Consider the following 69250-nt stretch of genomic DNA (forward strand, 5'->3'; position numbering starts at 1 on the left):
GAAATCTCTCTCTTGCCTTCCTGATCCCTTACTTTGTCCCCACTTTCAGTCCTTTCTTTGATGGCACCAAGAACCTGGGAAGAACTAGGTGGCGGTCTCAATACGATGAGACAGGGAGATGAGTGCCACAAGCAATCAATAAAAAGTTAAAATAAAATAATAAAAAATGAATTAGGGTTACAAAGATGCTGCAGCGTAAAAATTGGTTGTGTCACTCTGGATATATGGAACAGATATATATACACACACATACACGCACGCACACACGCTTGCCCTCACCAAACAGGACTGGTAAGAATTATACCTAAATGGAAGTAGTACTTGTTCTGTGGGTGGGTTTGCTGCTCTGTTTTTAAATAAAACAACAGCATTAACTATTACCCAAGTACAGGCTGCTGGGGTGCTGGCCAACACAGGCATAATCCTTGTTACTACAATAGTTCCCGCTCAGACGATAACTGAGCATCTCACCCACCAGCCTCCCACCCTGGACAAAAGCCCAGGGCCTTCCTTATTCTCACCTGAGGGCCCAGAAGAGCTGATTTGGCCCACAGTCTCCTCTCCCTCTCTTGGGGTGCAGAGTCACATTGCTTGAGCTGGTCACAGGCAGCGACTGGGGGCAGATGTGGAAGCTGGCAAGGCTCAGCGCTGTGGGAGCGGGTGATGTGGCTCCAGTCTCAGTTCCAGTTCAACCATCACTGAAGAGCAGACTTGAGGCTGCCTGTCCCCACCCCACAAACACTCACCTTCCTAGACAACGCTGCCCTATTGTGCTTCCTGTTACAGCTCCTTGGGTGCCCACATGGAGGCCCCCAGCTACACCCACGCTGTAAGCCCCCCATGGACCTGAGCCCACCTTCCTCCACCCCCTGAACCGCCTTGGGGCTTCTAGCACTCCCTAGGTCACAAGGTGCTTTTCTTGGGCCCTCTCTGGCTGCTTCAGTCCAAACCCTTGGCAGAACTCCATGCTCTAACTCCATCCTTGTGTCATACTCCAACCTGGGTCCGCTCTTTTACCTTTTAAGGACTGTGGGAACTTTTAAATTCCATCATCTGTACTTTGGAGTCTCCAACAATAACAGAATAGCACTTATAGGGACATATAGATACAACTATTTTGACAGTAACTATCACCAATATGAGGTAAAAGTCGGTCATCTCTCTGTCTCAGTGAGCCACAGTTTTCTTTTGCACAAGTAGTTTTCCTTTTACAAGAATTATACAAACTTTGTAAAACATAAAACTCACACCACCACCACCACCCAGATTCTCCCCAGTCAGGCCGACTGATGGGGTAGGCTGCCTCAGAACCTAGCTGGTGTTCTGGACTCCGCTCCAGAGCTGTCAGTCAGAATCCTGGGAGGGAAGGCCTGGGAATGTGAATTCTTCCTAACCCCCGCTGACTCTGCGGCACCCCAAACTGCAATTTCCTGTCTTCCTAGTATCCCTTGACCAAGACATTAGAGGCCAGGATAAGGGAGAACTGGTGGACTCAGGAGAAAAACCGAAGAGAAAGAAGTAGGTTTCCAAGAGACTGCTACAGAATCCAGACACAGGACCAGTGGTGGTCGGTGGGCTGGATGTGTGCAGGACTGAGTTTCACAGAATCCAGACACAGGACCAGTGGGGGTTGGTGGGCTGGATGTGTACAGGGCCGGGTTGCACAGAGGAGCCATGGAGAACTCAAGATTCTTGCCAGAGCTCCAGAGAAGTTGGGAGGTACTCAACTGGACAGATGAGCAGAAGGAGGGGTGGATGGGTGGATAAACTGGTCCCACGGTGTCTTCGTAGTGTGTGCCTTTATCTCCCTAGACAGCAAGAAAGGGCTGGTGAAGACTGTAGAGGGACTGGTGGGGCTTCAGTGAAAAGCCTTCCATGGGAAGGACGCACAAAGCATGAAGCATGGGGTAGAGTTGGGGTGGGGTGGGGAGCATCAAGGACACTAAGGAGAGGGTGGGTGAATATATTCATTTATTCTTTGGTGTGTATTTGGTGGAGGCTGTGTCAGTGTGTGTGCACGCTTGCCTGTGTGTGGATGCATGCATCTGGCATGCGCATGTGTGTGTTCACATGTCTGGAGGCCAGAGGTCACCCTCTGATGCCCCTCAGGAGTCAGTCATCTTGTTTCTTTTCTCTCTCTTTCTCTTTTTTGGGGGGTGGTGGTGGTTTTGAGACAGGGTTTCTCTGTAGCTTTGGAGCCTATCCTGGAACTCACTTGGTAGACCAGCTGGCCTCAGACTTACAGACTCACCTGTCTTTGCTTCCTGAGTGCCGGGATTGAAGGCATGTGCCACCCCACCCTGGCTCAACCATCTTGTTTCTTGAGACAGGGTCTCTTAGTGGGACCTTGGGCTTCCTGATTACTCTGGGCTGTCTGGCCAGGAGCGCCAGGATCCTCTGGTCCCTGCCTCGCTGGTGCTGGAATTACATCCAGCTTTTACATGAGTGCTGGGAATGGAACTCAGATTCTCACGCTCTGTCGGCTGGCCTCTTACCAACTGAGCCATCTCTCTACACTCTGTGAGCTCATGTTTAAATGACACCTTGGTGGTTGTGGTAACCGTGGTAGCAGAGTGTCCTATCACCCACCTGCCAAGACTATGGCGCTGCTTTCTAGGAACTAAAAGGGCAGGGTAGATGAGGGTGGGAACCACGTGGGTGACAACTGAAGGCCACAGACAGTGGATGGAAGAGGTGGAAGCTAACTGGACCGGAAGTGAGAGCTTTTCATGATGGGAAGACTAAAGCCTCCCAAAGAGCTCTTGTTATCCCGGGTATGTAGTCACCCTGACACCATCATCAAAGACTGGCAGCCTCGTTCCTTCTCTGCATCTTTCTGAGGAAAAGCATCCGGGCCGGCAGGGAATGGGTAGCCTAGATGATCACCCCTAGTTTAGTGCCTGCAAACTCTCCAACCATATTCTTAGAAAAATATTCACTTTTAGATTTCACTTGTCTTACTTAGCCAGATTGGCGGGGTGGGGGTGGATAAGTCCCTATGAATACTGAACACGAGTGAATGAAGAGACTCATTATCTTAAATTGGGACTGGTTTCTAAGAAAAAGAAAGGGAAAAAAGTCACCGGGCCAACAGTCTCCACACCCCCAACCCATAGAGGGCAAGAACCAACCCCTCCAACCCCCCACCCCCATAAGTACTGGCTCCACTGGGCCCCTGCAAGAGGAAGGAAACAGACAGAGGAAGGAAAGTGAGAGATTAGAGAAGTTGACAGATGGAAATAGCCTTGCAGGAGCCATGCTGTCCCAGCCTCATTCCCCTGGGAGCCTTTTGTACCATGGAATCTAGTTGCCTGAATGAAAAATGATATCATTTATTTCTTTTGTCCAAGTTAGGCTGTTTTCTGCAGACACAGAAATAACCCAACACCGCAATACTCAACTGTTGACCAAGTGATAGAGTTATCTGTCATCTGGGCCCTTGATAATGTCCTGGGTAAACAACCCCAGGCTTGGTATGTCTGGGGCGGGGCCCTACCCCCCTCCCACACCCACGATGATGTTGCAGAAGGGCTTGAATGAGAGAAACTCTCCTGAGAAGCTGGCCAGTGCTGCTAGTCCCGAAGAGGATGACTTTGCAGATCACGCCCATGCCAGTCACACGTGCAGACTGACTCAGTGCAGAAGTCCTGTGGCTGCTGGGCGGTGGTGGCGCACGCCTTTAATCCCAGCACTCGGGAGGCAGAGGCAGGCGGATCTTTGTGAGTTCGAGATCAGCCTGGTCTACAAGAGCTAGTTCCAGGACAGGCTCCAAAACCACAGAGTAACCCTGTCTCGAAAAACCAAAAAAAAAAAAAAAAAGTCCTGTGGCTACAAATGCGCAGAGATGGGACTCCCACCAGAGTTCACCTCCATGTGTGTGCGCGTGCGTGTGTGTGCGTGCATGTGTGTGCATGCATGTGTGTGTGTGCGCGCGCATGTGCGTGTGTGTGTTGGCCAGAAGTCATTATCAGATGTCTTCCTCAGTCACTCAGTGTTTGTTTTTGAGCAGAATTTCTCATGGAACCTGGAGTTCACTGACTCCAGGGATCCACCTGTCTCCACCCTGACCCCTAGCACTAGAGTTACGGATCTGTTTCACAGTGCCTTGTTCTTACATAGGTTCCCGTGACCTAAACTCTAGGTTGAGAGTTGATCTTTTAAATAACAGGAAGCCATGGTGGACTTTGAACAGGGAAGGAAGATGGTTTTTGTATTAGAGCTCTCTTGGTCTATTTTCTGTTGTTATAATAAAATACCTGAGGCTAGTTAATTTAGAAAGAAGTGTGGTTTTGCTCACAGCTCTGGAGATCTAAGAATATGGTGCTAGTATTTGTGAGATATCTGCTGAGGACCTTCATGCTGGGTTACCACGTGGTGAAGGTCATTACCTCGCAAGCATGCCCGATAACAAAGCTGCTTTCTCAATAACCCATTAATCCATTCATGAAGACTCTGTTCCCAGGATACAACTGTCTCTTAAAAGTCCCAACTTTCCAGATGTCACGATGGAGATTGGATCTCAGTGTAAGTTCTAGCAGGGACCTCAAAACCATGGAAAATATTCCTGGAGTCCTGAAGAAACCCTACCTTATATAATAAAATAAAGTAAAAATGTAACAAAAACTATCTGTTTATTGGGGGAGGTGCTCACATGCCACAAAGCAAGCGTGGAAGTCAGAGGACAATTTGTGGCAACCTCTCCTCTCTCTACACCGTGTGGGGGTCAGGATCAAACTGAGGTGGGCAGGCTTGGTGGCAACTGTCTTCACCCACTGAGCCATCTCACTAGCTCACCACCTTCCATTCTATTTTTTTTTTTTTTTTTGTGGTTTTTCGAGACAGGGTTTCTCTGTGGTTTTGGAGCCTGTCCTGGAACTAGCTCTTGTAGACCAGGCTGGTCTCGAACTCACAGAGATCCGCCTGCCTCTGCCTCCCGAGTGCTGGGATTAAAGGTGTGCGCCACCACCGCCCGGCTTTTTTTTTTTAAATGTGTAGCCCAGGCTGGCCTCGAACTCGTGATCCTCCTGCCTCTGCCTCCTTCAGCAAATCCTACCGGCGTGCGCCACCACAACCGGCCACCTTCCATTCTAATCAGGAGACAAATGCGGGTATCTTTCTTATAGATTGTGCTGGTGAGAGCATTAGAGAGAATCAAGGTATCCGCTAGTGGGAAATGGATGAATGGATAGTGGTCTCAGTATGAAGTGGAACACTGCCCAGCAGTTTTAAGTGACCCAACACGAGGCCTAAGAGCGTGTTGGATCCCCTGGAAGCAGAGCTACAGTTGCGAGCTCTCACGTGGGTGCAAAGCAAAGCAGGGTCCCCTGCAAGGGCAGCAAGGACTCTAGACCACGGAGCCGTCTCTCCAGCCAGTTGTTTCGTTTTGTTTTAACACAACATTTTTAACTCATTCTTGGATAATTTCATACAAGTATATGATATATTTTGATCATACTCCCCCCCCCCATTCCCCTCCTCTAGAGAAAAATGGTGCAGGTAGAAAAGGGGGCTATGGGGTGACTTCATCAGCCCCTGTACCTCCCTCTGGCTCATCCAGATGCAGGAGGGCCATGACATAGGGATTACAGGTATGTACTACCATGCCAGGCTCTAGACTCCTGAAACCACAGCTGTCCTTCTGGCCACTGAACCCATCTTCTTTCTTCCCTTTATTCTTTTATTTATTTCTTTATTTGAGGGAGGGCTTCACTATATAGTCCTTGGTATCCCGAAACTCTCTGTGTAGATCCGGGAGGTTTGAACCCACAGATATCCACCTGAGTGCTACCACACCCAGCTTGTATCTATTTTTATGAACAGTTGGAGCCACAGAGGGAAAGAATGGCCAACAGCTTGCCCTGTGGAGCTTTGCTTCCATCCCAGCCTAGAGTTCGGAGCCATGTGGCCGAGGGAAACAGAAGGCTGTCCTGCAGCCACAGGTGACTCTCTGAAGAGATGGCAGCCGAGAAGGAGTTCAGGGGAAAGCATGTTCCTGTGGCAATAGTCTGCCAGATGCTAACAGACTTAAAGAAGCCAGACAAAAGATTTAAGAAAAACGTGTAGCAGTCTAACCAACGGAGTGCTCTTTACACCTCTCTTGGGTCATTTGGTCTTCAGCTTATAGGGCAAAGGAACATGTAACAACAGAGTCTCTCTCTCTCTCACACACACACACACATACACACACACACACACACACACATATCTCTGATTGCTGTACCAGCTTTCAGATTTTTTGGGGGGTGGGGTTATATAGGAGCGTTTGTATGAATATGTGAGTATGGATACCCAAAGGAATACATGGTGTCCTTTCTCCAGACTGGACATGCCTTTGGTGCTTGCCATTCACAGGTCCCCTTGGCACATGCACCCCAGGCCTTCCTGTGGCTCATTCTGTGTACATTCAGGCCTTGCATCCAACTTCCTCAGGGAGGCCTCAGCCTTGGCCGCTTCCAGGACTATCTGCTCACCAGCTAATTTTATTTTTTCTCTGTAGAACTTTTCATTTCCAGACATTATGCAATGTATGTGTTATCCATCGGGGTGAGTGTGTTTTCCATTGACAATAACACAAGGCAGACAGGCTGTGTTTTAACAATAGCGACAAAGTTTTTTTTGTCTCTGAGTTCTGGAGGTGCAAAGTGGCAAGGGAGCTGGTGGTGGCCTTCGTGCTAGCAGCTGCCTGAGAGCAGATCACATGACACGAGGGAGCAGATCACATGACACGAGGTAGCAAAAGTGTATGTGTCTCTTCCAGGCCCTCTCTCCCCTCATGTAGCCGTCAGGATTCAGTCATGGAGCTGTACGAAAGACCATCTCTGATCTCAGCCCCTCCCCAAAAGGCCCTGCTCTAAATGCTACTGCTGGCTGATGTGTTCATCTTCTCAGTACTTCACGGTGAGAATTCAGTCTCACGCCTGAACCCTTCGAGGCTGTGGAGGGTACTATTTCTTGTTGACTCCACACAGTTTAGAATCACCTGGGGAAGGAGTCTCCATGGCGGATTATTTAGATCAAGTTGGTTTGTGGGCGTGTCTGTGGGAGAATGCCTTGGGTACAAAGACTCAACCTAGAAGCGGACAGTACCAATCCCATGGGTTTGTTCCTGGACAGAATAAAAGAGAAAGTAAACTAAGTATAAGGCATGCATCTGTTCTCTCTCTGTTCCTGACTGGGGATGTAACCAGCTACTTTGAGTTCTTGCTGCCTTTACGACCCTACAGTGATGAACTCTAAGCTGGATCTGTAATCCTTATACATTCTCTTTCTCTCAAAGCAGCTTTGCCAGGGTGCTTTATCACGGCAGCTGGACAAACCTAGGACAGGAGGCATCCAGACCGTACCCAACCCATGCCCTGCTCATCCTCCCTCTGCCAGCATTGGGCTTGGAGTGGCCTGAGGTGCCGTGATCAACAGAGTCTTGGCATTGGCGATGTCTGGCATGCAGCTGGCACTCCGTGGTTGCAGAACACAAATGTTTCTATCCTTTGGTCTCTGCCTGGCCTTACCCTTCCTCTGACTCCTCCCCTGCCCTTTCTCTCTCACCTTTGTCTCCCATCTATAGGAGAGACTGGTCCTACAGCTTCTTCAGGCAGCAGAGGTTGGCGGTCGGTCGGGGTCCTACACCTTCCTTCTTCTTTTCAAGGCATCTACTGATAAATTAAAAACAAAGCAAGAACTCTTCCGATGTCCTTGAAAACATCCCAAGACTTGAGAGACCTCATTTGCCCTCAGATAGGAAACCCCGGGTGTATTCCAAGAATGGGGCAGGCCCCAGCGCTATCATCATCAGTGATCAGGAGACATGATCAGAGCATGTCGGCTGATGTCAATGAACCCGTGGGAGAGGGCCTGCGTGGCTTCCAGTACAGCTTTCAGTGTCTGCAGCTCTGGGCCGGGGGCACACACAGGTGGGGTTCGTGGGCTCTCTGTCTCCCTTGCAACCAACTTCTACCTGCTTCAAGGAAAGCAGGGGACTTGGGGCTCCTGTGGCCTTGACTTCTCTGTGAGGAGGCATGCTTTGTTCTTAGGATGTAAGCAGAGCCTCTTGGGGTAAGAAAAGAGTGGTGTGTGTGAGTGGTGGGGGCTCCTTCTGTCCCTCTGTCTGTTTGACTCTCAGACTATTAACACAAGCCACGTGTCTGGCTGCACCCAGGCACACGTGTTCCCCTCCCAGTTCAGCCCGTTGTTTGTTCTTTCTGATTGGCGCCAGCCTCATAGACCCCATGGAGGTAGAATATAGCTTTCTATAAATAAACCCTAACCTGACCTACAATTTAGTCCTTGGGTTTTTTTTTTTTTTCTCCTCGTGGTAATGGGATCATAGCCCAAGATGGTCTCTCCTACATCTCCTGGCCCCAGAAAGCAAGCCCTAGGTGTGTTCAGGTTTGGGCATCACTTGAACTCTCTGGTCTCCCACATCCCTGGCATGTGGTGGCAATACAAGGGCATACTGAAGGATGGTGGATGAGCTCCCCTGCAGCCACAGGAGGCTGGGCACAGCCCACATCACTCAGGGACTTTGTGTGAGTGGCATCTTTGCTCAGAGGATCTGCGACCCCTTCTCCTTCAGACAAACCAGCAGCTCTCTTCTGTGTCCCTTCCGTAACCACTGTCCCCTGGAGTCACCAGAAAGCTAATTGTTCCTGCCTGGCTCTGAATCACAGTAGTCCAGGCTGATTCTTCACCCATGTGCCGATTTGGCCCTGAGTAGCTGAGTGGGTGCCAGCACAAGGGACTGAGCTCAGGTTGGTTGTAGGGAAAACATTCTAATCCTGGATACCCCAGTCTGCTTGGATTCAAGCACAAACCTGCTTCTGGAGTCCCTGTCCTCCCCCTGTGTACCACACCATCTTGGGGGGCTGGGCAAGCTCTCCATTGCCTCCTTGCTCTGGAAAGTTCTACAGGATGTATTCTCTGAAGGGATCTGGAACCACAGGGAGTCTGGCGACATTCAGTGATATCTGTCAAAGATTTGATGGTGATAATTCACTTAGGGGGATTTATTGGGGATGAAAACAAAAAGCCAGGAGGGGCCGAAGGTAGAGCTCAGTGGCAGAGAGTTTGCCTGGCATGTACAAAATCCCAGGTTCAATTCCCAGCGTGCACACACACACATCAAGGATGGAAGCTTACTTTAGGGACAGTGTTCCCCTCACACAAAGATGCATTTGACTTGATTTAAAGTGTTGTAGTTTCAAATCTTTTTTTTTTAAAGCAGGTTGGGGGTAGGAGGGGAGATTAAGACAGGGCCTCATTGAGCCCTGGTTGGCCTTGAACCCCCAATTCTCTTGTTTTCACCCCTCTCTTATCCCCCAGGTGCAGGCTTATTTTATGTACTGCTCCATCAGCCCCATTTCTTCTTATTGAAACCAAAAAGTAGCTGCTGAGTCCCATCATGCAACACTCTCAAGCATCTTCAGGAGATCTGCTGTTGAGAGAAGAGCCAGGCATCACCTCTGCCTTTGAAAATCTTTCACTTTTACTGGGGAGATGTAAAATTCACATTGGGAAAAAAGCTTGACCCAGTTGCCCATGCACTGGTCCTCAGTTATACTTGGCTTTGTGTCTATTCCAGTACCAAGCAGGGCTTGGCCAGACTAGACAGCATCCCATGAAATGAATGCACAAGGGAGGACCTAGAATTAGGACCCAAATAACGGCTTGGGGTGTCACAAAAGAGAGAAGACGCATCAGACTCTGGAACATTTCTGGAAGGTTCAGAGAGCGGGTGAAAAGTTCCAAGTATCCTAAAGAAAGGGGAGGAACTCGGGTGGCGGTAACCAGTGGAGTCAGCAAACTAATAGGCAGGGACCAGCAGGGACATCTGGAGTCAGCGGGAGGACTTGGGAGAGCTGGAGATGAGGATGGAGATGAAGAAAACCCTGGTGGGACAATGGTCTGGGGCAAGGGGACTGACTCAGTGAAGCCAGCAGTCCAGACAGGCTGGAGGGCAGTCTGCAGGAGGCTAGGCTGAGGGTGTCACAATGGCCCAGCAGGGCAATGAGGGCTAAGTTTGGAAAGGAAGGCATGAACAGGACGGTTTCCAAAGCCAGCACATAATTGCCACAAGGGCTACCAGAGAGTCTTCAAAGGTATGTGTCTTCAAGGCGTGAGTCCTGTGACCAAGGGCATGACAGACGACATTGTGCGTGGTTGACAGAAAAACAAGACCACATCCTCTTGGTCATGATTCATTGTCTTTATTAACAATGCCTTTGGTCGCCAAAAGAACACACTTGTGTTCCACAAAGCGGTATTAACACTGTCATCCTCTACGAGAAAACTGTTGGCATAAATAACTTAAATGAGAAAATAAATATGTCGCTGAACTCTTCAGAAACCACGGCTTCCCTTCTTGTGGATGAGAACCACACGGAAAGTTTGCCAAACCCACCAGGCTAGCCCCAGGGGCCTCCCTGCTCCGTGTGCTCTTCCCTTACAAACATTCCCCCCCCCCTTTTAACAGTTAAAATCTACACACAGAAAGTAAGAGGTGTCTGGAAATGATTTACAAAAGGATTTGTGGGTGGCGGCTGTGGCACCCCCCAGCTTCTCTGCATATGTACAGCACTGGCCCCTCCCCCCGTTATTATTCTGTTTAATATGCCATCGCTAAGGAGAGCATAAGACGCTGTTTTTCTAGACAGAAACGTGTCCATGGGCGGCAGGCGGGAGGAGGTGTCCTGGAAGGAGACATCTTTGGTTGGAAGTGGCTGGCAAGCCCAGTTTCCCCCATGGCAAGGCAGTGGGAGAGGGTAGGAAACCCATCTTCGGGGAGCAGGGGTGAGATTTCTGTCCCTTCTACCATCTCTAGAACCCTGTCCTTCTCTACCTCAGCTGAAGGTAAATTTGAGATGAAGGAATAGGGGTAGCCAAACATCTGGGAGGCCAGGTTGGGAATTAACAGCCTCTTCCAGGAGGTTGCCAACCAGAGGTCTCTTCCCCTCCCCCTTTCTCCCTCATTCCCTCTCTATCCCCTCCACTTGCCCATATGGGGGTACCCCAATCCTTGGAATCTCAGAAGAGTCCTTGGAGGGTCTAATCTCCACCCTGATCCATATTTTACAAAGGAGGCAGCTGAGGTACCTAAAGAGAACCACGTAACCCAACCTCACACTCAGTGGCCAAGCCCGGGTCAGAAACCCTTTCTAGTCCCGTGTTCTTGCACACCGGGCTTTACAGCGGAGTGCGGGTGAGTGATCTTTCCGCAGCCAGTCCCAGGTGCTTTCACACTCCGCTCCCTTTACTGTGAAAATATGCTACCTTGTCCTGTAGGGAACCGGAGAGGGTAGAACCCCCCCAATCCCCCCCCCACGGGGGGGCAGACCGGGCAGAGTGACTCAGTGTCAATGATTCAACTCCCTCTCTTGACCTGCGGGAACCCCCTCAGCGGGCAGGAGGGCGAGGGGACTCTTACGGGTTGGGGACTCCGCAGGGCCTGGAAGGTTTAGCGCCCCTAGCCTGGGCTGCAGGCTTTTACAATAAAAAAAAAAAACGAGTTGGATCGCGCCGGGGCTGCGTGGGCGCGGGAGCGCTCTAGTAGGCGTTCTCCAGCTCCGCCTGGTTGGCTTTGGCGCCCCGGGAGCGGGGCCGTGGCTTGCGACCCTTCTGCGGCCGCGCGGTCTCCGGCCCGAAGTCCTTGAGCTCCGACTGGTTGTGGAAGCGGGTGAGGCGCTTGCACTTACAGGAGGCCACCAGACGCACCTTGCGCGCTCGCGGCGCAGCGCTACCGGGACACAGCATCTGCACCCGCTGCGCGCGGTAGCGGTCCGGGATGCAGCGGAAGTCGGGTCCGTTTGGACGCCACCACTTCACGCGGCCGATGGCGTTGGGCAGCAGGCGCGCGGGGCCACATTGGCCTGAGCACACCAGCTCGGTGACAGGCTTGGCGCTGCGACACGGCCCGTCGGTCACGAAGCGGGTGTAGTGCAGTTCGCGGCAACTGTATTCGGACGCGTCTGCGGAGAGAGGGGAGCGTGAGGGCGGCAGCCTAGCCCAGGCTGGGCGGCTAGCGTCATTCATTCCTCCTTGCTTTTTCCAAATCTGCCCCTCTCCAGGCGCTTTCCTACCAATGCAGGGATAGTAGAAAGAAGGCACCAAGTACTTTTGGAGCTTCCTGGGGAAGATCCCTCCCTGGCTGCTCTCTGTCCTTGGAACCCAGTGATCAAACACCAGCGCTCTGTCATTTACTTTCTGTGTGATCTGTGGGCAAGTAACTTAACGTCTCTCGTCCCCACATCTGTAAAATAGGTTGCCCCAGGATCCAATGACCTCAACCACTACATGCACGTAATAGCGGGCACTGTGTGGCAAAGAGTCAGAAGGGGCCGTTTGTTCCTGTTTGGGGACTGGGTCTTATGTAGCCCTGGCTGGCCTCAAATGAGCTGTGTAATTGAAGGTGATCTTGAACTTTTGAGCTCCCGTTTCCACCTCTCCGGTGGTGGTATACAGGAGTGGGTCACTCACTCTGTCCGGCTTAGGAGGTACTAAGGATCCAGCCCAGGGCTTCATGCATACTAACCAAGCACTCTTCTAATTTAACTCCTTATCCCCAGCCCTGTCTAGCAGCCACTAGTCACAGCTGGCTGGCTCCGGTCCCTTCTAGAACTCCTTTACCGGCCACTGGGGCAGGGGCGGGGTCCCGGGAGCTGGAGAAAGGAGTGGAGGTTAATTGAAGGTAGTAAATCACGACAGCTGCTGTGGAGGAGCGGGTGGAAAGGCAGGTGGTGGGGAAGAGAATTCATTAGACTTGAAAGCCACCAAAGGCAGCGTTTCTAACCCCCTCATTATCACAGGTCCAGGCTGAGAAAAGAACTTGCCCCAAAGGCAGGGCTGGGTTGCTTGACGCCCCTGCCTAGGACGCCAGCACCTTCTGGCTCCAGCAAGGGTGAAAGTGATTTGTTAGAGGATTCCAGGTTGGGGATGGGTGGGGATTGAGGGCAGGTAGCTCTTTGCTAGCTACTTCCTTAGCAGAGGGCAGCAGAGTTCTGACCCCCAACCCTACAGTTCCTGCACACCAGGCTCTCTTGTTCTGTGTGCTTTGAACTGGTAGCTCCTGGTGATCCAAACCAGCTCTCCAATGAAGAAAGTTGGGTCTGGTGTCTGGCCTCTCTTTCTCTCTCTCTCTCTCTCTCTCTCTCTCTCTCTCTCTCTCTCTCTCTCTCTCACACACACACACACACACACACACACACACACACACACACACAGAGGCTATGTCTCCCACCATGGGCTTAGGTGGGTGGGAGTTTTTAAGCTAGCTAATTCATATGAGCCCTCCCCGCCCTGCAGTTTCACAGGGTCAGGGCAAATATGACACAAGGATTTTTCTTTTTTAAGTTCCAGGACCAAAACCAGAGAGGAGCAGAGGCCAGGATCAGCCTCCGCCCCAGAGAGAAGGCACAGCAGGGGAGGTGTGCGCCTTGCCATCCTCCTGTGGCTGGCTTTTTGGCTTCTGGGCTGATTTGACTTCCTCACCCCTGCAGAGGTGGGATGTGGAGGTGGTCTGTTTGCCCAGGGAAGGATAAATTTGGGGGCTTTCCAAGAACAGTGCCTTTAGATCAGGCACTTCCTCTGCAAAACGTGACTGCAGGGCATGCTCCTTTGGGGTGGCCCTTTCCCCCACATCCCTTACTGGCTGGGAGACAGCAGAGGCAGAGTGTAGTGGCAGCTTGGGAAATGAACTTCTGCCCCACTCAGATGGGGACCAGCAGGCAGCAAGGTCCTCACTCTGGAGGGTGTCCCTCAAGCTGCCACCTCACCCCAGTTGTTCCTGCCCGCTGCGCACTCGATCCCCCAGGCATTTCTCCATGCAGGACTGCCTTCACAGGCTCTGTCCCCAGGAATGAGGCAAAGCTGGGACCGGGGTGCAAGCAGAGGGCAGCTGGTGCCCCTTGTGCCCATTTGGGGGATGCTACACTCAACTGCCACTCATGTGCTAAAATCGTATTGAAAACTCCGTTCTCTGATGCTAGCCCACTGGTTCTGATGAGGAGAACTGAAGGGGTTCTTTCTGGATCCAGGTTCCCACCTGAACCCAATCTCGGGTTGCACTGCAACTGGATCAAACCAGCTTCCAGTCTCAGCTCTTCTCACTCCCAGGTGACTTTACCTCAGGAGCCTCAGTTTTTCCACCTTCAAGCTAAGGCTTTACCTCCGGGGTGACCATGTGGGATACAGGACAGCCACAGCATCCGGCATCCACCAGGTGCTACCAGCATTACCCTTGTCACCTCCCCGCTGGTCCAGCTAGAGCTGACCCCATGTCCTCATCCTTGAGGAGATTCTTTGAACCAATCATACAAGCCCGTGCCCATGTTTATGCCAGTTTTGACAGATCTCAGTCTCCCCGCCCCACCTTGGACACTCGGCCAGCCCCTCCAAGCCTGTCCTCAGATATAACACTGTGCTAACATTCTTCCAGGCAAGCTGGTCTCTCCCCTGGTGTGTTAGAGACCCCCCAAAAAGAGCAGATCCTAAAACTACCCCAGTTCCCTCCCAGGATCCCCTTGCTACCTTGTCTTCCTCATCCCATACCTTTGGTGTCATAGGGATGGTGGGGAGGTCTCCCTCCATTCTCTGCCCGGTTCATGGTCTGGTTGTTCTCCAGCTCCTGGGGAGGCTCGGGGTAGTCTCTGAGGCCAGGGATGATTTCTGTGGCATCATTCTTGAAGGCCGGCCACCCCTGGCCCTCCACAGCACGGAAGGCAGCATGGACAAGCAGGCAGACAAGACAGAGGGCCAGCGAGAGCTGCATGGTGCCAGGTGGAGGGAGGGCACTCAGTGGCACAGGCTCCAGTCCTCAGCCTAGATACAGTCGCCTTTTTAAAGCCCCCTCTGCCTAGTGCCAGCCAATGAGGATGGGCTGGAACAGGGCTGGTCCCATGTTTCCTCACGCCCCCTCCCCAAGGGGGAAAGGGGTGTGCTCAGAGTGAGCCCTCCCTAAGACTTTTCGAGCTCAGCAAACTTCCAAATTGCTGCTGGCGCTCTCAGGTGACCCGAGGCAGGGACAGAGCCAGCGATCCCAGCGCCTCCCACATTCAGACGGCTGTGGTTTTCAGATATCAAAATGAGCTTGGCTTTTTAATTGTCTGACTCCCTGGGCCCCTCAGGCATTCTCAAAACAAACTGTGGGCCAGCTTAACAAAGGAAACATGGGGCTCTGAGTTCTACAGAAGGCAGGCAGGGTCCAGCTGACCAAATTCCTCTAGCCAAGTTCCTTTGTCACCCCCCCTCCCGCCGCTAATGGTCTTAATTAAAGGTGTTTGTTTGTACCCCACTCCTCACCCAGAAGCAAAGGATGCCTTTTTTCATTTGGGGGGATTTTGGGGAATCTAACCTAGGGTCTCATGCTTGCTGTGCACACTACAGGGATGCTTTAAAGGCAATCCCATTGGCCTCCATAGGGCTCAGCACTGACGATCCTGAGCAGAGAAGTCTCTGGACTTTCTCTTCAAAACCAGGGTTGGGGGGGAAGTAGAGAGTCCACAGCCACTGGTGAGGAGGTGCGATTCTGGGGACAGGGTGAGGGTAAGCAGGTCACCATGGCTCTTGGAGATGCCTCACAATGAAGAAATCTCTTCTACCCTTGACCTGGGGTTCATTACAGAAGATTCTTAGCCAGGGAACTCAATGTGGCTTATAGCCTGGTGGGTCAGAGGCAGTTTCTTCCCCGGTCAGGCCTGGGGCAGGCAACACAGAATCCCATCTCTTGGCAAAAAAGCCAAGGCTAGTGCGTTTATTGGTGATATTCCCCCACCATTTCTCAGCTCATGTATGCGTGCGTGTGATACATGCGTATGAGTATACATGTATGAGCATGCAAAGACCAGAGGAGGTGTGTCCTCCTCTGTCTCTCTCCAAGTTATCTCCTGAGACAGGATCTCTTCCTGAGACATTTAGGTTAGGCTGACTAGCAGGCTAGTGAGCTCCCATGACTCACTTGCCTCTGTCCCGCCACCCGCACAGTCCTGGGGTTTAAGTACAGATAACGAGGTTTCCACATGTGTGGCAGGGGTTCGAACTCAGGTCTTCATGCTTGTACACCATGCACTCTTCCTCACCAAGGCATCTCTCCGGCCTCTCGTTATGTTTTCATGGACAGCTCTGAGTCTCAGAGGAAAAATCCAAGGGACACATATATATAACAGGTGAGTTTCAGAAAGCCACCTCAGGCTTCCTAGTGCTGTGACCCTTTAATATAGTTCCTCATGTTGTGGTGAGCCCCCAGCCATAAAATTATTTTCATTGCTACTTCATAACTGTAATCTTGCTACTGTTCTGGATCATAATGGAACTATCTGATACTTCCCATGGTCTTAAGGGTTGATGACCCCCGTGAAAGGGTCATTCAATAACCCCCATGCGGGCACCACACACAGGTTGAGAACGACTGGTCTAGGCACAAAGAAATCCAAAGGAGCTGCTGGCTCAGCCTGCAGTAGCAAAAGGGCCATGCCAAGGGGAAGACGGGTATGAGCAGGAAGATTCACACCTGAGGTGCAAAAAAAAAAAAACAAAAAAAAAAATGGCCCGGCGGAAACCTTCACTGAGATAGATTGTCGGAGGATGGCCCAGCCCTGGAGGAAGGCTGGGAAGGCGGCTATGGTCCACCTCGCCTTGGTATGCTAACTGCAACGAATTCCCACCTGCACAGCTTCTGCAGGGCTCTGCCACCTGCCTCGACTTGTGAGTGGCCTGTCCATCTGTGGCCAAGCGCCTGTGTCCTCCTTTTCATCTTCCGTCACCCACACATCAATGCAGCTGCTTTGACAGGTTTACAAGGCAGACAGAAGGCCCCTCAGGAAGGGCCCTCTCTGATACCTGCTTCCTAAGTCAGTTTCCTTCGGGGCAGACAAAAACAGCTGTGGCCATTGTTGGGGGGTGATCTATCTCTCCCACCAGAGCTGTGGTGTTGTTAGAAGCTGCCCCCTCCTTTTGTCTGTGACCTCTAGTCCCCTTTCCCCTGCTCTGGAATGTGGACTGTTAACCCTGTCTGGGCCAGAGAGCCTGCCTGTTGTTCCAGATTGGGAGGGGGCAGTTCCTGGGAGGGCATGTGTGTTTCTGTGAGCCTGCAGAATGGTTCTCACAGCACCACCTGCTGGTGGGAGATGACCATGGCCACCTTAATAGAGATGCAACCTGTGCTTGGAACACTTCCGCCACCTGCTGGACATAAAAGGAGAACCCAAGTGGCCAGAGTGACCAAGCTAGGGATTAAAGTGGTGTTAACCGGAGAAAGGGTGTATACAGAGACTCTGAGTTCCTTAATGGCCATCCCTCTGCCAACAGGTAGCCCTGCCATGCTCAGGAAGACTCTGGGAACCTGCTGTGGTGCCTGCCTTCTGTTTACTCATTTGAGGTTAAGTCAGTGATGAGTGTATTTACTCAACACACAAAAAAAGTTTATCAAGGTTAAGTAATAGCCTTGGAGTCAAGCCTCAGGTCTCCACAGATCCCTGTCGACTGTAGTTAAGGGTCTTTCTTCTTCTTTTTGTTTGTTTTTAAAGACGGGATTTCTGTGTAGCCCTGGATGTCTTGGATGTCTCTCTGTAGACCAGGCTGGCCTCAAACTCAGAGATCCTCCTGCCTCTGCCTCCGCAGTACTAGTATTAAAGGGTATTTCTGACCTCTTGTTCTCAGCAAGACTGCTGTAAATGTTCTTGTATGCTGTCGTGGGTTTGCTGTCTAGTCTGTTTGGGGTTTTGTTTGTTCGTTTTGTTTTTGAGATGGCCTTGCTGTATAGCCCAGGCTACCTTCAAGTTCATGGTGCCGTTTCAGCTTCCCAAGGGCTGTAGGTAAAGGTGCGCACTGCCACACCTGAATAGTTTTTTTTAATTACTCTTGGGAATTTTAAGATCATTATAAGTTGACAAGTACTTGAACTACTTCAGAGAGATTTTATGTCTTCTCTACCAAGTTTCCCTCCATAGCAACAGCTCACCAAAGGTGTCAGTACAGCGTCACGGCCAGGACACACAGTGCACCGTCTTCCAGCCTCCCTGATTTGCCATGGCTCACTCACACATGTACCCACTGCGGCACACGCTCATGTGTTAGCTTTTTAAACGAGTTTGGACTATTTTATGTATGATTGATCTATCTGCACGTGTGCCTGCAGGTCAGAAGTGGGCATCAGATCTCATTACAGATGGTTGTGAGCCACCATGTGGTCGCTGAGAATTGAACTCAGGACCTTTGGAAGAGCAGCCAGTGCTCTTAACCTCTGAGCCATCTCTCCAGCCCCTCCCCACCCATGTTCTTCCTTCTATGCAATTTTATCACAAGATCTGCCTATTCACCATCACAATTAAGATGAAGAACAGCTCTGTGGCCCCAAGGACCTGCCCTGATGTCCTTTATTATTTATTTATTTATTTATTTATTCACTTTTTGAAAGAGTGTCTCGATACCATAGGCTAGCTTAGGCTAACCTTAATCTCCAGATCCACCTCCCAGGCGTCGAGGTTGCAGGTACATGCCACCTCTGCCAGCTCTGTCTCTTCTACAAAGATGTCCACTTGCCTCCTTCACCCTCCTTCTTCCAGACCCTACTCACAGCAACCACCAACCTAACCGCGTTTCCCATCGTTTTTCAATTAAAAAAACGCTATGCAGATGCAACCAATGCGGGGCGCTGCCTTTTCTCACTCAACATAATTCCCTGGAGTTACCCCGTATATGGGCACAGTGACAGGCACGTATCTTTCATTAGTGTCCTACAGAGAATTTTCATTGCCCAGGTTCCCTGTGTTGCCCCTACTCATCCTTTCCTCCCAGCCCAACTCCTAGCACACTGAGTTCTGTCTCTGTAGGTCTCATGGTCCCCAGAACACCCTGAGCTGGACTCACACAGTATGCCAGCCTACCAGGTGGGTACCTCCAACGGCTAAATTGTAGGTGTTTAAAAAGTATTTTATTTTTATTTTTATTTGTACATCTGTTTGTGTGTATGCGTTCGGGGCCTGTGGAGGCCAGAGGTGCCAGATCTTCTGGACCTGTAAGTGGTTAGTGAGTCACCCAACATGGGTGCTGGGGACCAAACTCAGGCCCTATACAAGAGAAGAATGAACTCTTAACTGGAGCCGTCTCTCCAAGTCCCCTAAGTGTTTTGTTGTTGTTGTTTTGGGGTTTTTTGTTTGTTTGTTTTTTGTTTTTTGAGACAGGGTTTCTCTGTAGCTTTGGAGCCTATCCTGGAACTAGCTCTTGTAGACCAGGCTGGCCTCAAACTCACAGAGATCTGCCTGCCTCTGCCTCCCGAGTGCTGGGATTAAAGGCGTGCCCCACCACTGCCTGGCATAAGTGGTTATTTTTTTAAATTTAGAAAAAAGGCTGTACCAGTATGGTGGCATGTGTCTTAATCCTCATCTGGAGGCAGGGGACAGCGAATCAGTAGTTCAAGGCCAGTCTTGGCTACAGATGGAGTTTGAAGCCAGGTTGGGCTACCTCAAAAACAACAGCACCAACCACAGAAGTCAGAAAAAAGCAAACATAAATAACTCAAACCTATAAAAGGAAACATACACCAAACAGACTTCTTTGTAAGGTTAAGACATTTATTTTGGTTACAATTTTATAGAGTGTTAACACTGGTGATACAGTAGACATTAAACTTTCCCTTTTCCCCCTTCCCCCCATGGCAGGAATTGAATCCAGGGCTTTGCCCTCCACCATCCCCTTTCCCCTGAACCTTTTCTGTCTAGAAAATCACTCTTTTATGAGTTACCCTAACAGGGGGAGGAGGCAAGAGCCCCATAAGCTAAACATTCACCAACGGTCTCTGTACCCTGAGACTCCCTCTATTTACGATCAGGATAGAATCTTGATCTGGGAAGACCATATGATGCCACTTTTAAGAAAAGGAAAATGTTCTGTGAGGAAAGCTCTTATCTTCATATTTAAGATCAGTGCTTGTTTTGATTAAAACATTGAGCATCTTAATACTACAAGCATCTTCAGTGAGCTTGTGGCTGGAAAGGCACCAAGCTTCTCAACAGCGCCCCCCTGCTGGCCACACATTGTTACTCATGCTCATTTCCCCGAGGGTGTGTGCTACAGGCCAGCTCTGGATTCTTAAAACAACCTCCCGCATTGGAGCCCCAGAGAGCCTTATTGTGGGCCAGAAGAGGTCCCTCATTTGGTAGGGGTTGGTCTGTGCCCTCGAGGTAACAGAAATAATAGGTGGGGGAAACAGTCTGCTTCTGGAAAGGCAGCCAGCATACTTGAAGATTGAGAAGTTAATTTTGCATTTTAACTTTAACCTGCATTTTAACTTTAACCTGGATTTTTATGAGTCAAAGAAAGTGACCAGGTACGGGGAAGAGGAAGGGGCATCCTGAATTCTTTATTCCAGGGATAGAACACCATCCAGGAACGGCCCCCACTCACGGAAGTACAAGTGGCGGCTCTTTGGCAATACACGGCAAGTCTACCTGAAGTAGGAGCTAATCTTCTGAACGCGGGGTAAAGCCAGCCAAGAAACCCTGAATTTTCAGCAAATAACCCCAAAGGCAAGACGGGAATCTCCCAAAGGCCCCTTTTCTTTATTTTCCCACAAAATAATGCCTCCAGGAGGCGTTAGTGAGTAAACAGCCTTGGGTGTCCTGTGAGGCGGGAGGGGTGTCCAGCCTCTTCCAGGAGCAGAGTTCATCCTCACAGGTCTCCATGTGTCACCTGGACGAAGAGAAGCTCTGTCCTACCTGATAGGGAACTCTTTTTTTTTTTTTTTTTTTTTTTTGTCTTTCTCTGGGGATGGCTCAAAGACATGCGTGCGGGGCGTTTGGACATTGCTGGGAGCTGGTCTCATTATAGACAAGAACAGCCCAGCTTCCTTAGGCAGCAGTGAAACCGCTTCCACTCAGCTTTAAAGAGCTAGGCGCCCATTAATAAACCTAAATTTTTTTTTTTAAAAAAAAAAATAGGATCTTGCTGTTGTAGCCTGGAGTCTCAACGTGGAGACCATACTGGCCTTGAACTTGCAGTGATCCTCCTGCCTCTGACTCCCATGAACTGGGACTGTAGACTCATGCTACCATGCCCTGCTATCCCGGGTAGTTTTTTGTTTGTTTCTTTTGTTGGTTTTCGCTCATAACAACACACGGATAAGTGCTGTCAACTTCACAGGGTTATTATGAAATGCAAATCAGATCAAGCAAGAAAGCCACTTGGAAACTATGGAGGTGGTACACAGTTCGGCTACTGCCATTTCATTCTGGAGAAAAGAGGACCCGTCCCATGTGTCCAGCGGCTGCTGTGGTCACACAGGATAGGGGACAGTGACCATCCAGGCTGCACAGCTCTGTCCCTGCGGTGATGGGACGGAGGCCCCAAGATGCACCTTCTTCTCCAGGCTCCTCAGCATCTCTGAAAAAGGCATATCCCTGACCTTCCCTGTCAACGCTGCTGAGTTTTCGATTTAAAGCTGCATTTAAAACATTCAACAAAAGTCCCTGATATGTCTTTCCCTCCAAGTAAGATTGCTTTGCAAACTCCGGCAAGACATCCTACAGGCAGGCACAAAGGCTGCTGGGATCCGGGTGCCCCACAGCAACAACGCTCTATATACACTGGGCACTCAGACAGCTCTAGGTATTCAGAAAAACAGGCTTTTATGAGATGCCTGTGTGCTAAGTGCTGAGGAGGTGGCTGACTGCCGCCACTCTGCTGTGTGACCCTGGATACACACAGCATAACAAGAACATAGAGCCCAAGAAGACTGTGCTCACTCTCTGGGAAATGTGCACACACATGAGGTCTAGCACACTTCCAAACCAGCCCTGGAAAGAAGTCCTTTAAAGGGTCATTTCTTTGTTTGCTCGCTCGCCAGTAAAGGACATGGAGGCTTGTTTATGCCCAGAGTCGGGCCACTCCATCAGAACTACCCGTAAATGGGCAAGGGTGAGCACAGAGACCCTCCATTTCCCTTCTGTCCCCTCCCCTCTTCACAGCCGTGCAAACACCCACGAACACGAGCTGTAATTGGCCAACTTCCTCCTTCTGTTCTTAGAATAGAAACCAGGATGAAAAGCAGTTAGTATGACAGCTGAGGCTCACCCACACTATAATTCAGGATAAAACCCTTGCAATTCTCCAAATGGTGGGTTGTTTTTTTTTTTTTTTTTAATAGGCTGGGCCTCGACACTCTGCATTCTAAAGAAGAGAAATAGAATCCTGCCCAAGGAAGAGGGACAGTGCCATCCACAGAGAAGACACCAAAGCAGCAGATAAGGAACGGAAGATCTCCCAAAGAGGCACACTTTAAACATTCCAAAGAACAGGGAGAGCCCTCCAGGGAAAACGGATTTGCCTACCCAAGGGCCCCTGTAGAGTATCTTTAATTCTAAGGAGATAATTAAAACACAGCCTCTTTGTGGAAAGCCAGCCACTAGGAACCTACCTCTACCCTGCTTCATCTTATGCCTCTGCCTAAGAGGGTGTGTCAGGCTGTGAGGACCAGTGATAGATGTGGGAAGAGCAGAACCTGTGTTTGCATAGATCATTTCCAGGGTCACCATGCTAGACCACTCAGGGGAACCCAGGTGCGGGAGGGGGTCACAAGGAGTGCCTGGGAGTGGCTCAGGCCTCCTGCCCTGGGTCACTGAGATGTATCTACGCCACAGGCTTCCTCCCTGAGCCACCACCTCAGGGGAGGGACATAAATGGCAGGGAAGGACAGCCAAGGAGCAAGAACGGCCTCCTTAGCAAGCCCAGGGCCACAATGGGACAGACAGATGGGAGCAGGGTACACTGTGTTTCCTAAGCATGGCTGCCAGGGCCTCCCAGTCAGACCTCCGCAGAAGGCGGCTGCGGGCACCCTAGAGTTTCACCTTGCCCTCCTTGGTTAGTCTGTCATTAAGCTGGCAGAGCTGGGCCAGAAAACCGTCATTGGGGCCAATCTCACGATTCTGCCTCACGACGCTCAGAGCAGACCTGACATCCATCTTCTGCCGCAACATGAGGTAGGCGATGACGAGCGTTGGGGAGCGGCTGTACCCCTCACGGCAGTGGACAAGCACCCGGCCTGCAAGAGACAGGAGAGATGTGTCAACTGGGGAAGCCCAAACTCACTGTAATGCCGAAATTCTTCCAGGCAGCAGGTAGAGAGCATATCGCCATGTCACTGTGTCTCACCCTGCATGGTTAAAATAGTAAGAACGGAAGACCCAAGGTTGATTAGGGACAGATGTGAGGCAGCCAGGGCTCTTCTCTGTCACCAGGGGAGGCAGGCTCTGAAGAGCCCCCACCCCAACGCACACACCATGGAAAACTGGTAACATGTGCTCAAGGCGAACACCTGTGCTCCCTGCTGCCCGGCAGTACTGCAGGGTGTTCTTCTATGTCTTAGGAGCCTATTCGTAACGGTCCCCAGGTGGAAATTCCCAAGACTATCAACAGTAGACTGGGTAAATAATAAGAGTCTTTAAAAAAAGAATTAATGACCTAGGTAGAGCCGGTAAGAGGGCTCAGTGAGTAGAGGGGCTTGATGTCAAGCTAACGACTTGAGTTCAAACCCTGGGATCCGCCGGGCGATGGTGGCGCATGCCTTTAATCCCAGCACTCGGGAGGCAGAGATAGGCGGATCTCTGTGAGTTCGAGACCAGCCTGGTCTACAGAGCTAGTTCCAGGACAGGCTCCAAAGCCACAGAGAAACCCTATCTCGAAAAAAAAAAAACAAAAAAAACAAACCCTGGGATCCATATGGTAGAAAGAACTTTCTAGAAGTTGTTCTCTGACTTCCACACACACGCCCAGTACAGTCATCCCTTCACCCCCATACATATGTATGTATATGTATGTATACATATACATATGTGATAGATAACAAAGAATTAAGGATCTAGCCAGATGTGGTGGTACCTATCTGTAACCCCAACACTTCAAGAGGTTGAGGCAAGAGAGTCACTGGAAGTTCAAAGCCGGTTTAGGCTGCAGAATGAGACCCTGGCTCAAAAAAGGAATGGGAGATGGCTCAGTAGGTAAAGGGCATTTGCTGCCGAGGCTGGTGACCTGAGTTCAATCCCTGGGACACACATGACTGGGGAAAAGAAACTGACCCTGGCACACTGAACTCTGATGTCTACCCATACACTGCGGCATGCATACACACACGTGCGCGCACACACACACACACACACACACTCACTAAATAAATGTAAAAAAATGGAGTAATGTGCAACTTACCAGAAAGAACATGTATGACACAAAAATATGTAGTATGATTCCACAGAACTGCAAGGAGCCCAACTAACCCGTGCTCTTAGAAGCCCAAACAGCGGTGACCAGGACTATGAGTGGGCACCGAGATGGGAAGGAACATGGTTTTCTGTGGGGCTGTCTGTTTGTTTCTTCATCTGGGAGTTGGTACATGGGTGTCTGTCATTGCTGAACTGCACACTTTGTGACACCAGACTTCTCCATACAAATTTTATTTTTCAGTCAAGAGCAAAACATGAAACCAGCTATGGTGTGACATGCCTGCAGTCCTAGCCCTCAGGAGGAGGCTGAGGCAGGAAGATGGCAAGTCTGAGGCCAGCTCGGGTTATAGAGCATTACTCTGCTTTAGAATGAAGCAATGTACACAGGCAGATAAACAAGACATGCTACGTGTGTCCATACAACGTAACACTTGTCAAGAAAGTAAGAAGGGCACTAGGCGAAATGGCTCAGCAGTTAAAAGCACTTGTTCCAGATCCAAGTTTGGTTCCCAACACCCTTATTAGGCAGCTCATAGCCACTTCTAACTCCAGTTCCAAGGGAGTCCATGACTACTTCTGGCCCCCACTGGTACCTGCACATGTGGTAAATACACACACACACACACACACACAAATAAATACAGACTTTAAAAAAGAAGGCACTACAGGTGTACAGAAGAGCATAGATGAAACTCAAACATTCAGAGTGAGAGAGACCAGACCGCAGAAGAACGCACGCTGCGTGCCTCTGTTGACATAAAAGTCTGCGAAATGCGCACTGGTCTCCGGTGACAGAAAGCAGACCAAGAAGGGCTGGAGAATGGAAGGTGGAAGGACAGGAGACGCTGCCCAGGGACATGAAAAACGTGGGGGTGACGGACACATTCCCTGTCTCGGTGGTAGTGACGGCTTTACGGCTTCGCTTACGGCAAAATTTTAATGATTGTCATGTTAAACACGTGTGTAACCTTTCCTGAATGCCAACTCTACCTCTGCAAAGCACATTTTAAAAAAGAATGGATTTCAGGGCTGGAGAGATGGCTCAGCAGTCACAGCACTTCCTGCTCCCGCCCAGGTCCTGGGTGTGGTTCCCAGGAAACACATCAGTTGGCTCACAACCACCTCTAACTCCAGTTCCAGGGGATCAGATGCCCTCTCCTGACCTCGGAGAGCCCCCACACACGTGGTGCAGGTAAACTCATGCAGGCACACACAGACACAGAAAAATAAGCAATTTTTAAAAAAAAGAATGGATTTCCAGTACAAATACAAACAGCACACACATGCCCTCTGTGGCTCCCCCAAACTGTCCTCTCCTCTTCCCTGCATTTCACCTTGTCCTCAGCCTACAGCACACACCCCTTCCTGCCTGTGCCCTGAAGACCACAAGCAACATGGCCACACACACTTCTTCTGTTTCTGTTTCGTTCCTTCATCACCAACGAAATGTAAACTCAGAATTCCTCAGAGAACGGAAAGCAACAATGGGGGAAAAAAAGGAGGTAGGGAGATAAGGAGGGAGGGAAGAAAGGAGGGAAGGAGGGGTCAAAGTCCCACCACTGCAGGGAGCCCGCCCCCAGGAGGGGCAAAAGCCTGCTTCTCTCTTTAGTCACTGGCTCCCCACAAAGTACTTAATTCACATCCTTACCTCTCTCGCTCCTGCCTCCCTTCCACTCTCTTCCTACAAATGGGGCTCACCCTCATCCCTCACCGCTCATTGCCAATCCACACTCCAGCCGGGAGCTGGAAAATCTTCCAGAAACACCGCTCTGACCTGTCGTCATTCGCAGGGTGGAATCGAGTCCCTCAAGTGTGGCTTTTGAGGCCTACTGCCACCCCCACCCTTGGGGGTGAGCTCCAAGATTGTCAGGGTACATAGCAAGACTCTGTCTCAAAAACAAAACAAACAGAGCCGAGACAAAACCTCAGGCTAGTGCCTGGCACGCAAGAGCACTCAATAAACATCAGCAGGACTGGGAGTTCCCCAGGGGCCCCGGGCACCTGTCACTCTGCTAGCCACATACGCATCTGTGAGGGTGCCTTCTTCCAAAGCAAGGGTTGTGGGGCTAGGCTTTGGATGCTCTGCCATTCCCAGCATCCCCGGGCATCTTCTGTTGCTGAGTGAGTGAACGGCCACCACCTACACCTCCTCACCAGCTTTATTTGGAAGGAAACTGTGGACCCAGAATTAACAGCATCTCTTCTGCACCTATCATCCTTACCTCCAAATGCTTCTCTATTTCCCTAGATCCTCCTACGTCAGGAGTCCCCCCAATTTCCTGCCTTCCCCCCCCCTTAACACCTCAGTGGCTTGTTCTGGTCCCACCTGACAGTGGGACCCTTTGCGGGGCAACCACAGCCTACTTCCTGCTGGGAGCATGCTCAGATATATCCAGGGCACAGAATCTACCATGTTCCATGTTCCAGGCCCAGCCCACACACTACCACCTCCACACAGCCTCTTTAGATCCTCTCAGAAGCAAGTAACTGTTCCCTCTTCTACACAAACCCAGGCTCCTTCCCCACTCCCTGGCACACATGCCTGTGTGTCTGCGCATGTATGTGCACATGTGTGCTTCTTCACGCTTCCCTGTGAGCGCTAGGGTGCACACTGTTCATGTGTGTGATATGCCTGAGTGTGTATGCCCGATCACATATGTGTGAGTGTGTACGTGTGTTCAAGTGCACATACGTGTGTGCAGGTGGAGACTCAAGGCTGGCCTTGTGTGTCTTCTTTAGTGATTTAGTCTCTGTCTTAGACATTGAGTCAGGATCTCTCCCAGAGCCCAGAGCTTCGTGCTTTGCTAGTCTGGCTAACCAGTGTGCTCTGAGGATCTGCCTCCTGAGTGCTGGGATTACAAACAGTCAACCGCACCACCCAGACTTAATGTTTGTTCTGGGAATCCAAACGCTGGTCTTCATGGTTGGGCGCCAAGTGTTTTTCCTGCTGAAATACCTTCCCAGCCTCAAACTCCTGGCTTTCTCAGTAATGGCTTCCTGTTCCTCAGAGTCCTGCAATGGTTGGAGGTTAATATCCATTCCATTTTAGTAGTCTATCTACAGGGATCCAAAGCCCTGGGGTGCGTTCTGCTTGGTCAGAAGTTACCTACAGGGAATGCAGACTATAACCATTGCTACATCGAGTGCTGGAGCCAGACCAGGGAAACCACTGGTCCCCTGGTTTCACCCACCAGCCTGGGACAGCTTCATGAAAGAGAGGATGTCAGTGGTAAGGTATGGGGTAGCGTTTGCCAGAGGATGGGAAGAAATAGGCAGAAAAATTTCAGGCCTAAGATTCAGTCTGCCTATACCAAAGCAAGAGGTCAGAACAAGAGGCCAGTGGACGTTCCCTGTTGTCTAGAAAGAGAAAATAAAGGCAGAATGTTCCAGAGTCCCCTGAATGTATGCCTAACTGCTGCCATGTGAGAATGGCAATGACCACCCCCCTAACTGACCAGGCCACGTTCTCCATCCATCCAGAGTGAGGAGCGTAGAACAGTTGGAGGGGAAGGGTGCTGGGGCTGGGGTAACAGGGACCATCAGGGACCATAAGGCCCTGGCCTTAACGTCTAAAGTTTTCCCAGTCAACAGAACTTCTGCAAGTCCGGAATATGAACTGAGCATCCAGTGGGCAGGGAGCTCTCTTTGAGAATCACTTGGACAGGGAAGCTGCTGGACCAGGAAGCATCTATGTCACACGAATACGACCAATCACATCTGTAGTGGGTCACCTCTTCCCTACAGACGGAAGGAGACGTGATGGGAATAACCCAGAGAGCTCATCTGCCCTGCTGACCTCTGTCCTGTGTCCTCCTAGGACGTCTCATCATTCCGATGTCTTGTCTGATCACCAGGCAGCTCCTCCTTCAACCCTGCTTTCTTTCTGCAGTTGCAGAGGCGAAGTGACAGGAAGCTTTAACCTAGGATCTCCAGGCTGTGGGCCCTCTGCCCGTCATGGCCACTCATTCCTCTGGTAAGGCGGCCACTCATGAGTGTCTAGTCACTAAAAGGATAGGGAAGCCCCACTGGAATTCTGGGGAATGGTTCGCTAATCTTAAAAGGAAAGAAACAGGCTGGGGATATAGCATAGTCTTTATGCTGTTCAAACTGGAGAGCCTAAGCTCAGATCCCTAAGCACCCACATAAAAGCCCGGCACAGCATCATGTAGTCCCAGGCTTGGGGAAGTAAAGAAAAGCACATCCCTGGAGCTCACTGGCCAGCAGCCTAGATAAATCTAGTGAGCTTCGGGATCAGGGAGAGACCCTGTCTCTAAGGTGGAAAACTGACTGAAGAAGTGTTCAGCATCAACCTCTGGTTTCCACCTGCAAATGTGCCCATGTATACACACAGAAACATACACATGCACAAACACATGCACACGTGCACATGTATTCACATGAATGCACCCATACAGATGCACACGCACATGTACACACATGAAGACATACACATGTGCAAGCACTTGCACACACATGCATGCACCCATGCACATGCATGCACACACACACATACATAAATGGGCACACTAAACTAAAAGGAAAGAGGCATTGAAGCTTCATTGCTGCACTGTGTATGTCTGGAATATTATCCTTTGTCTACGGAATACATAAACTCTATGCAATGGTCCCTATAAACTCACACATGGAACATGTAAATCCCTAGTTGGTGGTACCATTTTGGAACGTTTTTGGAAACTGTCTCAAGTTGGGCCTCCTAGGAGGAAGCAGATCTCTGAGGGCTTGCGTTTGAAGGGTATAGCTGACCTACAACCACTTTCCCACTCTGCCTCTGCCTGTGTCCTATCTGCCGTGAGGTAAAGGGCCTCCTCTCTCACACACTTCCACTGTCCTGACATTTTGTCCATGCACATAGGGCCAGCACCTCACAGACCGAAATCCCCTGACAGCGTAGAGCTGCACTCTCTGTTATTCTGGTCATGGTCATATGCTGTGGTGACCAGATCTGTTGAGCTACCGAATCGACCAGCCTCAGGGTTCCTTCACTTCAGGACTTTCCATGCTGGACATTAGTAAGCCCTTGTCATTATCGTGGGTGTTTGCGTCTGGGGTAAGGGTTAGGTGGTCAGAAACCACACTCTGCCCAAATCAAACTAAAGGCAAGACCTGCGCGCTGCCACTGTGTGCAAGAGTTGATCTGCTTGTGTCAAGAGGGGCCACCAGAGCTGCCAGGCAAAGAGAGCCTTAAAGTCATCACCACAGGGGGGCAGGGAACCACAGACTGGCCACAGGGAGACCTGCTGAGGTCCGCTCTCTAGGCCAGCCCACATCAAAGCCACCTCCCATGGGTCCTGGCTGTAGGTCCCTTACCATTCTTGTAAGCCAAGGCCTGGTCGATGAAGTCTGCGGCCCTTTCAAAGTAGGCGCTGAGGTTGAACTCCTGCGTATCATTGGCCTTGATGCCCAAGTAGGTGATGCCGGAATCATTGTAAAAGTTGGCATTGGTGTTGACGTGCATGAAGGATCTGCCCTCGGCGGCATTCAGGACGTGGGTGATGCCCAATTTTTGAAGCTGAGAGATGTCCTGAGCTACAGACCTGGATGGGAGGCAGTGGCAGAAAATGAAGAGGCAGCCCCACAGGAAGAAGATGAAGAAGAATCTGAGCCTTTAGGCAAAGCAAGGAGACGGTCCCCGCGGTCCCCCGTGGCTCCTCCTGCCCCATCTCATGTCCTCTCCCGTCACCCCAGCCATATCCAGTTACCAGCAGCTTCCCCAAATAGACTTGTGGTTCTGTGCCCATGCTGTCTCCTCCGCTACCTCCATGTAGGCATCACTTCTGTGGGATGTCCCCAGCTCCTTCCAGTGTGCGCCATCACAGTTCCTATGCTGTGATGGTGGCACAGAGAAACTATAGAGTCAGGCACGGTAGCACACGACGTGGGAGATGGATCATGAGATTGATGCTAGCCCACATTCAAACAACAAAACAAAATATAGACCCTGGAGTCAGAGTGTCTGGGTCTACATCCAGCCTTGTCATTTACCAGCCAGGCAACCTTAAGCATGCCACTTAATCTTTCTGTGCTTCAGTTTTCCTTTCTGCAAAATGGGGTTAATGGTCCCAACTTGGGGTAGCCCTGGTGTTAAAGGAGGCTGTTCTGTTGACAGAGCTTGACTCTGGGTGGGGGTATTATATCCCACGGCAGGGTCACGCTTATCTGTTCAGAGCTTCAGTGTGTGAGTTCCTTGAGTGGTCTGTCCTCTCAGTACCTGCTACAGTGCCTGATGCATGACACTGAATAAATGTTTGGTGACTGACTGAAGAATGGAACTGGCACAGGTCAGGCACCCTGAAGGATCGATCCTGCCATACTCTCTTTGCAACATCTGGAGTTCCCTGGACCGTTTTAGGAGCAAATGCAACCCTTCCCCCAAGATAGGTGTTAGAAGGTATCTTGGCAGAATGGTCAACCAGGCCCTTCACTTCCTCTCACAATGTCCCAATTTAAACAGGAGTTTACACTTTTACAAAGCAATGTCTCCCGCAGGCTCCTGTCTGCCTGTTATGGCAGCCGGAAAGAGAGGACAGCACTGTCGCCAGTGAACAGAGCTGAAACTCTGCAGGACAGGACTGGCGGTGGATGCTCACATGGGCTGCTGAGTCAGAGCTGAGAGGCAAGCCTTCTCCAGACATCCAGCCAGGCTCTGCCTCCTTACTCCCTCTGCCCCTCACACCCCCACCACCTATAAAGCCGAGATCGGAAATGTAGCTCAACACTGACTCCCTCGCTGCCCTGACAGGCTGTGGCTGAAGCTCTTTGATCCAGGAGCTGGGGGGGGGGGGGGCGGAGAGGAGGGGAGGAAGCCCAATGCAGGGCACTAGGAACTCAGTTGATCCTCACTGAGCACAAGCACCCCCTACATCAAGGTCGTATTTGCAAAGAGGGCAAAGAACGTATGTTCCACGGCAGCCACTACATCTGCCTCTACGACTACTGTCGGCCTAGAGAAGTCACCACAGACAATTGCAACAAACTGTCCCCCAGGAAGCAGGCTCCTGAGACTGTCAAGACCCCTGGCAACTTGGGTAGCTGGGGTAGGGAGGGGTGGGAGGGGTTCCCTAGGACTTTGCAGTGACTGAGCCTCAAGACTGACCCTGTGAGTCTTTTTGGTCGCTCCCCTTCAGATCACTGAGCAAGACCGCACTGTTGTGCTGTTGATAAACTATCACCACCATTTACTAGTGAATGACCATCACCATCACGTGGTGTGTGACACACAGTAGGTGCGCCATAAGTAAGTGAGTGATACAAAGCATGCAACCTGTCCCCAAGAGTCTGGGACCTGCCATGTGAACCCCTCTCTGGTTCCACTGTAGGTTAAAGCAGCAGGTTCACATGGAAGACATTGAAAAGTCCTCCCAACCCTTCAACCGCCTCTGGCCACCCCTCCTACTGTATGAAAATGAGAGGAAAGCTTGCTTAGCAATTTTGAAGTGCAGTCCTTGAAATGGACCCACAGAGCTTCTTTGATAAACGGGTCTTCACGCTTAAAAATTCAATGTGGGCCTTCCCCCAAACATGGGTCACGCCAGCCTTTCTTTCGGTGTTAACAATGACTCTCTCCCACTGCTGAGAAATCCTCACTAATAATAGTATGACTAAAATATAAAAATTTGTAAAGGACGCATAAGAGATTAATAATATACACATTTCCTGGCGGTACGATTAGAAGGAATTTTCAGATGGCTCAGGTCTTCTATGGAGTTTAACATATCCCATCTAAGTCAAACCCTATCTGGAGAAGCCAGGAAAGCCATGGCTCAGCTACTTCCTCTTTTAGGGTATTTTAGGGTATTTTGATTTCCTGACGCGGACAGGAAAAGTTCCACACCCGGATTGTAACGTCATCCCGTTGCCATGGCAACGAAGGCAGACATTCCACGGTGACCTCACTGCAGAACTAGGCAGCTGTCACGTGACGCGCGGCCAAGAGACAGCCTGCCACCTGTTAAGAGAACGTGGTAGCCTCGACCCCGCCTAAGCCAAAGCCAGGGCGGGCGGTGGCCGAGGGCAGGGCCCGGGCACATTCGGGTCTCAGGGCATGCGGGGTCCAGCTCCTCGGCTTCACGCACGGGGAGTGGGTGTCTGCTCCAGCCCGGTCCCCAGCCTCCGCTTTTGCTCGCAGGTCGGCGACCGCGCCCAGGCTTCCCCCGCCCCCATCCACGCCCTTGGACCCCACTCCAGCCCCCGAGTGGGCGGGGCGCCCGGGGAGCGGCTGCGGAGTCAGCCCTCCTGGAGACTCACGCGTTGCCCACGTAGACCCTCGGGATGACCTCGTTGCAGGGCTGGGTCGGGAGGCTGTAGCAGCCGCTGCCGTCTGAGAGCAGGTCGTTGAGATCTTGCACCGAGAGCTCGAACGGGCCGGACATGGCGGCGGCGGGGCCCTGCACGCCGGGGCAGGAGCGAGCCAGGGGGAGAAGCCGGGTCAGTGGGGCGGGGCTGCCTAATAAAACCGCCCCGTCCCGCCCCGGAGGCGGGCCCGCCGGGTGCAGGAAGCTGAGGGCGCCGTGCGGCCTGGCGCTGCGCTGCGCAGAGGACTCGCGCGACCGGCCCACGCGCCGTAGGACCCTGAAGCGTGTCCCTGACCGAGATGTCGTCACTCTCGTGTCGCCGGTCCTCTATCTCCCTGGCTAACGCAGGGGAGCGCAGGCCCTTCCCTTACTGAACCCGCCGCAGGGCGCCTGGGGTACACCTGTTGTAGCTCTTTCGGGATAACGGGGACCCCTGGGGTTTGCTGTGAACCCTTCTGACTACAGACCAGCATTGTTGGCATCCATTCCCTCACCTCAAACAGACTCGTGAGAACACATCTTCCCAACACACTCCTGCTGAACCCCGCCCACCCCCGTGATTCCTTACCCAAGGTCACAGGGAAGAGCCCAACGCTGGGGACACTTCTTCCGTGTTCGTTACAAAGCAGCATTGAGCTTTTAAAACTGGGGCTATATAGGACGCCAGGTTTGGCCTCTGACCCTGGGGGATTGCCTAATCTTTAGCTGGCTAGTAAAAAGGAGGGGGGAGGGGCGGGGGTTACAGCGTCACAATAATAGTTTGAGTTGCTATGATTTTAGAGAACCGAAGTCTTTACAAATCTGTAACTTTAGAGTGTAAACACAATGCAAGTGGAAAATTCCTGACCTGTGACGGATGTCAGTCAAAACACAGGTGCACGAAAAATTACTGTACAAAAGTATACTCAGGATAGGTTTATGTGCGAAGCATTAATGAATTTCCTGTTTAGACTTGGATTCATTCCCTAAATACCTCATTATATATATTAAAATAATATAAAATCCTAAACGCTTCTGTCCCGAGCACTGAAGTAATGAATATGCAATTCCTAACTTGTAAGGATTGCTGGAAAGATTCCAGAAGCATTCAAGGGGCCGAGGAGGTTCCTGGGCTGTTAAAAGGTATCGAGCACGCATAAAGCCCTACTTTAGTTCCCTGTATAAACAGACAAAGCGGGACCAGAACCGCTTAAAATCTCTAAATGTTGTGAGAGCTCACTGGGTCTGCGCCCTGAGCTAGTGCACCCTGGGCTGGTGTGGAGGTAAAGTCGTTATCCACACCCTCCTTGACAGATCTTGCTGGAGCAGCTGCTATCTCACTGTGAGCCACGTGGTGTCAGTAGCTGATCCTCTCTTGGGTTTCCACTGAGGGCAAAGGACTCAGAAACTTACTTCAAAGCGGTTCTCAGTTGCCATGGTAAATGGCAGAGTCCTTAACTCCAAAGCGGTAAATACAGTGTCTGGAATCCAAGAATCCACACTCTGAATCCAACTCTGCCACTTACTAAGGTTTGTCTTATGTTTTTTTTGTTGTCTTTTATTTCACACTTAAGTTTTTGAGACAGGGTCTCACGTAGTCCAGGCTGGCTTTGAATTTTCTGTAAAACCAAGGATAAATCCTCCTGCCCTCACTTCTCGGAGTACTAGGATTACAAACGTTTGCCACAGCACCTGATTACACGGACACAGATCGTAAATGTTTCATTTCCAAAGAAAGCTTATAGTCTCAACATCTTCAGGGAAACATAGCTCAAAGGGCACAATGACAGATGGAATTCCTGCCTTCCTGGGTGCCTGCCTGTGCTAGCCAGGGACCTCCACACCCACCACAGGTTTCCTCCCCCCTCTAGCCTTGAAACATCAACTTTCCAGGCAGGTGGGGAGCTACAAAGCCCGCTTTCCTTCATCTTGACGTGGCCTGACTTAGCACAAAACCGAAAGCCCAGCACAGAAGTGTAAATGCTTAGAGGAGAGAGAGGTGCTACTTACCCTAATCCAGTCATAACACAGGGCATGTAAGTACCGGATCATTCCACACCCCATCAACATATAGAAATTTTATCTCAACTTAAAATTAAAAAAAAAAATTAGGTGCCTAGAGACAGCCAGGCATGTTCTTCTCCTACTCCTCCATTGAGACTTGTCCCTGATGTCACAACCGAGTAACTATGACACCCCAGCATAGGAACAGCTAAGTGCCTCACAGAGGAGTCAGGTGTCTCATTTCTAAAGTGAGACTAGGAGGAAAAGATGAACAATTCCCTGGATTACCTGGCCTACCCTGTTATCGTCTCTAATCACAGGCAAAGTACAACCTTCAGGAAGAAACTGGACTTTGGCCACTACGTATTGCACAAAAATAGAGTACAGATAGGTATGGGGCAGCTGGGGCTGGGCACCGCTCTTGGAGGTTCTAGAAGGACCCACCATAGAGGTAGTGACAGGAGACTTCACCAGCCCTGGCCTTATCTGCCTGAGTTTGGCCAAGAGGACATTGTGATCAGAGACAGACTTTATCTTCTACCTGAGTGTCCATGTGCTGGAAAGAATCATTTTTTTAAAAAAAAATTTTTATTTATTATGTAAATATTCTGTTTGTGTGTATGTCTGCAGTCCAGAAGAGGGCAACAGACCTCATTACAGATGGTTGTGAGCCACCATGTGGTTGCTGGGAATTAAACTCAGGGCCTTTGGAAGAACAGGCAATGCTCTTAACCCCTGAGCCATCTCTCCAGCCCCAAAAGAATCATTTTTTAAGTACTTTAGAGCCAAAGTTAGAGAATGTGAGTGCAGTGCCCAACAGACCATCTAGTAATGTTGGGAAAGTATGGAAAAGACGCCATTTCATTGGACTGAAAGGAATTTTGTCTCGATGAATTTTTGAGGTAGATTCCTGTAGCCAAGGTTGGCCGGGAGCTCACTGGCTGAGAGTCAAGGATGACCTTGAGCTCCTGGCGGTCCTGACCCACCTCTGGAATGCTGGGGTTGGAGGCCTGCACATCACCACTTTGGTTTAGACAGTTGGGGTGTCAGCCCCAGGGTCTCTGGTGCACTGAGCCCCTGGCGCTCTTACTGACTGAAGGGCTTCCCAGCCCGCCTTTATGGATTTACTAGCCCTGACAGCTCAGTCGTCTCAGTTCAGATTCTCCAGAGATGTCAGATGGGAAAATTAAGTCTCACTGAAGTTGCTGTCAGGATTCAAAAGCGGAATGTTCAGTCGTTGGGGTCGCGTGGCCTGGTGGTTTTCCAAAGCTGCGCTCTAACGATGCTCTTTGTCCTCCAGTGAAGCCGACTGTTGATACCAAACCTCCAATGGCGCACACACATCACATTCTAAAACTGAGCAAACTCCAGGTATTTTATTGCATTTTTTTTTAAGTCTTTGTTCTAAAGAGACCCAATTTCCCAGTGCCTTCTAAATACCCACCAAACTAAAGTCATTAACATTCCTCCCCTGATATTCACGAGTAGTTTCCCTGAGCTCTGTCCGGGGCTCCACCAGGGCTCTCGGTGTGCCCCCTTTTTCTCAAAGTCCCAGAGGAAGGTGCTGCAAGCCACTGTGTGGAGGCAGCACAGTGGTGATGTCACCATGGTGGGGTTTCTTGCCAGGGTGAACAAAAGAGAATCGACAAAATCGAATACGAAAATAAACAACTATGTCAGAAAATTGCCAACGCCCATCGCGGCCCTGCCAAGGTGGACTGCTGGAATGAGTATCTTTTGAAAAGGTAGTGTTTGCGCTCTCTCTCTCTCTCTCTCTCTCTCTCTCTCTCTCTCTCCATTTCATTCTCAGGAAAGCCAACCTTCCCTTTGGATTTGAGTGAGAGAGAATCACTCAAAGGACATTATGGAGAGAAGCAAGAGACAAAACTACCAAGATTGACAGCTTCCCAAGCAGGGGGTTAAATCCCACCTTTGCTGTCATTTAAGAGAGTTCCCCTAGCTCTCTTCAGAGCTTGTCCCAAGCACACACTTGTGTACCTTTGCAGAATGCCCACATGTCGTGGTGGTTCAGGTGCAAGGCAGTGAGCAACAATTTCTTTTTTTTTTGAATTGATATTTATTGAGCTCTACATTTTTCTCGGCTCTCCTCCCTGCCTCTCCTCTCCCCCCTTCAACCCTCCCCCAAAGTCCCCATGCTCTCAGTTTACTCAGGAGATCTTGTCTTTTTATACTTTCTACTTCCCATGTAGATTAGATCTATGTAAGTCTCTCTTAGTGTCTGTATTGTTGTCTAAGTTCTCTGGGATTGTGTTTTGTAGGCTGGCTTTCTTTGCTTTATGTTTAAAAAACACCTATGAGTGAGTACATGTGATAATTGTCTTTCTGTGTCTGGGTTACCTCACTCAAAACAATGTTTTCTAGCTCCATCCATTTTCCTGCAAAATTCAAGCTGTCATTTTTTTCTGCTGTGTAGTACTCCATTGTGTAAATGTACCACATTTTCCCTATCCATTCTTCGATCAAGGGGCACTTAGGTTGTTTCCAGGTTCTGGCTATGACAAACAAAGCTGCTATGAACATAGTTGAGCAAAGATCAGGTATTCGAAGATGTGTGGATTGATATCGGATCATCTATTCGGTTTCATTGGTCCTCCTGTCTGTTCTTATGCCAATACCAGGCTGTTTTCAGTACTGTAGTTTGTAGTAGAGTTTGAAGTCAGGGACTGTGATGCCTCCAGAAGTTCTTTATTGTACAGGATTGTTTTGGCTATCCTGGGTTTTTTGCTTTTCCATATGAAGTTGAGTACCGTTCTATTGAGGTCTTTGAAGAATTTTGCTCAGATTTTGATGGGCATTGCGTTGAAGAGCAACAGTTTCTTTTTTAGTTCTGGAGGCTGGGGAATCCAGATATACAGGGAGACACCAGTGGATTCTGGGTTGGCCTTGGTGTGGGGTGCTGCTTGCGTTCCGCAAAGACAGCCATCTTCACACTGGAACCTCATGGCAGAGGGACAGGAGTTCTCTCCTCCAACTTCCTTTATGAGGGTGCTAATCCCATCCTCCAAAACTCACCTCTTAATATCACCTTGAGAGTTAGTGGTCAGGCATATGGGTTTGGCAGATCCACAAACATTCAGATTTAGCATCATAACCAAGACAATGCTATGATCCTCGAGGAATCAGTTCCATGAAAACCCTTGATTAAGTACTTCATGCTAGGTGTCACCGACCATAGACGAAATGAGGAACATTATTTCCCAACCCCAAACACTTGCAATCTAAGATGCAACATTTGTAAAAACCCATACTAAAGCAGTGTGAGAAGGACGAGGAACATGCACACCAGTTAATGGTCGCATATATGTGTAGAGGGAGGAGGGAGGAAGGGAAGATTCCTGTGTCTACCAAGAGACTGCAAACAAAGCTGAAAGTCAAGGAAAGGGAGATGAACCAAACCTTGACTCCAGGCACATATGCCTTATCCACAGGATGCCTTCCTTGCTTATACAAACCACGTTTCCAATCCTGGTTTCACATTATAACCCTTGGGAGATGTTGACAGCATCCTGAGGTCATGAGCATTTTGTCAGAAACATAGATGAATACATGTGTGTCTTTCCACACGTCCAGACTTAGCAAATAATGATAAATTCACAAGTCCTGAGCTACTGTTGCCACGTTGTTTTTGAGTCACAGGGGTTCTTCACTCCTATCTTAACTACTATATTAGCTCTTAGATTACACATCACATGCCCATATAGTAAATGTCTCTTTACGCATGTATATGTGTAGGATACATAATGACGACCAAAACTTAAAGAAAGTCATTCACATAGTTTAAAGAGGCCTGAGAGACCAAAGCTGGGAAATGGATAAGGACTCTGTCTCTGTGTTGATGACATAACCCAGACGGAGGTCTTGGAGAGGCTGCTGGGGCTGTGGACAGAAGAACCGGATAGCAGGGTCAGGTTGAGCGGTAGAGTTGAGTCCAGCTTCTGAGGCAAAAGTGTCAGACCCGACCTGGGTGAACAAATGGGTAGACAGGAAAAAGAGACGGCAGTTCAAGTATCTGCGGAGGGGACTGAGCTGGTCTGAAGCCCCTAGGATAGTCAGTTCGCAGCTTGTCCCTTGACCCACATATCTGGTCAGATGACAGGTGACTGGGACCATCAGTATCTAAAACAAGCTGCCGACTTCTTCCTGGGGTCCGGCTGAGAGAGCTGCACCCTATCCTCAGACGGGCTCTTGAGCCCTGGGTTTCTCTTAAGGTTTTAATGCATCCATGCGCTCCTACAATTCCAGCTCACCTCTATAAATGGATGGGATGGGAGCCTCTCTACCCCAGAATAAGTAGATTAGTAGTGACATGTGGGTACCACTGGGCAGATGGCGCTATTCAAATGTCCTCCCAGGCGCAGCCTCCCCTTCTAGTCTCAAAATAGCATCAAAAGCTGCCAGGGAAGTGGACTCTCTCCAGGGTGAAAACAGTGTCTTAGGCAACAGGGAGTCACTGAGAGTTGGAGCGTAGTCTAGTGCAACACTGAGACCTGAGCTCTATCCCACGTCAACATTATCTCCCAGCAGGCAGTGGGGCTAAGGCTCCCGCCAGACACCTGCAAATGCTTCATGTATTTTCCAGCGCGCACTGTCCCAGACTTGAGAAATGCTTTCTTCTTCACCCACCCCGGTTTTGTGTTTTCCAGCTTAAACCGAGAAGCAAGGAACCGAGAGCTAGTGAGAATCACCATGGAAAACCAGGGCATCCTGAAGAGGCTGGGTGACCGCAAACCCCACTATGACCGCAGGGCATCGGAGGTGGACTGGCAGGCACGTGGCCACTGTTGTCATAGTTCCGGGTGTACCTGAAGTTAGGCTATGCTCAGCATAGAGACTAACCCCTAAGCAGCTCAGTCACGTGAAAGGCACCAGTCACTCAAAGGAAAACCCACACGGCAAGCATAGCTCACAAACTGGGGAACGACCAAAGGCACCTTGGTGATAAAGCTACTGAGTCAATTTCAGAAAACACCGGGCAGTGCCCTCCACCCCAAATTCACACGAAAGGCTGAATGTATAAATATGGAAGAGGGCAATGTGGTCCTATATGTGATCAATCGGCCCCATTTAGAAATGCTTCTTCAAAGATAAAACGGGGAGAATTGGTCCAGAGGCTGAGACTGGGGGATGACTCAGTTGAGAACAAACAGCCTGGACTACTTCGTATTGAGACCTTGCCTCAACAAGTGAGCAATGAAGTAAAGCTCAGGGGGGCCATGGGCAGTGTTTTAAAAACCCCCTCTCCCTACCTTTTCTAAGCCACTCTTAGGATTTAGAATTTCAACTCTCACACCCGCGTGCCCACGATGACAAGCCTTTCTGATTTTTTCCCTTCAAGAATTCAAGACGCTATATCAGAAATACAACAAGATATCTTCTCTCCTACGAAGAATAGGTATGTCATTTTTATAATAGCACTTTACTACCGAAGTCCCGACAGCTCCACAAATGGCCGACGAGGGCTCAGCTTGAGAGGAGATGGAGAGCCGTTGAGGGAGCTCAGAGCTCTGACTTTTCTGGGAACTGTGCTTTTGTATCACCAGCTTTGAGGCTTTATGGGAGTCTAAAGGGAGTGATCTGTGTCACTAAGACATTGCCAGGCAAGGGAAAGATGGCTCAGCAGGTAAAGGCGTGAGCCTGAAGTCCTGAGTGCGATCTCCAGAGCCCACGTAAAGGTGGAAGGCGAAAACCCACTCCACAAATGTTGTCCTCACCCCCGTATGTGTGCTGTGACACATGAGCCCCACCCCCGTGATGATAATTTTTAAAATGTTTTAAATTTAAAAAAAAAATTGAAAACGAGGTCTAAGGTCCACGACTAGTAAAAGGCACTGATATTTGAGCCTCGTATTAGACACAGTTAGTAACATGCTCTGGGCCTTCGAGGAAGGAAGAGACATGGATACCTAGGCTCTCCAAAGAACAATGCCACAGTTGATATCCACCCCCCTTTCCTCCTCTGCCTCCTCTTTGTCTTATTCCTTCCCCCAACCCTTGCTCTGGACACAAGGTTACTCACCATGGGAAAGACACAGAGAAGACCCAGGATTTCTGGGCTGCTGAGAATCTCAAGACACTCCAGAGTGACGGCATGCCCCATCTTACGATGTTCCAATAAAGCTTGGCACATAAAACAGGGCAGGCAAACGGAACATGATGAGCCTTTTATTCGTATTCTGCACACACACCTGTGTGTTCATGTGGGGATATGTGTGTGTGTGTGTGTGTGTGTGTGTGTGTGAGAGAGAGAGAGAGAGAGAGAGAGAGAGAGAGAGAGAGAGAGGGACAGACACACAAACCGGTGCATGGAGACCCAGTCTGATTGATGTTCGGTGTCTCCTTTAATCACTTGTTTTTGAGACAGCATTTCTCACTGACCCCAGAGCTCATTGACTGAGCTAGGAGAGCCGGCCCCTGAGCTCCAGAGATCTGCCCGTCTCTGTGCCAACCCCACACTTGGCTTTATGTGAGTGCTAAAGACTCAAACGTGGGTCCTCAGCTTATGCTGCAAACACTTTATTACCTGAGTCATCTCCTCAGGACCTAATTTGTACTTTCGTTTGTTTGATTGTCGAGACAGGGTTTCTCTGTATCTTTGGAACCTGTCCTGGAACTTGCTCTGTAGACCAGACTGGCCTCAAACTCACAGAGATCCTCCTGCCTTTGCCTCCCGAATGCTGTGATTAAAGGTGTGCGCAACCACCTGGCTCTCTCTACTTTTTAAATGATGTGTGTGTTGAGGGCAGAGGACAATCTGTGTCAGACCTCACGTCCCGCCTTGTTTGAGACAGATCCCTTTGTTGGCTGTTGTGTGCACCAGACTAACCTATCCCTGAGCAGCTGGGAATTCTCTTGTCTCTGCCTACCAGTGGGCTGGAATTACAGACACAGGCTACCATGCCAACCCTATTTGGGCTCTGGGAATTTGAACTCAGGTCTTCAAACTTGCGTGGCAAGTGCGTTAATGACTGAACCATCTTCTCAGTCCCTCCTCCATCCTTTTAAATACAAGTGATTCCTGCAGAAGTATCCAGCACAACGTCAGATGCTGGTTACCTTTGTTTTGCCCAGCAGCGGGGGTAAAGAAACTGAAAAGGTGTGAGTCTGTTCTAGTTCCTTCTGTGAGGCTGGTTCATCCCTCTGGGAAGTTCTGCTCCTTCCCTGGTTCATTTCTTTGTCTAGAGCTGCCTTTGGGGCAGGTCTCCAGTTTGGTTTTGCTCCTCTGAGAGCACCGTCAATCCCCCTCATTCCTAAGATAGTCTCTCGGAACACAGGCTTCAAACACTAATAGTTCTTTGTCCTTGGATCGTGACGTGTTTGCCACCTCTTCACAGTGTAAAAATAGAACCTGAATTCCTTTCCTTCCTGGCTATTTTTACTGTTTTTAAGGTTGGTCTTCTTCCCCCTTAATCTTCAGTTTCTAGGAGATTAAGCAGGAAGTGTGCAAGCTTGTGTCTGTAATTCCAGTCCACTGGTAGGCAGAGATGAGAGAATTCCCAGCGGCTCAAGGGTAGGTTAGTCTGGTGCACACAACAGCCAACAACAAAGAGATCTGTCTCAAACAAGGCGGGAAGTGAGGTCTGCCGCTGAGATTGTCCTCTGCCCTCGACACACACATACTCATACTGAAATCTGATTTGATCCACTTCTTGAGCTGGAGGCTGTCTTTCTCCACAATTGGGGGGGGGGAGGGTGTCAGCTCAGCTGCTGTTTCCCTGAATATTACCGCCATGACCCTTATGTCGTCTGCTCAGACTTTGATGCTATAAATATCATACTTTTGAGTTCATCCAAGTTTTAAGTTTTGTTTATTTTTTGCTTCCATAATTAAAAAAAACCACAGAGAAACCCTGTCTCGAAAAACCAAAAAAAAAAAAAAAATTTAGTGTGTGTCCCTGTTTCTGTGTACAATTTGGGGACATGTACCATGGCATAAGTGTGGGGGTCAGAGGACACCCTTGTGGAGTCAGGGTCTCTCCTGACATCTTTACCTGGGTTCCAGGGACGGAAGTGAGACCACTGGGCTCCGGAGGCAAATGCCTTTACCCGCCAAGCCATCTTACTTCCTTATTTCCGCGACTTTCGACGTGTTCTCTTTTAGGTCTGTGTCATCACTCAGGTTTGCCATTTTCTGTTTTGTTTGGGGGAAACTAATTATTGATGTCTCTGTGCACCGCGTGGGCGTACCTGCAAGTTGAGTGTCTCCTTGTTTAGGACATGGCTTTCCTGGTTGGGGTAGGACTGGCTGGTGCAGCTGCATTCTGAACATCTGGGTAACTCAGGATCCAATTCCGATATTCTGTCTTGGTTGTAGTCGTCCTGCTTAGGCACAGAGCTGAGGGTCTTGCCTTCTCTTGTGGGCTTAAGTTCCAAGGTGACAACTTGCAAAGCTGTTCTGTTTGCTTCCTTCTCCAGGGCTCCAGGGCTTCTGCCTGGCCCCCAGGGGTGTCTTCCAATGGGTTGAAAGGGCTTCTGCGAGCTGTGTGGTGACACTGCCGAGGGCAAGCAGGCACTGCGTGGCTCCGGTCTCTGTGTCACTGGGTGGAGGGCACCAAGGCAGAGGGCCGCTGTCACTGCTGCCAATGAACTGGGACAACTGGTGCCCGTGTGAAGTGAGTGCCGGGAACTCTAACGGACTTCTCTTTCTTCACCTGGGAAGCAAGCGTTTCTTATTTTCTCACTTATTTTTTTTTTTTTTTGTCTTTGCCTGAGGTTGGTTCCGTGTGAGGCCTCGCGATAGCCTGGTCTCCGGGGCTATGAGGGACACAGAAGCAAGTGCAGGGGACCCACCACATTGCCAGAGACCCCAACTCTGTTCTAGGCAGCGTTTACGGTGCTCAGACTTCCTTTATGCAGGGTGTTTAACTGTGTTTAGAGGTGGAAATAAAAATGAAAATGATTCCACACCACCTTGTTCTGAAACCACTGGCCTAACTCTAAAGGAAAAGCTGGTTAGAGAAATGGAAGGGGAAGTGGATGAATCCGCCAAACAAATGCAGTTGATTGGATCTTAATTGTCTGATCTCAAAATGGACTTTATATGTAAGCTCAAGTCTGTAACTGTTAAATACATAACAAGCTGTCATTGTTATACCTGTATTCCCTGTACTTGGGTGGCAGGGGCAGGAGGATCACTAATTCAAGGCCACTTTGGGTGAGGCCAGCCTACTGAGATCCGTCTTGAAAAGGATCTGGAGAGGATACTCACTAGTTAAGAGCCCTGGCTGCTCTTCCAGAGACCCAGATTCGATTCCCAGCACCCACATGGTACACAGACATATGCGAAGGCAAAACACGCACATCACCGCACACACTGGACGTCTGATCCTGAGTCTGGTGGCACAGATGGCTGGCGTGGCACTAGGCTGAGTCTGTACACAGCTGAACTCCTCACACGCTGGAAAGCACTGGGGAGACATGAGTAGCAAAAGCACTACTGGCTGAGGCTAAGCACATCTGAGCCGTGACTGGCAGGGGTTATAACCTCAAATCTCTCTTTTGCAAGGAACGGGCTGGGAGGCAGGGAAAACTACATCACTGGATCAAGGATGCCATGCTCTGATGCTAAACACCATGTGGAAAGAGCCAAAGGCAGATGAGTTCTGTAATCGATAAGTGATGTCTGCTACGGGGGCAGGTTGGGCAGTGGTAACACATACAGGATTCATTTAACATTGTTACCTTGAGAAGTCCTCTAGAGCTCACATTCTCTCAGACCAAGGACTAAACTGTGTTTAAAGGCCCCAGGAATGAGACAGTGTTTCTCGGGAGGCATAGAGCTGTACTGGCTTGCAAGTCAGGAGTGAGGAACTTTTGCCAACCTTTTTGCAGGGGTAGGGGGCGCTCAGAACACACATACTGCCGGTTGAACTGGACTTGGGTTTGGGTTTACACACACTCCACCAATACATACTTGCAAAGTGGTACATTTATTTTTTTGTAACAACATTCTCTGCTTTGATAAACGGCAATAACACATCTTCCAGATGACACCTGTCCCCGGGGTCCTATCCTCTCTGCTCCCACGGTTCTCCTAGCAGACAAAGAGCTGTGAACATAACTTGTCCTGGGAGAAGGGAAGACACTTTAATTGCAAATAAATCAAGCCCATTTTCATACCTTACCTCACAATCCACACTGGGTTACTATCACCTCTCATCTGAGAATTGGCTCAAAATAAGGAGTAAGCAGAAAATGATTCCTTAGTATACTAGACATGCGTGCCCAATACCAGAGGGCAAGTCACATCGGGCTTCCTGTAACCAGGTAAGGTCGCCACCAGGCTGCAGATGTGAAGTGGCCAGAAATGAGCTCTTCCTACGGTGTCATCTCCCTGGGAGTGGACTCAAGATCCCAGTTCTCCATCACCCTTCATGAGGCAGCCCCCTCCCCGCTCCCCTGCCGCGCCTGGATTTCTGGGAAATAGTTAAGTCGCTGTTTCACTGGCTACAAATCCAGTAAGAAGGACCTGCCCTTGGCTGGGAAGTCCTACAAATGAGATCCTGGTTGGTGCGTGACCTGGGATAAGCCAAAGAGCTGCTAGAGTTCTCACGCAAGAAAGTTAGCAAACAGCCTGCCTGGTGCTTCGCCGTCTGCCTCGCCTGTTTCGGGGATAAGGTATCTTGCATGTGTACAAACGGCATCCTTTCTCTGGTCCTAGAAGATGCAAGCAAACTGCACACTGTTTATCTATGAATACACTCCTCACAGGTCAGTCACTTTATTAGGGAGCCCCCATTGGAGAAAGCACAAAAGCATGAGGCGGTATAGCATTGTGGTTAAGGATCAAACCTCTTGTAAGGAATTTTGAGGCTCAAATATATAGAGTCGTATCATTGTGCATGCTTAGTATGTGTGTAAGTGCACAATGTGTATGTGTGTGCACAGGTGTAAGTGCAAACTAGCCAGTTCAAAAGTTTCCAGAGAGTCTCCTGTTTCCACTTCCGATCTCCTGACTAAACTGCCGTGGTTATGAAAACACACTACAAATGGGTTCTGGGGATTTGAACTCAAGTCATTAAACTTGCAGGTAAGCACTTTTATGGATAGACAAACCTCCTGAGCCTTGGACTGTTTTTCAGGTGTATGAACTTGGACACATGATTTAAAGTTTCTAAGTCTCATTTTTTTCCTCAGTTGTAAAATGGGAATGGTAACATTGCTACATCGTCGGCTTGGTGTATTTACAAAGATAATGCGCCAGACGGCTCAGCATCGCCTCGGCACAAACTTACATACGCTGGCGGCTCATCAGAAGTACAACTCTCGGAGTAGCCATGACCTGTCACAGTCCCTTCAGAAGTCACTGCTGCTTAGCGACAACACGACAGAGCCACACTTGGAATCTACACACTTTTTCGACAGGACTGATTTATTGTGGCTGAGACACAGCTTTGACAGATGGAAGTCTTCTGATTCCCCACAATCTAGCACAACAGGAGCCCCAAACTGAAAACAGAAAGCCTAGGACCAAGGCATGACAGAGAGAAGATATTACAGGACAAATCAAACACAGCAAGGACTCACTTCCAGGGGCGTGGGGAGTATTTAGAAAGGGGACAGGCAGCCTGACATTCCTCAAGAGTCCCCGAAGGCACTGCTGCATGGTAGAACCGACTCGTGGGCCATGTGGACTGTTACGTGTGCCTCTGTCTTGCAGGACAAACATCATGTATACAAACTATGTGGAAAGGCAGGGAACCAATTTCTCTACCACCAGGCAAGCACTACCAAAAAAAAATTTTTTTAAGTAATATTTCAGTGCTGCAAGACAGGTCATTTGCACAGAAGATCCCCTTGGGGAAAACAATTCCCAACAAAGTTAGACCAGTGAAGTGTCATATTTATAAAGCTGAATCATCACTGTGAATCACTATATAAATTCACCACCACCACCCCCAAAAGACAGTGGCTACATAGCTTTGGTACAAAGGATCAAGGCCAACTTGCCTTCGAGATTTTTAATGGATGACATGTTATTCTATGAACTGCCCCTTTCAACTCAACTCGTGAAAGGGTGCAGTGCAGAAAGACAGACAAAAACCCAACACCAAACAAGGTTTCCCACTAATACTGAGTGACGACCGTTTGTGGGAAATCCTGCCGACGCCAAATGAGGCTTCCCACTAATGCTCGGTGACGACAGTCTGTGGGAAATCCTGCCCCTCTCCGTACTTGACAACACACGAGGGAGGCTAGACAATACGGTCTTCAAGGTCCGGCCAGACGGGATGCTATGGGATGAAGTTACCTCACCCAATCGATGGGTACCCAGTAAGTGTCCTTGCTCAGCTTTTCTAGGACTGCTCTGAGCTGGCTGCAGATGCCCTGCAGGTCCTCCCTCACGAGCACAGCGTCAATCAGGTGCCCATAGTGCTGATCAATGAAGGCAGCAGAGGCGGCCATCTCTTGCTGCTGTTCATCCTGCAAGGAAAGGGACAGTATGGGGCCTGGGGGAACACGCCCCGTCGGAACCTGCATTTAATTTATTGTGTCGAATGGATCGCTGTGTCCTGTAGATAACCTTAACTGTGAGCGTGAGACCAGAGTGTAGTAGCAGCGTATTACACAGAAGGAAATCAGTGGGCAGCAGACACAATCACTCTCTCACTCACAAAATATCCCCTGAGGACCTCTGAACTGAGAACCATCGGGATACCTTATTATATCTGTGTATAAAAGTCAAGATCATGTTCCTGGCCCCAAATGTTTCCAAAGAGGTGTGAAGCTGGATGTGATGGTACACACCAGCAATCCCAGCACTTGGGAAGCTTAAGGCAAGGGGATCATGAGTTCTAATCCAGCCTGGGCTGCAAAGCAAGACCCTGTCTCCAAAAAATAGAGGAGTTCTATTGACTAGTAGCAGAGTACTGATTCTATGTTTTACACCAGGGCTGGGTTAGCAGGATAGCGAAGGGAGGATGACCTAGGAGAGCCTTGGGACAACTCTGTTCAAATACCCCATCTCCTAGGGCACTTCGCTTCTTTCCCAACACCTCGCATTAAGATCTACACAGAAACTCTGCCTTCTGCGGCCTGGTGGGGCTTCATGCAGAGTCCCTAGAAACTGGAATTTCAATCGTGTAGCACAGACAACGAGCCTGGTTTGTGGAGAAAATGGTGGATCTACCTGAGAAAATACAATGTGAACTTTGTTGTTGGCTTCACCGATGTCTCTTTCTGTCCCTCTGCAGTCCTCTGTTGCCCTCTGTGTTTCTAGGGACCTGTTTTCACAACGCTGTATGGAAAGGTAGGATTCTGGCCTCCCCCATGGAGACCTACTTCCAAAATATTCTTTCCCCCTGTCATCAGTTCCTACTTTTCTGCAGCATCAGTGATTTCAGGGATGAGTGATGAAGGCCCAGACATTTTTTTTTTTAAATGCTGGAAACCTAAGAAAATATTGAGCTCATTTCTTCTTATATCTGTCAAGAGGGGAAAAAACCTAGGTTCTACAGGGAAGTGCTTTGCAATCCTTTCTTCTCTCTTTCAGGACTATTTGTATACTCAGGAGCCCTCTGTAGTGTCTCCACACAGCCCCTGGACCTTCAGTCCTGCCTCACCCACTGCTGCAAGCAAGCAAGTGCACACACACACTCGTAGAACAAAACCAATGAAAACCAAGGTGACAACTTGTGAGCAACGACACCTAAAGCTGACCTCTAACCTCCATATTCACACTTGTGTACACACACACACACACACACACACACACCCTGCACAATGACCTGTAGGGGAGGATGTTGGCATGAGGTTGCAGAGGGTGGCGAAAGATGTCCTTCTTAAATTAGAAGGCATGGTCCCCACCCACCCTGAACCCTCTGGCGACATGACCATCTTCTCTTCTTCTCTTAGTCTTGTAAAAGGGATCTTAACGACAGCCTTACGCAGAAAGCATGTCCTCTGTCCCTCTTCCTCGGAGGACCCACAGTCAGCTAGGTGCAGCCCCCCTCCTTTGAAAGGAGACATGATCAACTTGAAACTTACAAGCCGAGCTGCTGTGCCCTCAGAGTCTGGAGACACAGGCGGCGTCTTCTTTTTCTCCTGAATTGCAGGTTTTACAAATATAATATAGGGTTTAAACACAGGGGTCCTCAGGTGTCTTAGTGCCTAAAAAGAAATTCCAGAAGACAATACGCTTTTTGCAACACATACATTCTGGAAGCTCAGTCATCCTAGGCTTTCATCCTCAAGGGTCCCGGTGGTCAGTACTGAGACGATGGACTTCTACTGGGCAGACTAGCTGCAGTCTCTGATCCTTTGACACTGAACTCCCCTGGGCCAGACAGGCTACTTGAGAGCGGAGAGTCTCTCTTAGCTGCGACTCTCCAACCCGGGTAACCTCCTTGGGCTCTTTCGGATCAGCCCATAGCTGAGCCAAGGGTTCAAGGCTCAGCATGCATAGGTTTTAGCCTCCACCATCAATCTAACTACACTGTGTGTGACTGGGCTGTTCCACGGGCCACCTTCTGATACTCAAAGCAGCAAAGGTGTGCAGAGTAAAGGAAGTGACGATCTATGGGGTCACTGGGAGCAAGTAGAGATTTCTGTTAGCAAGCCGTACTGCTAACAGAGTGTATCTTCTGCACAGGGTAAAGGCCTCCATTTGTCCACACCGGAATTAAATTTCTATGCACTATCTGCATACACTCAAAAATCAATAAAACCGTGTTTCAAAAAATATTTCAGAGGCTGGGCATGGTGGCGCACGCCTTTAATCCCAGCACTCGGGAGGCAGAGACAAGAGGATCTCTGAGTTCTAGACCAGCCTGGTCTACAAAGGCAGGACGGTCAGTGCTGTAGACAGCTTCTTTGTATACAGAGAAACCCTGTCTTGGAAAAACAAATAAACAAAAAACCAAAGATCTTGGAGGATCTGGAGCAATAACTCAGCACTTAAAAGTACTGACTGACCTGCTCTTCCAGAGGACCCAGTTTCGATTTCCCAGCACCCACATGGTGCTCACAACTGTCTATACTCCCAGTTCCAAGAGATGCAATGCCCTCACCTGGTCTCCTCAGGCACCGTATACACGTAGTGCACAGACACAGAGGCAGGCAAAACACTCAAGCACATAAAAATCAGATGAGGATTTAAAACAAATCTTTGACATTTGTATTTTGATAGTTTTAAAAAGGTTTATTTTTATGTGGATGAATGTTTTGCCTGTGTGTGCCTGGTGCCCTTAGAGGCCCAAAGACAGGTTGGAGTCCCTAGGATTGAAGTTACAGACAGTTTGGGAGCTACCATGTAGTGCCAAGAAGTGACCCTTTGTAAAAGCACACACACTTACACCTGCATGAGTGCAGGTACCCGAAGAGGCCCAAGGAGGTGAAGGATCCCCTGGAGCTAGAATTACAGGCAGCTGTGAGGCACCCAGCGTGAAAGCTGGGAACTGAGCTCTGGCCTCCTGCAAGAGCAGCGTGTGCTCTTAGCGCTGAGTCATCTCTCCAGCTTCTAGACATCAACTACCAACTCACAGTGAGTGCAAATAAGTGAGTTGTTCCCTTCCGGGCAAGCTGTGCTTTTAGAAATATGTTTCAAGGTGACTCCGGTAAAATAAAGCGCACATTCTGTACTGTAACAACAAAACTCTGTTCCTGTAGTAGGGGAAAAAATCCTTATGTTGAGTTCAAAGTGAGGGAGTTTTTCTGAAAGACAAGGTTAAGAAGACGTCCAGATGCCTGCAGAGCCTGCAGATGTCCAGCCGCAGGGAGCCGGGACAGGCTCTGAAGGTCTGTGTAGGTCAGGCGTTCCCCAACTCTTCCTTCACTACATATACTTGTTCCCATTGCAGAGGCAGAAGACTGGCAAGGAAGGAGAGGAGCAACAGCGTGGCCTGTGTATACACACTAACAGTTTTCTGTCCTGTTACAATTGGCCAAGCAGAGCCAGGGACTTAAAACATATATGTGTGTGCCTGAGTGTGGCTAACGTGCATTTGCGGATGCAATGCCGGCAGAGTCCAGAGAGGGCGTCAGATCCCCCTGGAACTGGAGTTGCAGTCACTTGACATGGGATCTAGGAACTGAACTCAGGGCCTGTGGAAGACCAGCGAGCATGAGATACCAAGCCATCTCTATAACCCACTCCCACCCCTTTTCAGACAAGTACTTAGTGTGTAGCCCAGGCTTATCTTAAACTCACCATCATCTTGCCTCAGCCTCCCAGGTTCTGGGACTACAGGCGTGTGCCGCCATAGCTATAGCCAGTCTACTGCATGATTTGCCCCATGTAAGGGTTACTATCCTGGATATCTGAGCTACTCAGCGGGTTCCTGGGCTCCCTCAAATTAATCCTGTACTTGACCGTAGCAGGCCATGTTTGGGGCTAAAAAAGATTTCATCCATTTCTCAAGGAGAGGATCAAGCACGCCTAACATCAGTGTTCGGAGCTAAAACGTTCTTAGACTGTTCTAAAGAGTTCTATAGAATGGATAGCCACCCTGGGTTACAGGTTCCATAGACTCGCACGCCCAGATGGACCAGGAACTCACTTCTGGTTCTACATCCACCAAGCAAACTTTGTTTTTGGCCATAACAGCCTGAATGGCCTCCAGGCTGGTCCCATAGAGATTCTCCTTATATTCACCGTGTTCCAGGAACCTAAAACACCATCAAAGGGGAAAGACTTCAGTTTCTGAGCAATCCAGAATTCACACACATACACATAGGCATGAAAGAAGAAAGAAAGGAAGGAAGGAGGGAAGGAAAGAGAGAGAGAAAAACAGAGAGAGGGAGAGAGAGAGAGAGAGAGAGAGAGAGAGAGAAAGAAAAAAAGGCAAAGCAGACTTTGCAATAAGACATCTCTCCCACTTCCTGCTTCCCCCATCCTTCCAGAAGCCCACCCGTGGGGTCAAATACTGATATAAAATCGGATGATCACAGAGAATCACGGACCAGAGGGCCCACTGGCTCATGAAGCAACATACTTGTTATGATGCAAGTCAGCCTCGAACGCTTGCTTGGAGACAAAGTGATACTCCACCCCTTCCTTCTCATGGCTCTTCCGGGGTCTGGTGGTGTCTTTTAAAGAAAGAAGAATTGCCGGGCCAAGAAGAGCAGCAAGCCTGCACCCCTTCCCCAGAGCTCATCACTGATCTCTGCAAGAACCAGCCACTTCCATTCATCAAGTGTCCTCAAAGCACACAAGTCTTTCATCCAGGCCAAAGGAGCACCCCTCCTTCTTCAGACAGGATCTCACATAACCCAGACTGGCCTCAAATTCACTATGTAGAGAAGGGTGACTGACGTGAGGGGCAACACCGAGCTTTCCCAGAAGACAGGGGAACCGGGAAGACAGTTATCCAGCCTTGAGGATGCCCAGAAGACAGGGGAACTGGGAAGACAGTTATCCAGCCTTGAGGATGCCCAGAAGACAGGGGAACTGGGAAGACAGTTACCCAGCCTTGAGGATGCCCAGAAGACAGGGGAACTGGGAAGACAGTTCTAGGTGGCATCAGGGCAATCCCCCAAAGAGTTGCTAAGGGCCCCTTCCCACATCACTGTCTTCAGACCTTTATCTGCTGATTCGATGTTAAGCATCTTCAGGAGCCCACGAGCCCCCTCATGATGTGCCCAACCTCCAGTGCAGCTCCCTCTCCTGCCTCACTGGCCACACTAACGTTCCCAGTCCTTAGCAGAGCTACCTTGGGTCACACCATCAACTCTCAGCACAGGCTCCTCCCTCTGTACAGCAAACGCTTCCTTTCTTCTCCGCTCAGAAAACTTCTATTTATACTTCAACATTTAACATAAAAGTCACCACCTCTGGGAAGCCTTGCCTGACTTCACCTTGCTGTGGGTGCCTGGAAACAGGCAGGCCTGAATTCTGAATATAGGCTTCGCAGGGACAGAAGTGTATGTGTGAGGAACTCCTGACATCCTGCTTCATCCACCTGAGACTTAAAGGCTGGGGCCTCCGAAAGTCCTCAGAGCTGTGCTTCCAGAGTGGCCTCCACAGACCCAACACCTCCCCTAAGTCTCCTCTACTTCGGACAATGTTCTAGATGATTCTGATGGCTGTGGGCTCGGCTGTTGGACGTGGGCTTGGCTGTTGGCCTTGGGATCAGGAAGAACAATGCGGTCTAAGGAAGTCTCTGTAGTTACCCCTCCCCAAAACATTCTGGAAAAGATCATTCCTGTCCCACATTCCCTCCCCATGGTGACCAGACATCCACATTGCATCCCTCCAGGGCCAGGAGGCCAGAGAATGAGGAAAGGCACTTAGAGAAACAGGACATGGAGCAGCATGGGAAGTGGCCATGTAGCCACACACTTAGCAATGACCTGGGCTCCAAGCCTAGCTCCACCCCATTCCCCCTGTGCGATGCTAGGCTTATATGTGATACTTAACCTCCCTGAGCCTTGAGGCTTCTCCTCCTTAGCATGGCATTATAGTACCTCTTCTCTAGGGTACTGGTAGGGGGCAGCCTAGTTTCTACAGGTAAGGGCTTAGGACCTGGCTCTCATTCTTCTCTCCTCCTCTAGAACCAAGACCCACACCCACAACCAGGCAACCCACTGCCTTCGGGATTAGAACCACTGACAATACCCAGGAGTGTGCCCAGCCACCGACCCAATTACCATCCAGCTACAGCAATAGCGCCCCCTCTCAGTGGAATGCTTGGCAGTACCTCCACCTCACCAGCTCTGGGCTTCATGGTAGCCAGTGTGCTCTGGACTCACTCCCCTCCCCAGTCAGACACTAGGCAGGTGCTGCTGCAGCTGTCACCCGAGAACGAGACTCTTCCCATCATTCCGAGGCCCCCCCCCCATATGTATATAACATATATGTAACAGGCAATGTCTAGTGGGTGCTCACACCCAAAGTACCAAAAAGGTCAAGATGAGCATGAAGAATTCAGTCCCTGGAAAGCATTCATGGGCACACGTGCACACATGCTCGCGCGCACACAAGCCCTCTTACGTGGAACTGCGACACCAAAATGCTGGGGGTCCTCGGCCACCATCCTTTGCTTCAGCTCATGCAGTTGGGCTCCCAGAGACCCTGGAACAAAGGGAAGGTTGCCTCAGTCCCTACAGAACTCCTTCCTCACCACGCCTGAGGAAGCCAGCCCACCTGGAAACTCAGGATATCACCTACCAATCAGAACCACCAGGCGGGGCCGCTCCCCAGGCTGCTGTTGGTACCTGGCCACCTCCTCATAGGTCAGCAGCTCCTGAGACTCAGCTCCTGCAGTCACCTTTGCCTCCTGTGAGCCACCCAGCCGCTCCCTGCAGCCTAGCCGGAAGCTTCTCCGAAGACCAGCTTGAGGAGGGAAAAAGGACAAGGTGGCATTGGTTCTGAGATTCCCCAATAAAGGCCTTCTACAGGGAGCCAAGTACGGAGGTCAGGCTGGGCGCCTGGCTGCCCAGCCTCCTGCGCTGGCCACACAGGTGGCCCCCATACCCAAAGTCTGGAGCTCAAGGTCACTGTGTTCCTTGCTGTGTGATTGACCTTGGGTTAATAAGTCACTTCATTTCTCTGAGCCTCAATTTCCTTATCTGTAAAATGGGAACTCTGATGTTCAAAGGCAGTGAATGGGTCTAGATTGGATCCCAGACCAGGGGAAATAAAGGACATTATTGGGATAACTGGTGACATTTTAATAACAGCATATAAGACAATAGAATTCTATGCAGAGGAAATGTCCAAGATTTGATCACTATCCTGAAGTCATGTCACAGGATGTCCTGTCCATAGGAAATACACACTGAGGTGCTCGGGGGTACAGGGGCAGGATGTGTACATTAACTCTCACGTGACAGGCGGCAGCAAAAGAAACGAGAAAGGCTCGGGGAGCTAAAAATTCTCAGGTCTGGCGTGGAGTACCCAGGAGTTCTCTGACTAGTTCTGTTGAGTTTGAAATCACATCTGAATAAACACTGGGAGACATTTGCCTGTCTTCTATGACCTTTGAGGGGGAAACGCTGGGGAAAACAAAATCCCTTCGCTGTGTGTGGTGGTGAGGCCCACACTGAATAAACTCCAATTACAACGATGAAGATAAAATTAGTGTCAGCGTAAGGCTCTGCGTCTCTCTCCAGCTCTGCAGCTGGGCGGGCCCTGGGCCTGAGTGGGCACTGCCTTCTGCTGACTAATTCTTGGCAATGAGATGAGGGTCCCCCAGGCTCAGCAGCTCCTGTCAGGTTCCTGGGGGAGCCTGGGCCTGGGCTTGGAGGGTTTCCAGGGGAGCAACTCACCCACATAGTGCCCTTTGGGGTACCCTTCACAGTCACAGGTCTCTGGAAACCAAACAGAGAGGGGAGTAAGTCACACTGGATACACCCTTAAGCCCACAGGGACCCAGCCCCTAGGTAGTCGGGCAGAGCCCTCCGTGATAGTGATGGGGGAGGGTCTAGAAAAGACCTTTGTGGCTTGGGACCAGCTCTTCTGTTTCCAGCCCTTGGTGGGGATTCTGGGCCAGGAAGCCCCCTCCCCGACTTTGTGAGCCCAGATGGGACACAGGAATAAGATGGGAGCCCTCGCCTCTTGCCCTGCCTTCCTGTTTCTTCTCTTACCTAGCACTGGGGTCACAGTATCATCCTTTTAATGCCAGACACAGGGGGAAGGGGTCCTAAGGCTTTGAAGCCTGTTCCCACCCCGCGTATCTGGGCAAAGGTACCCAGGTGCGGGGAGGAAAACCAGCCCCCTCAGCCCCAGAGGGGCCCCAGAAAAGGGGCCTCACTCATGTGCACGGGGGACAAACACCAGGCCTACCTTTGTCACAAGGCTGATCATCTGCAGTTTGCATAAAAGACAGATGGGACAGCATTAGTGCAGGGAAGCAGGAAGCCCTGCGGCTGGGAGGCAGCTACAGCCTCGGCAGCCTGAGGAGAACTCCATCTGCCCCGTTTCCTTGCTCCAACAAGCCTATGATCTGAACGGTGGTGCGTTATTAAACCCCAGCCCTGCTAATTAGTCTTCTTGTGTGCGGCTCATCAGCAGCTGGAGGAAGTTAGTGTATGGCCCGGGAAAGACTTCTCCTGGCCGACCTATTCAGCAGCTTCCCCCCTGCTTGGAAATGCGGCCATTGGCATTTCTAAGGTCCCACGGTAGGAAAGGAACCCGGTCCCCCCTTTCCTAGAGTCTAAGGCCTGCTAGGAAAATGCAGGTACCTGAACAGGCCTCCCTCACTCAGTAGGAGCCACCAGCAACAGAGGGTAGATTTGGGGAGAGCCCCGCTTTGTGAGGGATTCTAATCCGAGCCCTTCCCAAAAGACCTCTAAAACCCTCGTGGAACCTTATGACTCTCCATGCTTCCATTCGGGAGTGAGGCTGCCATCCCACCCACTTCACAGGGCCACTGTGACCAGAGGCAGGGGAGGGGGAATGGTTCCGCAGTAGAGCACCTGCCTTGGGCCCAGGGGTTGGACCTGCCACGACCAAACAATAATACTTCAAAAACACAAGGCAGTAGGCAAGCCTGTTTTCAGGGCAAGGTGCACAGAGAATTTCCAACAAACGCCAGCCAACAAGACGTTCTTAGCATGCTTCTACGGGATGCACCAGACAGCAACTGGTGTCTATCTCAAATTCAGAACTAAAGAGCATCTTCTGTTGGAACCTCCAACGCTATCACAGAGGTGCAAGGACACTTAGCAAGGTGTGCAACCTCTTGGCTTCTCTGGGCCACACTGTCCTGGACCATACAGGGTTATTCAATCGGTGGCCCAGGGTTTCACGGAGAGTACATGAAAGAGACACTGAGACAAAATATTATCTAAAAGTTCACACTCGAGAACCACACAATTGAGTTACCAAAAAATAAATAGTCACAAAAGAACATAATGGTTTAAGCAATTTTACAATTGGGGTACATTCATAGCTAATCCTACAATGCATACAGTCATGCGTGGACACCCAATTCAGCATATTTTAATGTTCATCCATATCAGCAAATTTTAATGTTCAAGTTCAAAGTGTTCCTTAGGCAGCTGAAGAGAGCTTGGCACTCTCTTCCAAACAGACACCCACAGAGGCTTGCATACCAGCTTGGCATGGTGTTAACATGTCCCCAGGGGTATCCATGGACCCCAATACAGAAGTTCTTCTCTAGGATAGCTGTCCTCCCCTCCCGATGCTTCTCCCCACCTTCTCTTTCCTCTGGAGGTCTGCAGGCTCAGACAGGGCCTCTGGTGACCCTCCCTCTAACTCAGTGTCAGTTTCTTCCACCCCTCCCGCATTCCACCTCCACCACTCTACTCACAGGGGGGCTTTTTGAAGCTCTGGGGGCTTGGCAGGGTGCCTGTCGTTCTCCTGTAGCTCAGCCGCCTGCAGGGACACAGGTGGACGCCATCAGCTGGGTTAGAGAACTAGCTGAAGGGAACTTTCTAGAAACTTGGGGAAACCAAGGCCTGAATTCCACGGCTGGATACACCTGGGCACGCCAAGGACCTCCTACTTCACAGGGAGCTCTGGGTAGGGAAGGGGACACTTTCACAGAGCTGACTAGTTTATAATGGGGGGGAAAATGAGTCTCCCAGCCTGTGAAAGGTTTGTCCTTCCCAAGACAGTCACACGAAGGAATGCGAGCTGGTGCCCGGGTCATCACTGCTCGTTATGCTACCTCAGCTGATTCCTGAGGCAGGAAGGTTCTTCTCCACCCCTACCCTGCCTCCCCATCCCCAAGGAAAATGGAAACCAGCAGAACTCTCAGAAAGAGCTATGGGTCAGAAGTGACACTGATGTCACACCCCCCACATACACTACTAGAGGGCATGGCCCTCCCCAGCAGTATCCAAGACAAGAGTCAGGCAGGCCATCACCCAGGTCTCCCTTGGGTCAAACATCCCTGCAGGGCTCTTGCAGCATCTAGATTCCATATTTCAGAGGCAAGAGTCTGGGGAGAATGCTGGTGAATTGCCTGCCATGCAAGCAGAAGGAACCGAGTTTGAGCCTCAGCATCAACAAAAGAACTGCTGGAGGCTGTGACACACGGTTGTAATACCAGTCCTGGAGGCAGGGACAGGGGATCCCTGAGGCTCGCTGACCATCAAGACTAGTCACATTAGCGGGACAGGTTCAGAGACCCTGTCTCAAACACTAAGGTGAGAACAATCAAGGAAGACACTGGGTACCAACCTCAGCCTCCACTTGTGCACACACAAGGGCACGGGTGCATGCATATACACATGCAAAAAATAAAATAAAATAAAAATAATAAAGCGGGTAAGGGCTCTCTCCCACCTCTAAGACAGTAAGACTTGCAAACCTTCTGTGTGCATGATCACTATAGCAACCTGCATCAGAGAAAAACTGCAGCCCGCCTTAGGGGGCAACCACAGGGAAGTCAGACAGTGCTCAGGCACGACCCTTCCTCCGTGAAGCCTTCCCTGCATGCCTGGACAAGAAAGGGTTCGTGCTCCTGGTACAAGATTACAAAGAAAACGTCCCTCACACCAGTCACCCCTACATAAAGTGTGTGTTGGAAGGAGGTCTGGTTTTTCCTCTTCACTGTGAGTTCCTTCAAGGCAGAGCAAGGGTTCACAGCTGAGGTTAAGAAGCCTAACACAAGTGCCAGGAATTCTGGCTTGCACTCAAGAGGCTGAAATAGGAAGACTGTCATGAGTTCAAGGTCAGCCTGTACTACTACACGGCAAGACCCAGCCTCAAAACAACGCTACTAACACTAACAACAATAGTAACAACAGCAACAACAATATATGACTAAAAATGACAAGGGGCTGTAGAGATGGCTCAGTGGTTGAGAGCAGTCGCTGCTCTTCCAGAGAACCCAGGTTTGACTCCCAGCACACACATGGCAGCTCACAACAATCTGTAACTTCAGTTCTCCAGGAGATCCAATGCCCTCTTCTGATGTCCACATCCCCAGCCACTACATGCACACAGTGCATACAACATATATGCAGGCACACACATACACATTAAATGATTTTTAAAAGATATACAGCACAAGCCAAACCAATCCTAATAAATACAGCTCACGATCAAGTGACCATTCCTCGTGAAATATTACATAAGCATTAAGATGGTATACGAGGAATATGCAAACACGGGAAATGCTAATGTCAAACTCTCAAGTTAAAAAAAGGAAACCCTGGGTGCAACACACACAGAGAGAAAGCACAGATGGGAGACAAACTGTGCTCTTTGGACGCACAGGACTCTGGGTAATTTTCTCTTACTAGTCCCCCTTCTGAATGTTCTTCATCAATCCACTCTCTGCTAGTTCATGTTATAGGGTATCATCGGCCCATTGTGCGTGAGCTCCATATCAGCAAACTCAACCCACTGCAGCTTGAAAACATTTGGGGAAAACCCCTTAGCCTACACTGGCTGTGTACTTACTCTCTTCCCCTTGTCCTTGCAGAATACAGCGTGCCAACCTGTCATATGGCCCTTACACGGAATAGCTGCCTTAGTTTCTTTATTGCTGTGATAAGAGGCCATGACCAAGACAACTTAGAGAAGAGTTTAATTTGGGGCTCACAGCTCCAGAGGACTGGAGTTTATGACCATCATGATGGAGACCATGGAGGCAGGCGGGCATGGTGCTGGAACCGTGCTGAGGGCCCACAACCCACACGCACAAAGCAGAGAAAACTAGCTGGCAATAGCAATGATATGGGCTTTGGAAACCTCACAGCCCCACCCCAGTGACACACCTCCTCCAACAAGGCCACACCTCCTAATCCTTCCCAGACAGTGCCACCAACAGGAACCAAGCATTCAAACATGAGCCTATGGGGGTCGTTCTTATTTAAACCACTACAGTGTAGCATCCGAAATCATCCAGAGAAGAGTCATAGCACCAAGACAATGTGTGTGGGGGGCGAGAGGGTCATATGCAAATACAATACAATTTTGGACAGGCCCTTAAGCACCTATTGATTTTGGTATCCAGAGGTTCTAGAAGTATATTCAGAGTATAGTAACGGACAACTGTATGCATTAACTCAGTTCAAATGTTCTAGCTGGTCCTGATGTGAGGCCTGAAGGGAGGCTGAAGCAGAAGGTCTGCAAGTTAAGGCTATCCTGACCTAAAGAATGAGTTCAAGGGGCTGGAGAGATGGCTCAGAGGTTAAGATCATTGCCTGCTCTTCCAAAGGTCCTGAGTTCAATTCCCAGCAACCACATGGTGGCTCACAACCATCTGTAATGGGGTCTGGTGCCCTCTTCTGGCCTGCAGGCATACACACAGACAAAATATTGTATATAATAAATAAAATAAATATTTAAAAAAAAAAAAGAATGAGTTCAAGGCCAGCCCGGGAAACTTAACGAGGCCTTGTCTCTAAACAGAAAAGTGAAACAGAAGGCTGGACCTGTAGCTCAAGTAGAGCGTGTGCCTCGTCAGTTCCTGGATTTGATTCCCAATAGTGAAAAAGAAAAGCCAAAGTCCCTGCATTTATTGAAATCTCCAACAGCCATTTCCACTAGCTATGGGACCAGAACAGACACAGACACAAAGGAAACTGTATTTCCGTCAGCAGGTTCCCCCACGACTGAAGTGACAGAGACTCAGGGGCTTTGGGTTTCAGAGTACCTGGGCCATCAGTCACAGGGCAGCAACACCCCAAACCTACCTCTCCTGGAACTGCTTAGATGGGATGAGGCCAGCTCGAAGGTTGGTGTCTCCCACTCTCTTGGCCTGCCACCAGGTGGGGTCGTCTTGGCTCACCACCTCCAGGACCTGCCTCCGCTGGAAGGGCAGGCCTGCCTCCTGGCAGGGGATGGCACGGTCCTCCCGAGGGTCATAGTGGAAGAGGGCACGCATAAACACCTGTAAGGCAAGGGCTACAGTGAGGGGACCCGTCTATATAAGGGCACAGGCCACATAATGACAGCAGCCCTTCATAGTTAGACGACACAGTGGCCTGTAGTTTAGAAAGCTAGTTAGAAACACCCTGCTTTTGTTTCTTAGGGTTCTTCATCCATTTGCGATATTTAAAGTCAAGAAATCCATAGGTAATAGGAAAACGCCTGGCTGGGGAATAGCTCGGTGGCACAGTGTGCATGTCCAGCACCTAGGAGATGCTGCTTCCATCCCCAGCAGCACCAACACCAAAACCAAACAAACAGGCTCGGAAAACAGGGGCCAATGGGTAAGGCGCTTCACATGCCAACCTGACAAACTGAGTTCCGGCCCCCAGTTCTCTTCACTGGAGAAAAGCAACCCCTACAAGTTGTTCTCCGGCCTCTGTGTGTGCACTGTGGTATGACACACGCATGCACACCCACACAATCTTACTTAATTAAAATGAAAACGTAAAAAAAAAATATATAGACAGGTCCCACGTCTGACTTTCTCTTTCTAACCGAAATGTTTCCCTGTGGCCCTGATCCGCCATGCTTAGAGCCTCAGCCACACTAAGTAACAACTAACCCTGGAGACACGAAGCAAACACACACACAATGTGCAACCATTGTTACTTTTACTACGACCTGCTCTTGATGAAGTCAGGCGCCATCTATGCAAGGAAGGACCCAGAGGTCCTCAGAGGAAGGAACCCAGATGTCAGCAAAACTAACTTGGTCGACTCCCAAGTCTGTAACGGGCACCCACAGCTTTGACAGCCCCACCTTGCCTTGTCTGCCATGTATTTGGCCAAGTCTCCTCTCTGGGGAAGGCGGGAAAGGACACAGAGCTGCCTCCCACCTCTTTCTCCCTCGTCACCCAGTGCTATGAATTTATGGCAAGTACTCTAGTTCTAGACTGCATGGCCCCATTATTACAGTGGCAAAGAGAAAAGAAAGAGATCAGGGTCATCTTCAGACGCGCCTGAGTGAGATTCCTTCATGCGACAAAAACAAAAGATTAAAGTAGACAACAGTAAGAACCTTCTGGGCCTCTGAGGTAGGGACAGACACCCTCACCCAAATACAGACACCATAGTGCAGGGAGTGGCTGTCCAGACAGAGCAGGTCACAAAGAAAGATTTAAGAGGACAGGGCTAAGGGACAGGGTACCACATTCTTCTCCTGTATCAAGTCCACAGTGTGACCCCACACTGGGGTCAATGTCATTTATGCCCTGGGAGTTAATCCAAGAGCGCTAGGAAGAAACAGCCACGGCAAGGTCCTTCAGTGGCTGCAAAACAAGAGGCCAGGGGGACACCAGCTGTCCCCAATCACCTGCCCTTCATCAATAGTGTCTTGGCACCTCTGCCGGGCCAGAAGCTGTCCTGAGCCTTCCTTCAAACACTCAGCACAGAGTGGCAAGGCTGGTTGGCCTGCTCCTTCACCACCTGATAAAAACTCTTTATTTTTTTTTCTCCTTTCTGCCTCACATCCAAGAACTTCAAGTCCAAATTCATCATGAAATCAAATCAATACCCTCTGCCATCCTCAATAATCTCCCACCTGGGCTTCCAAACAGCCTCATTCTGCACCTCCCTGCCTCTGACCTTCACCCATTCCAGGTCCTCCAGGGTAGCGGTTTTCAACCTGTGGGTCTCAAACCCTGTGGGGATTGTATATCAGAGATTTACATTACAATTCATAACAGTAACAAAATTACAGTTAGGAAGTAGCAACAAAGTAATTTCATGGGGAGGGGGGTCGCCACAAGGTGAGGAACTGTATTAAAGGGGTGCAGCTTTAGGAAGGTTGAGAACCACTTCCCAGAGAGCTTGGGCTGTCCAGAGAGCTTTCAGAAACACCCTTATGATCAGAGTGCCCTTAACCTCTCACCAAGGCAGGGGAGAGGGCTCAGCAGGTAAAGGCACTTGCCGCCAAACCTGATGACCTGAGTTCAAGCCCCCAAACCCACATTGTAAAAGGAGCAAACCGACCCCTGCTAGTTCTCATTTGATTTCCATGCTAAGAGGCACTAGCCCCACAGACCCAAGAAGTAGGCCTTCTTCCCACGGTGGGGCTGTCTCCTGGGCTCTGGGCTGTGCTCCCACCCCCAGGGTTGTACCACTGTAGTGCACGCCGGCTGACTTCAGGGTACACCTGCACCCCTTTGCCTGAGGACTTACATCCTGCGGTTGCTGAGTTTGCTCCTCTCTAATCTAGCAGTCTGCAGCTACAAAGAACAAAGCCCCAGTGCCTGCTGGGAGTTATGTACACATCTCCCCAGTTCTTGGCTGGGGAGAACAGCAACATGTTCTGATCCCCAAAGCCCTTTGGGATTAAGCTTCAGGCAACCTCAGTGGGTGGTGACTTCTGGGTAGCAAATTCTCCAGCAAATTCTCCTGTCCTTTCCCTCAGCTCCCTACCCATATAGCCTGGCTCACTTCCCACCAAATAAACTGTGTGCCTTCAAACCCTTCAGCCACGGTCTGCTTATAGGAGCACCCAAACTAGGCAGGAATTGTGCCAAGCCCTTCACAGCTGAACCCATATCCCCAGCGATGCTCCTCCCACACTGCCCTTTCTCTCAGACTCCTCCAGGCCTTTGTCTTACAGATGCCTTGATCTGACCCTTCTCTCTGAAATTCTAACCATCTTTACCTCTCTCCAACCCCAGCATCCAACCCGAAATGCCTCCTGAGATGTCTCTCGCGTTACAGACTCTTCCAGAACCACTTGCCACACAGCAGTTCGACAATCCCCCTTCCACAGTAAAAACACTCCGACAGAGAGCCCGGCAGAGAGGTCAGGACCAAAGGTAGGCCCCGCGAACAACCAAGCTAATAGCAGCAACTTCACTGATCCGGGATCCAGTTCCTAAGCACCTTCTCTCCGTGGCCCAGATTTTCTACTCAATTACAGTAAGCTTGTCTTTTGTTAGCACACCACGCAAAATCCTGTTTCCAAACAGCAGGGTGCAATGAGTCTCCTAGGACTGTTAGAGTCCTTGGCTGGGGAGGGTTACTGGGGCCAGATGCACAAGCTGTTCAGACTACGGCGACCAAAGCCTGGCAAGGTTCAGACACCCACCCTGCCTCAGCAGAGCAAGCCCCAGGGAGCCCACCTCCCCCATACCTTGCTCTCTTTGAAGCGGTCTTCCTCCTGGGTGGCAGGGATGATCTTGAGGGTGATGGATCCCTGGGACTGGGCCTGAAGGGAGAGGGAACAGTGGTCGATGGCTTTCTAGACCCGATGCTCAGTGAGTTCCGGTCCCACTTCCTAGGTGGGGGTTCAGAATGAAGGCAGACTGATGGCTTCCATTCCTCTGCCCAGGTGGGATTTGTTATTAAGAATCAAGTGTCTGCCTAGGCAGTTAATGTGGACCGCCTGGGATAGACCGCGTAAGGAAACGAAAACGCTCCCTTTACATGGGACACAGAGACTGGAGATTTTCATTAGAACTCAAGGTCCCCAAAGCACCAGCTCTCGGGGGTCCCATGGCCTCCCCTTCTTGCGTTATTTTAAATTCTACTTATTTTTTATGTATAAAGAATGTTTTATCTACATGTATGTCCATACACCATTTGCATGTCCGGTGCCTGTGGAGGCCAGAAGAGGGCATCAGATCCCCTGGCACTGGGTTTATAGATGGTTGTCAGCCACCATTTGGGTGTTGGGAATTGATTCTAGGTCCTCTGGAAGAGCAGTCAGTGCTCTTAACCACTAAGCCGTCTCTCCAGTCTCTCGTGGGCTATTTTAATAACCCACTTCAGTCAAATTATTCTAGGTCCTGCCTGATCAGTACTTCCTTCCTTGGTACCACTCCTCCGCAGGGCTCCCATCTTAGGCCATCCCCACCTTTCTAGGCGGTTCCCTTCCCTTCAGAGGCCTGCACCTCAGTGTCAGAGTCCAGGAGGAAGAACAGGATAGCCCCAGAACAGATGACAACACTGTTTTCATCCCCCCGAATTTTCTCACTGTTATAAAGCACTTGATACCCTTCTTCCATGCTAATAATAACCAGGCACTAGCTGGAAAACCCTCTCTGTCCCCATGTTAGTGCAAAGGAGGCTGGAAGTCAGTTAGACTAGGGTAAACCGAGACTTGAAAGGTCCTCAGACAACAGAGCTGGGGTGGAGAGGAAGGACTATGCCGAAGAGTAGAACTGAGAGGAAGGCAGGTGAACCGGAGACCATTCGGTCTGCCCCATCCTCACACAAACAGGGAAGCAGAGGCAGGGGCTGCTCTGGCTGAGAAGCCCCCATGCTGGGTCTCTGAAGATGCCCCCCCCCCACCCTGCAGCCATGCTACACAGACCAGAATCTGACTGATCTCGTCTGGACGCTTGTGCAGGACAGCGATCCCGTTCACCTCCCGGAGCTCGTCACCGACATGCACCAGACCTAGGAGACACAGGGATGGAGGTTGGCTCAGCACTAAAACAGTGGCCCTGAAGCTGGGCTTCATGCCTCTGGGCACTAGCGAAGTCACTGCAGGGCAGATTCAGGTCTAAAGCTGGAGAAGAGGGACGCGTGCTCAGTATCAAATTCAAACCCTCCTCTGGGGAGGTGTCCGAGTACAAGGTACATTTGAGAGCCAGGCACATACAACAGCCCTACAAAGCCACACTGCTAAGAAGTAACAGAGCTACCAAGCACGCATAGGCACTTCAGCACAGAAAGCTGTATTTAGGGGGTAGTGGCACACACCCTTAATCCTGGCACTTGGGACACAGAGGCAGGAGGATCTCTATGGGTCTGAGGCCAGCCTGGTCTACAAAACAAGTTCCAGGACAGCCAGGGCTACACACAGAGAAATGCTGTCAAAAGAAAGAAAGGAAGGGAGGGAGGGAGGGAAAGAAAGAGGAGAAGGAGGAGGAGGAGGAGGAGGAGGAGGAAGAGGAGGAGGAGGAGGAAGGGAGGAAGGAAGGAAGGAAGAAAGAAAAAAGAAAGGAAGGAAGAAAGCTGTATTTCTTCTGCCAAAGCTCTGCTTAGATACAGAGACAGAGAGAGTGTGTGTGTTTAAGTGTAAGGTGTGGATACTTGTGCACACGTGCATGTAGAGTTCAGAGGACAGCATTATCTTCCCTCAGGCACCAGAACTTATCTATGTATGTATTTATCTACTTACCCTACCTATCACTCATCTGTGTATCTATTTATATAGCTATGTAAGTATGTATGTATGTATCCATCTACCTACCTATTTACCTATCCATCTATCTTTTTTTTAAATATTTATTATGTATACAATATTCTGTCTGTGTGTATGCAGGCCAGAAGAGGGCACCAGACCCCATTACAGAAGGTTGTGAGCCACCATGTGGTTGCTGGGAATTGAACTCAGGACCTTTGGAAGAGAAGGCAATGCTCTTAACCTCTGAGCCATCTCTCCAGCCCCCTATCCATCTATCTTAAGATGCAGGTGGCCTAGGCTGACTTCAAACTCACACTGTAGCAGAGAACTACCTTGAACTTTCGATCCTTCTACCTCCACTTACTGCATGCTGGGATTACACATGTGCACCACCATGCCTGGTTTTATGCAGCTGGAACCCACGGCTCCATGCTTTCTGGACAAGCCTACTACCAACTTAGCTCTTCACTCAACCTAGCTTCATTTACTTATTTATTTACTTTAACGGGCTTTTTTTTTTTAATGTAGCCCAGGCTGGTCTTGATCTCTTGTATGCAAGGAATCGTCCCTTCTGAAGCAGCTGAGGTTGCAGGTACAAGCGCCACCACCCACAGCACGTAGCCACCACTTTAATGAAACTCTCCTGACACGTAATTTAGCCTCTCTGTGGCTCTGAGTGGGCACTGGGCCAGCAGCAACCACCGCCACCATTAGGAGTACAGATTTCTAAATCAGGACCTCTGTGTTACCAATATGCTCAGGGGGCTGTGCTTGCCTCACCAGTCAGTTTTCCAGACATGGAAGGTAACATCCCCCTACAGCGAGATTTCCCATGCACTAAAGACTGTCAACCTGTTTACCACCCAAACTAATCTGGGTCACGAACACATTCCTGTCCACTGCGGTGTCACAGGTGGTGAGGTTACTCTAGGTGACGAGGACCATCCCCACCCCAGCAAAAAAATCTCCAACTAAGTCCATCTCCAAACTTCAGTGTTTTAATCTCTGCCTACACCAAATGCCCGAGCCCTTTCTTGATCACCCGTGAGAACTCCAAGCCTCTTAGGATTCAGGTAAATTCCTATTGACCTTGGGACCTTGAGAACTCCATCCACAATCCCCAAAGCGAAACACGCCCCACAGAGGTTACCCTAGAGGTGGAGATGGAGAGCCACCACCTCAGCCAGGCTGGCATCTCCTCACTCCACAAGGTCCACTCACCGCTCCGATCTGCCGCGCCCCCTCGCATGATCCTGGCCACCACGACGGCCCCTGAGTGTTCGTCTCTCCGGATAGTGGCACCCTGGATGAGAGACAAGAACAAGCAGGCTCCAGCAAGGCAACCTCAGCTGGCCCTGCTTCCTTCCTTCCTCCTCCTGGTAGGCCAGGAAAGTGGATCGGTAGGGACCTTCCCAAGGCTGCAAACACCAGGAGACCAGGAGAAAAGAATGAGGAAAACTCCACACTTTGCAGCTTACAAAGCACAGGGATCATTCTACACAAAGAACTGGGCCTTTTGAGTTGGGAGTGACGCTGCACGCGCGCGCCTGAGATCCAAGCACTCCCGAGGTGGAGCACGGAGAATAAAGAGTTCAAGGTCATCCTCAGCTACGCCGTGAGTTTGAAGCCAGCCCGAGCTATTTGAGACTCTACCTCAGAAAGAACAATAATTAAATCGAGCCAGTGAGATCGTTCAGCTAGTAGAGATTATCTCCCACCATGCCTGTCTCATCGCCAGGGCCCACATAGCAGCAAGAGAGCCAACTCCCACAAGTTGCCCTCTCATCTCAATACTTGTGCTGCGACGCACGCACGCACGCGAGCACACACACACACACAAAACAAATTCAATTTAAACTGTTATATAAATAAATAAGACACGAAGGACTGGGTATCAGGGAAGCTAAGAATCTTCCAAGTCACCCTCGTAGAAAGGGGAGCCTTTGATGATGCCAACACCAGTGTTCTCTCTGTCTCGTCACAGCCCTTGTCACTCGCAAAGACATTTAATAACGAGGACAACATGTGCTAGCAAATTCCCAACCTGCCACAAGCCAATCCCGGTGTTCCTGGGCCTTCTGCTGTTGCCAACAGGAACCAATTATGCCCCTGCCAGTGCATCAGGACCAGGATTTAGCCCAAGAAACACAAAGAGATGATTTCTGGGACAAAAAAAAGCACTAATGAGCTCCTAATTTCCTGTACCAGGTAGGAGGCCCATGTCAGCACAGAGATGGGGTGTGCGGAAGCTGAGCCCAGAGAGCCAGCTCAGCCATTCATTAACTAGAAATCATGTGGCCTCAGCCAAGAAGTCCCTGCGTTCTCTGAGCCTGCTTCCTCTAGGATGGGGGAGAGCATTTAACTCGGAGGGTTGTGGAGGGGATCCCATAAGGAAACGCACGAAACAGGTAAACAGTAAGTGTCCAATAAATGTCCGCCATGTGTTACTGACTTTCCACGCAAACACTGCACATTTGTTACCACAGCGTTCGTATCGTCATGAGAAGCACAGACAATGAATTCTGCTGACTACAGAGATGTCCATTATACCTCCCAATGCCATTGTTCCCTGACCTGCAAAGTCCCCACCACTGCACAGCACATTGTCCTCACTGAACCACCTCCACCCCCAGCTCTGAGAGAGTACAGGAAGGATCCCGGGAGGAAGCAGAGGCAACGGGGACATCTTCATCTGCTGGGAGACATGGCTTGCCCGTCAGAGGTCAGCTGGGGAAAACTGGAACCAGATAATGCCAGTTCTGGGGTTCTCTGAGGCAAGTACTAAGCTCTCTGAGCACCCACCAGCTCCTCCCATCTGATAGACAAACTTTGCCCAGTTCATCGCTGCTGAAAGCAGGGGCAAAAACGGCATTATCTGTCAGGCTCCAGGAGAGTGTGGCTGTGCCCACACTACCTGGGTATACAGAGCTGGGTCAGCAAACTGTCTAGAAAGGACGGAGCACACATATCTAGGGCTTCGAGGGGAAGCCGGGGTTCCGCTGTCATTACTCAACTTCTCATGACAAATGAGTAAGCATGACCTTGCTTTAAAAAAAAAAAAACAGATAGCAAAAGTAAGCTGTAGGCTACGTTTGGACCTTGGACTGAGTCTGTGAACTCCTATTTCTCAGCAAAGCGACCACGGTCACCCTACACAGCCCTGTAGGGTGAGCACTGCACAAAACGGCTTAGCCGAAATTGAGAGGCACTGCATCCAATCAGGACAAAGAGTGTCCTGCACACAAAGATGCTGCAGAGGAGAGCGGTCACCCTGGCAAAGAAGATGCCATTCACTGTGAATTCCAGACGGTGCCTTCCTGGCTGTCTAGGCCAGGGTGAGCTGCAGAGGAATGGGGTCGGGGGGGGGGGGGGACGACTGTACATACCAGGGGCTCCTTGTTTTTCACCAAGCGAACAATCTTCACCGACTCCTCCTCGAATTCCTCATCGATATTATCGGGCAGAGGGGGCAGAACAGGATCAAAGTTCTTCTGGGCAACCGTGTCGTGTACCATGAGCACAGCCTGCCAGGAAAGCCAGGGAAACGGGCTGGCACTACGCCCTCACAGGGTTAGGGGGGTCCTGACTGGGCAGGGATGGAAAGGGGGCTCAGATCTTCTGCCCAAGAAACGTCTCCTTCCTCAGGACATCACTTAGGATCACCTCACAGAGAAGCCTCCCCCTCTCCATCTCAGGACCCAGCAGTCCCTCCACCCCCGTGTCCCAGGGGACCCATCTGCGTGGGTGTGCAGGGACTGCAGCTTGACTACCCTGAGATGGGGCGTGGACAGCAGCTGCAGCAGCTCCTTCTCGTCACTGTGCACCGAGGCGGCCTGCAACTCCTC

At 50.1% G+C, this 69250-nt stretch overlaps 4 protein-coding genes across 7 annotated transcripts in view; 1 reads left to right on the forward strand and 3 right to left on the reverse strand.

The window, feature by feature from the left end:
- Positions 1 to 11538: 11538 nt before the first annotated feature.
- Sost (sclerostin) lies at positions 11539 to 14758 on the reverse strand. Its single transcript, XM_041635583.1, has 2 exons — positions 14539 to 14758; positions 11539 to 11960 (listed from the first exon to the last, which is right to left on the reverse strand). Exons 1-2 carry the CDS (start codon positions 14756 to 14758, stop codon positions 11539 to 11541), a joined length of 642 nt encoding a protein of 213 aa, XP_041491517.1.
- A 4780-nt stretch (positions 14759 to 19538) lies between these two features.
- Dusp3 (dual specificity phosphatase 3) lies at positions 19539 to 33092 on the reverse strand. Of its 2 annotated transcripts, XM_041635883.1 has the most exons (4): positions 33075 to 33092; positions 32460 to 32599; positions 29523 to 29749; positions 19539 to 23020 (listed from the first exon to the last, which is right to left on the reverse strand). In XM_041635883.1, exons 2-4 carry the CDS (start codon positions 32582 to 32584, stop codon positions 22815 to 22817), a joined length of 558 nt encoding a protein of 185 aa, XP_041491817.1. In that variant the 5' UTR covers positions 32585 to 32599; positions 33075 to 33092; the 3' UTR covers positions 19539 to 22814. The 2 variants fall into 2 exon arrangements, with proteins under 2 accessions (XP_041491817.1, XP_041491818.1); XM_041635884.1 differs by lacking the exon at positions 33075 to 33092 and having other exon boundaries at positions 32460 to 32669.
- A 1664-nt stretch (positions 33093 to 34756) lies between these two features.
- Cfap97d1 (CFAP97 domain containing 1) lies at positions 34757 to 39902 on the forward strand. The gene is made up of 5 exons (XM_041635570.1): positions 34757 to 34880; positions 35790 to 35860; positions 36116 to 36234; positions 39154 to 39277; positions 39846 to 39902. The coding sequence occupies exons 1-5, from the start codon at positions 34757 to 34759 to the stop codon at positions 39900 to 39902; spliced, it is 495 nt and encodes a 164-aa protein (XP_041491504.1).
- A 5016-nt stretch (positions 39903 to 44918) lies between these two features.
- Positions 44919 to 69250, reverse strand: part of Mpp3 (membrane palmitoylated protein 3) — a 27713-nt gene continuing 3381 nt past the window's right edge. For 2 of the 3 annotated variants that reach the window (XM_041635949.1, XM_041635950.1), the window contains exons 5-19: positions 69176 to 69250; positions 68792 to 68929; positions 66627 to 66708; positions 64587 to 64672; positions 63405 to 63479; positions 60059 to 60255; positions 56719 to 56783; positions 55230 to 55250; positions 54713 to 54754; positions 53613 to 53777; positions 53436 to 53516; positions 51439 to 51532; positions 51004 to 51112; positions 48494 to 48616; positions 44920 to 46930 (exon numbers count right to left, since the gene is read on the reverse strand). The exon at positions 69176 to 69250 is cut by the window's right edge and continues 6 nt beyond it. In XM_041635949.1, the coding sequence (XP_041491883.1) occupies positions 46754 to 46930; positions 48494 to 48616; positions 51004 to 51112; positions 51439 to 51532; positions 53436 to 53516; positions 53613 to 53777; positions 54713 to 54754; positions 55230 to 55250; positions 56719 to 56783; positions 60059 to 60255; positions 63405 to 63479; positions 64587 to 64672; positions 66627 to 66708; positions 68792 to 68929; positions 69176 to 69250 (1530 nt within the window). In that variant the 3' untranslated portion in view covers positions 44920 to 46753. Of the gene's footprint in view, positions 46931 to 48493; positions 48617 to 51003; positions 51113 to 51438; positions 51533 to 53435; positions 53517 to 53612; positions 53778 to 54712; positions 54755 to 55229; positions 55251 to 56718; positions 56784 to 60058; positions 60256 to 63404; positions 63480 to 64586; positions 64673 to 66626; positions 66709 to 68791; positions 68930 to 69175 lie in introns of all 3 variants that reach the window. The other variant, XM_041635951.1, reaches the window with a different exon arrangement.

This window comes from Microtus oregoni, unplaced genomic scaffold, assembly GCF_018167655.1.
Source record: "Microtus oregoni isolate MIOR12 unplaced genomic scaffold, Mior012 000048F_ref0000485, whole genome shotgun sequence".
Classification (NCBI taxonomy): Eukaryota; Metazoa; Chordata; class Mammalia; order Rodentia; family Cricetidae; genus Microtus; species Microtus oregoni.

What these genes read in the sequence shown, in the direction of transcription:
- Sost (XM_041635583.1), bottom strand. Translation starts at nt 14,758, where the DNA reads ATGCAGCTCTCGCTGGCCCTCTGTCTTGTCTGCCTGCTTGTCCATGCT. An exon ending in CCATCCCTATGACACCAAAG is followed by an intron (nt 11,961 to 14,538) that starts GTATGGGATGAG and finishes CTCTCTCCGCAG; the next exon opens with ACGCGTCCGAATACAGTTGC.
- Dusp3 (XM_041635883.1), bottom strand. Translation starts at nt 32,584, where the DNA reads ATGTCCGGCCCGTTCGAGCTCTCGGTGCAAGATCTCAACGACCTGCTC. An exon ending in AGGGTCTACGTGGGCAACGC is followed by an intron (nt 29,750 to 32,459) that starts GTGAGTCTCCAG and finishes CCTCCCATCCAG; the next exon opens with GTCTGTAGCTCAGGACATCT. An exon ending in GGCCTTGGCTTACAAGAATG is followed by an intron (nt 23,021 to 29,522) that starts GTAAGGGACCTA and finishes TGTCTCTTGCAG; the next exon opens with GCCGGGTGCTTGTCCACTGC.
- Cfap97d1 (XM_041635570.1), top strand. Translation starts at nt 34,757, where the DNA reads ATGAACAATTCCCTGGATTACCTGGCCTACCCTGTTATCGTCTCTAAT. An exon ending in AATGAGTATCTTTTGAAAAG is followed by an intron (nt 36,235 to 39,153) that starts GTAGTGTTTGCG and finishes TGTGTTTTCCAG; the next exon opens with CTTAAACCGAGAAGCAAGGA. An exon ending in CATCGGAGGTGGACTGGCAG is followed by an intron (nt 39,278 to 39,845) that starts GCACGTGGCCAC and finishes TTTCCCTTCAAG; the next exon opens with AATTCAAGACGCTATATCAG.